This window comes from Chlorocebus sabaeus, chromosome 28, assembly GCF_047675955.1.
Source record: "Chlorocebus sabaeus isolate Y175 chromosome 28, mChlSab1.0.hap1, whole genome shotgun sequence".
NCBI classification, from domain to species: Eukaryota; Metazoa; Chordata; class Mammalia; order Primates; family Cercopithecidae; genus Chlorocebus; species Chlorocebus sabaeus.
Genome location: NC_132931.1, coordinates 1,773,991 through 1,845,880, shown reverse-complemented (window position 1 = coordinate 1,845,880; position 71,890 = coordinate 1,773,991). Strand labels below are relative to the sequence as shown.

Here is a 71,890-nt window from a genome sequence, read left to right as displayed (position 1 = left end):
CTCCACCCACCATTGCTGGTGGTGGATAGGGGAGAATCCAGCCATGAGCCCAAGAATGCAGGTAGCCTCCTCTGGATGCTGGGAAAACCCCTCAGATGACAACCAGCAAGAATATGGGGGCCTAAAAGGAACTAAATTCTGCCTCAAAAACCCGGATGTGTAGGAAAACAGATACCCTCTTGGAGCCTGCAGGCTCACCACAACCTCCACCTCCTGGGCTCAAGCGATTCTCCCGCCTCAGCCTTCTGAGTAGCTGGAACCACAGGCATACACCACCACACCTGGCTAATTTTTTGTAATTTTTTTTTTTTTTTTTTTTTTGAGACGGAGTTTTGCTCTTGTTGCCCAGGCTAGAGTGCAATGGCGTGATCTTGGCTCACTGCAACCTCCACCTCCCGGGTTCAAGCAATTCTCCTGTCTCAGCCTCCCGAGTAGCTGGGTTAAAAGGCATGCACCACTACGCCTGGCTAATTTTGTATTTTTAGTAGAGACGAGGTTTCTCCATGTTGGCCAGGCTGGTCTCGAACTCCTGACCTCAGGTGATCTGCCTGCCGCAGCCTCCCAAAGTGCTGGGATTACAGGTGTGAGCCACCGCGTCTGACCAATTTTTTTGTAATTTTAGTAGAGACATGGTTTCGTCATGTTGCCCAGTAAACTATGGTTTACAGATATTTCTTTTTTTTTTTTTTTTTTTTTTGAGATGGAGTCTGGCTCTGTCGCCCGGGCTGGAGTGCAGTGACCGGATCTCGGCTCACTGCAAGCTCCGCCTCCCGGGTTCACGCCATTCTCCTGCCTCAGCCTCCCGAGTAGCTGGGACTACAGGCGCCCGCCACCTCGCCCGGCTAGTTTTTTGTATTTTTTAGTAGAGACGGGGTTTCACTGTGTTAGCCAGGATGGTCTCGATCTCCTGACCTCGTGATCCACCCGTCTCGGCCTCCCAAAGTGCTGGGATTACAGGCTTGAGCCACTGCGCCCGGCCGGTTTACAGATATTTCAATAGGATGAGAAAGGAATGAGGAATTTTACTAAATGACATCTGTATACTTGGCTATATGTCTCACAAAGTTAGACTCCTAGAATGATGTAGAGAAAATTATATTTTGGCTGGCACGGTGGCTCATACCTATAATCCTAACACTTTGGGAAGCCAAGGCAGTTCAATCACCTGAGGTCAGGAGTTTGAGACTAGCCTGGCCAACATGGTGAAACCCCATATCTACTAAAAATACAAAAATTATATGGCCGGGCGAGGTGGCTCACGCCTGTAATCCCAGCACTTTGGGAGGCCGAGGTGGGCAGATCACGAGGTCAGGGAGATCGAGACCATCCTGGCCAACATGGTGAAATCCCATCTCTATTAAAAATACAAAAAATTAGCTGGGCGCGGTGGCAGGCGCCTGTAGTTCAGCTACTTGCAAGACTGAGGCAGGCGAATCCCTTGACCGGGAGGCGGAGGTTACAATGAGCTGAGATCGTGCAACTGCACTCCAGCCTGGGTGACAGAGAGAGACGCTGACTCAAAAAAAAAAAAAAAAAAGCTGGGCCTGGCGGCGGCCACCTATAATCCCAGCTGCTCAGGATGCTGAGGCTGGAGAATCTCTTGAATCCAGGAGGCAGAGGTTGCAGTGAGCCAAGATCCTGCCACTACACTCCAGCCTGGGTGACAAGAGCAAACTCCGTCTCAAAAAAAAAAAAAAGAAAAAAAAATATATATATATATATATATAAAAAATTTTTTTTACATCAGTTACAGAACTAAATGTAAACATAAAACTGTTAGTTACTGGTTTACGCCTGTAATCCCAACACTTTGGGAGGCCAAGGCAGCCGGATCACAATGTTAGGAGATGGAGACCATCCTAGCTAACACGGTGAAACCTCATCTCTACTAAAAATACAAAAAATTAGCCAGGCACAGTGGCACGTGCCTGTAGTCCCAGCTACTAGATAGGCTGAGGTAGGAGGGTTGCTTGAGCCTGAGAGGTCGAGGATGCAGTGAGCCATTATCAGGCCACTGCACTCAGCCTAGACAACACAGTGAGGCCCTGTCTCAAAAAAAGCTTAAAGATAGTATGGCTTAGCTGGGCACGGTGGCTCATGCCTGTAATCCCAGCACTTTGGGATGCCAAGGTTGGTTGATTACTTAAAGTCAGGAGTTCAATACCAGCCTGGGCAACATGGTAAATCCCTGTCTCTACTAAAAATGCAAAAAAAAAAAAAAAATTATCTGGGTGTGGTGGCACGCGCCTGTAATCCCAGCTACTCGGGAGGCTAAGGCAGGAGAATCTCTTGAGCCCAGGAGACGGAGGATACAGTGAGCCGAGATTGTGCTATTGCACTCCAGCCTAGGTGACAGAGTATAAGACTCTGTCTCAAAAAAAAAAAAAAAAAAAAAAAAAAAAAGTCACGTCTAGAGAAAATATGTGCAACAGGTAAGACAGGTAAAATGCCAATAAGTTAGGACCAACCAAGAAAAAGGTCTAATATTCACCCCTGAGCAGGGGGAAAATTGATACACTAATTTAAAAATAAATGCAAAATAGGATATGCAACTTCTCTCAGAGAAATGCTAAACGATGAGAAATCATTTTCTACCCATCATATTGAAGAAAAGGTGAAAGATTAATTGTGATATTGGCGAGGATATGAGGGAACAGGCATTTTCTTGCATTTACTGATAGAAGTATAACTGGCTCCAACCTTTCAGGAGTGTAATTTGGTGGTATCTTCTTTTTTTATTTTTATTTTTTATTTTTTATTTTTTGTGAGGGAGTCTCCCTTTGTCGCCCAGGCTGGAGTACAGTGGCATGATCTTGGCTCACTGCAAACTCTGCCTCCTGGGTTCAAGCGATTCTCCTTCCTCAGCCTCCCCAAGTAGCTGGGATTACAGGCGTGTGCTACCACACCCAGATAATTTTTTTTCACCATGTTGGCCAGGCTGGTCTCAAACTCTGTTTTTTGTTTGTTTGTTTGTTTTGTTTTGTTTTTTAAATGAAGTCTAGCTCTGTCACCCAGGCTGGAGTGCAGTGGCATGATCTCAGCTCACTGCAACCTCCACCTCCTGGGTTCAAGCAATTCTTGTGCCTTAGCCTCCCCAGTAGCTGGGATTACAGGCACCCGCCAGCATGCCCAGCTAATTTTAGTATTTTTAGTAGAGACAGGGTTTCGTTGTGTTGACCAAGTTGGTCTTAATCTCCTGACCTCATGATCTGCCTGCCTCGGCCTCCCAAAGTGCTGGGATTACAAGCATGAGCCATCGTGCCTGGCCAGGTCTCAAACTCTTGACCTCGGGAGATCCACCTGTCTCGGCCTCCCCAAGTGCTGGGATTACGCACCTGGTCTGGTGGTATCTTAAAATTTTTAAATATGTGCACTTTTTTTTTTTTTTTTTGAGGAGGAGGGTCTTGCTCTGTCACCCAGGCTAGAGTGCAGTAGCAAGATCACTGCTCACTGTAGCCTCAACCTCCTGGGCTCAAGTGATCCTCCCACCTCAGCCTCCTGAGTTCCTGGGACTGCAGGCAGGTACCACCATACCTGGATAATTTTTTTTTAATTTTTCATAGATATAGAGCCTTGCTATGTTGCTCAGGCTGGTCTCGAACTCCTGGCCTCAAGCAATCCTACCACCCCGACCTCCCAAAGCACTGAGACTATAGGCATGAACCACTGCACCTGGCCGTGTGCACCATTTGATACAGCAATTGATTGCTCTTTAGGCATCTATCTGCCAGAAATAAAATTACCTAAATTCTAAGGATATGTGTACCGTGTTATTTTCTGCTTGTATTAGTGAAAACTGAAAATGACCACCAATAGCAAATACAGGCTGAGTATCACTTATTCCAAATGCTTGGGAAAGAAGTATTTCAAATTTCAGGTATTTTTTCAGATTTTGGCATATTTGCATGCCTAATTCAAAAATTCAAAAATCAAAATGCTCAGGGACCATTTCCTTTGAGCATTATGTTTCTAATTTGGGGGTTTTTCGGATTAGGGATGCTCAACCTGTAGTTAACCAAATTGTAACATCTCCTTACTGTGCATTTCTTTTTTTTTTGAGACGGAGTCTAGCCCTGTTGCCCAGGTTGGAGTGCAGTGGTGCAATCTCAGCTCACTGCAACCTCCAACTCCAGGATTCAAGCGATTTTACTGCCTTGGCCTTCTGAGTAGCAGGGACTACAGGCGCGCACCACCATGCCTGGCTAATTTTTGTATTTTTAATAAAGACAGGGTTTCCCTATTTTGGCCAGGTTGGTTTTGAACTCCTGACCTCAGGTGATCCGCCCATCTCAGCCTCCCAAAAGTGCTGGGATTACAGGCGTGGGCAACTGCACCCAGCCTATTATGGAATATTAAGTATAGTTTTACAAATGAGACATCTTCCTGTATGTCCTATAGCGACGTCCATGGTAGTAAGTGGAGGAGGGGTAGAAGTGGAAGAGGGAATAAAACTACGGAGGAATGTATTATGGTGTGATCCCATTTCTGTAACTTTTTTGGAGGAAAAACCCTGAATATGCATGTACAGGTTTATATATGGTTGAAAGAGCATAGAAAAATCTGTGGAAAAATACACACGTAACCTACACAAGCATATTACAACCAGCATGATTCGTTTTGAAATAAAGTTTTCAGCCAGTCACGGTGGCTCACGCCTGCAATCTCAGCACTTTCGGAGGCAGAGGTAGGCGGATCACCTGAGGTCAGGAGTTCGAGACCAGCCTGGCCAATGTGGTGAAACCCCATCTCTACTGATAATACAAAAATTAGGCCGGGCACAGTGGCTCACTCCTATAATTCCATCATTCTGGGATGCCAAGGCTGGTGGATCGCTTGAGGTGATCCACTAAAATACAAAAAAATTAGCTGGATATGGTGGTGGGCACCTGTAATCCCAGGTACTCGGGAGGCTGAGGCAGGATAAGGACTTGAACCCAGGAGGTAGAGGTTGCAGTGAGCCAAAATTGCGCCATTGCACTCCAGTCTGGGCGACAAGAAGGAAACTAGTGAAATCTGTCTCCAAAAAAAAATAATAATAAAAATATAAAAATTAGCTGGGCATGGTGGTGGGCACCTGTAATCCCAGCTACTCAGGAGGCTGAGGCAGGAGAATCGCTTCAGCCTAAAAGGCAGAGGTTGCAGTGAGTCGAGATCACACCACTGCACTCCAACCTGGGTGACAAGTGAGACTCTGTCTCCAAATAAATAAATAATAAAGTTTTCAAAAGCATATGCAAATACTAATGTAATAAGCTTTTTGGAAAATGTAAAGTGAAATTGCATTTTTATTCTCATTTCAGCTTCACTTTCAAAGATCTCTTCTGCCCTGCCATTTAGAAATTGTGAGAGGCTTCCCTGGGTCTTGGAAGTTGAGATCTTGAACTTTTTCCCTAGCATGACCAGTGCTATTGCCAAAATGCCAGGGGTTTGGTGTAGGTCCTGCTGTTTGCTGCACAGAAAGCCAATCAGTAGTGCCAGGGTTTAAAAGCTTTAATTGGGTGCTCCAGCCAAGGAGATGGGAGATCAGTTTCAAATTCATCTCCCTGACCAACTGAAATTAGGGGTTTATATAGGAAGGAAGAAATGTAACTACATGCAGGAAAACAGGAATTAGGGAGGGGTAAGGAAGAGGAGTTGGTCAACAGGCAGCAGTGGTCCGTTAGGCCATTATGACGGAGGAGGGGTCTGGCATCTCATTGTCCAAATGCAGTTATCTGGTAAGTTTCAGTTCCTTGATACCATCTGGGAGCCCTGATGGTTGATTTCCTGAGAAAGGAACTCAGATAAGACAAATGTCACTTTCTCAAATTTCAAAACTGGAAAGGTCAATTTATTTTTGTTTTTGCTTTGGCTTTTGTTTTGTTTTGTTTTGTTTTGAGACAGGGTCTCACTATGTTGCCCAGGCTGAAGTGCAGTGGCTATTCACAGGTGCGATGCCACTACCCATCAACACAGGAGTTTTGACCTGCTCAGTCTCCAACCTGAACTGGTCCACCACTCCCAGGAAGTTGATGCTAAACTTAGTGCAGACACCTGATTGACAGAGTGCACTACAGCCCAGGACTCCTGGGCTCAAGTGATCTTCCCACCTCAGCCTCCCAAGTAGCTGGGAATACGGGCACACTCCACCATACCAGGGTAGAAGGGTCAATTTCTATGTTTATTCAAAAGAAACCACACACATCTGCTCTATGAACAACTGAGTCAGTTTCAGTACCTCAGCAGGTGACACAGACTCTGTTGTGAGAACCGAAAGCCCAGGAAAGCATTGTAGATTACTTGTTTCAAGCTGTCTTATACCTATCTCAGGCACTAGGAGGTATTTGCCTTTAACAGCTATTTAGGAGAGTTTGCAAGAAAATGAGGAGGAAATTTAAAAGGAAAGGCAGAAAAGATGGAGAGTGGATGGAAAGCACCCAATAAAGAGAGGCTGGCTGGGCGCGGTGGCTCATGCCTGTAATCCCAGCACTTTGGGAGGCTGAGGCAGGCGGATCACCCAAGGTCAGGAGTTCGAGGCCAGCTTGGCCAAAATGGTGAAATCCCTTTTCAATAAAAATACAAAAAATTAGCTGAGAGTGGTGGTGGGTACCTGTAATTCCAGCTACTCGGGAGGCTGAGGCAGGAGAATCACGTGAACCTGGGAGGCACAGATTGCAGTGAGCCGAGATCGCACCATTGCACTCCAGCCTGAGCGACAGAGTGAGACTGTCGAGAGAGAGAGAGAGAGAGAGTGAAAGAGAGAGAGAGAGAATAGGAGTGTTTTGAGCAGAGCAGTTACTTCTTGCTACAGTTCCTTTTCCCCAGAACAGTCAAAATGTGCTGGCCGTTACTTTTCTTCATGTCCCTCTCCTCCTAGGCTGGGATCCAGCCGCCCAAGGACTTGGTGCTACTAAAATAACTGCCCCATTTTTTTTTTGTCCTTGAGTTTCATGGCATGGATCGCAGATTTCAGCTTTGAATCTTTGAATGTTTTGAATGTTTCAGCTTTCAAATGTTTTGCTTTTCTCCAAATAGTCTAGGCTATAGTGAACCATAGAAGGGCAAATGAGCAAGCCATCATCCCCAAACATTTCTAAATCAATCCATTTTCCATCATGACTCAGTACATGTGTACATCTGTAACGGAGTGCAGCGGTGCAATCATAGCTCTCTGCAGCCTAGAACTCTTAGGTTCAATCCCTCCTCCTGCCTCAGCCTCCAGAGTTGCTGGAACTACAGGCTTGTGCCACCACGCCTGGCTATTTTAATTTTTTGTAGGGACAGGATCTTGCTATGTTGCCCAAACTTAATCTTCTCTTTTGTTTGTTTGTTTGAGACACAGTCTCACTCTGTCGCCCAGGCTGGAATGCAGTGAGGCGATCTCTCCTCACTGCAATCTCTGCCTCCCAGGTTCAAGCAATTCTCCTGCCTCAGCCTCCAGAGTAGCTGGGACTACAGGTGCCACCACCACGCCCGGCTAATATTTTTGTATTTTTAGTAGAGACGGGGTTTCACTGTGTTAGCCAGGACGGTCTCGATCTCCTGACCTCATGATCCACCCGCCTTGGCGTCCCAAAGTGCTGGGATTACAGGCATGAGCCACCACGCCCAGCCACGCTCGGCTAATTTTTTTTGTATTTTTAGTAGAGACCAGGTTTCACCATGTTGGCCACGCTGGTCTCAAACCTGTGAACCCAGGTGATCCACTCACCTCAGCCTCCCAACGTGCTAGGATTACAGGTGTGAGCTATGGCACACAGCCTTAATCTACCATTTTTTTTTTTTTGTAGTAATAATTAGATGCTTAATTCTCTAAGTAAAAATTAAGTCCAGCCGGGCGCAGTGGCTCATGCCTGTAATCCCAACACTTTGGAAGGCCAAGGCAGTCGGATCACGAGGTCAGTAGATCGAGACCATCCTGGCTAACACGGTGAAACCCCGTCTCTACTAAAAATAGAAAAAATTAGCTGGGCGTGGTGGCGGGGCCTGTAGTCCCAGCTACTGGGGAGGCTGAGGCAGGAGAATGGCCTGAACCCGGGAGGCAGAGCTTGCAGTGAGCTGAGATCAGGCCACTGCACTCCAGCCTCCAATTCCAAGGTTTGCAAAGCATACTAAGTATACCCAAACATCTTCAGAGAAACTATTCTGAGCAATTTCTTTACCATATTTTGCCCAAACACAGTAATGAATATAGCTGAATATTCCCTGCATGTTTTGCTAATTTCCTACTTTACATCAGTATACAGAACATGGCAACTGTGTGTCTCAAGTGGTTTTCAGACATCATCTTATTTACCCTAACTCTCTGCAAAGTAGACCTGGTATTATGCATCTTTCACAGATGGAGAATTTGAAGTTAAATAAGGGCCCAGGTGCACAATTACATTTCAGGGCCCAGAATTTAGATACGAATGTTGGCCTTAAGACAGTGCTGCTTTATTTTTAGAACACTCATTCAGTAAATAAAACAGCAGACATGGGCTTATGATTCATTCACCTTATTTGTAAAAAGAAGACCTTAATAACCTCAGCTTCTTTGTCAAGTGGTTTAGTAAGTCACGTAAAGAGAAAAGGAAAAGTGCTGAGGTCGGTGGCTCATGCTTGTAATCCCAACACTTGGGAGGCGGAGGCAGGCATATTACTTGAGGTCAGGAGTTCAAGACCAGCCTGGCCAACATGGTGAAACACCGTCTCTACTAAAAATACAAACACTAGCTGGGTGTGGTGGCGGGTGCCTGTAATCCCAGCTACTCCGGAGGCTGAGGCAGGAGAATCACTTGAACCTGAGAGGTGGATATTGCAGTGAGCCAAGATTGTGCCACTGCACTCCAGCCTCGGTAACAGAACAAGACTCGGTCTCAATTTAAAAAATTAATTAAAAAAAAAAAAGGAAAAGAAGCAGGGAAAAATTAAATAAGACTGTAAAGGTTACTTAAAAATAGCCCAAACATTTTAACAAAAGAAGCTTTGAGGCCAGGCGTGGTGGCTCAGGCCTGTAATCCCAGCACTTTGGGAGGCCAAGGCAGGCAGATCACCTGAGGTTGGGAATTTGAGACCAGCCTTACCAACATGGAGAAACACCGTCTCTACTAAAAATACAAAATTAGCTGGGCATGGTGGCGCATGCCTGTAATCCCAGCTACTCGGGAGGCTGAGGCAGGAGAATTGCCTCAACCCGAGAGGCGGAGGTTGCGGTGAGCTGAGATCACACCATTGCACTCCAGCCTGGGCCACAAGAGTGAAACTCCATCTCAAAAAAAAAAAAAAAAAAAAAAAAAAAGCTTTGAAAGCAGGGGAGGGAGAGAAATATTTCATTACCATTTATTGCAGAGAAGCTCTCCACCAGGCTGTCACATGTGGTTGCATAGGCTGAGCACTGCACAACTTCCACGGCTGCCACACACCATCTACTCCTGCAGTGCAGTGGCCCAGCTATATCAAGATAGCTTTTTACGGCAGGATCGGGCATTTTCTGTATTGAAACCATTTTTTTTTTTTTTTTTTGGAGACAGAGTCTCACTCAGTTGCCCAGGCTGGAGTGCAGTGGTGTGATCTTGGCTCACTGCAAGCTCCGCCTCCTGCGTTCACGCCATTCTCCTGCCTCAGCCTCCAAAGTAGCTGGGACTACAGGCGCCCGTCACTATGCCCAGCTAATTTTTTTGTATTTTTAGTAGAGACGGGATTTCACCCTTTTAGCCAAAATGGTCTCGATCTCCTGACCTCGTGACCCGCCCATCTCGACCTCCCAAAGTGCTGTGATTACAGGCATGAGCCACCGCACCCGGTCATTGAAACAATTTTTTTTAATAAAACGGTGTCTTGCAATGTTGCCCAGGTTATTCTCAACCTCCTGGGCTCAAGCGATCCTCCTGACTCTGCCTCCCAAAGTCTTGGGATTACAGGCGTGAGCCACCATATCCAACCGATTGAAACACTTTTTTTTTTTTTATTAAGCATTAAAGTACTTTGCATTAGAAAGAAAGAAGAGCGGCCGGGTGCGGTGGCTCACGCCTGTAATCCCAGCACTTTGGGAGGCTGAGGCGGGCGGATCACGAGGTCAGCAGATCGAGACCATCCTGGCTAACACAGTGAAACCCCGTCTCTACTAAAAATACAAAAAAATTAGCCGGGCATAGTGGCAGGTGCCTGTTGTTCCAGCTACTCCGGAGGCTGAGGCAGGAGAATGGTGTGAACCCAGGAGGTGGAGATTGCAGTGAGCCGAGATTGTGCCACTGCACTCCAGCCTGGGCGACAGAGTGAGACTCCAAGAAAGAAAGGAAGGAAAGGAAGGAAAGAGTGGAAGGAAGGAAGGAAGGAAAAATAAATCTTATTTATAAAGGCAAACATAGGGCCAGGTATAGTGGCTCACGCCTGTAATCACAGCACTTTGGGAGGCCAAGGTGGGTGGATCACCTGAGGTCAGGAGTTCGAGACCAGCCTGGCTAACATGGTGAAACCCCGTTTCTACTAAAAATACAAAAATTAGCTTAGCGAGGTGGAACATGCATGTAATCCCAGCTACTCAGGAGGCTGAGGCAGGAGAATTGCTTGAACCCGGGAGGCGGAGGCTGCAGTGAGCCAGGATCGCGCCACTGCACTCCAGCCTGGGTGACAAAGAGAGACTCCGTCTCAAAAATAAATAAATACATAAATAATAAAGGCAAACAGAACTTTTTATTACTATTATTCCCCCCACCCACCTTAATTCTGAAATAGCATGCTTTGGACAAAGACTCCAATCTAAGTAATTAAATCGACATGAAGAACTAGAGAAAAATTGGACTCTCTGCATTAGGAAGTTTATACAATAAGCATGTATTGATCGCCTGCTAGGTGTGAGGCATTGCGTTAGGGGATGTATTCGTGACTTTGGCTTCTTCTAGTTCAGTAGTTCTCAAAGTGGGGATACACCATTAGGATCGCCTGCCTCAGCCTCCCAAAGTGCTGGGATTACAGGTGTGAGCCACCGCGCCTGTAGCTGCACTAGACCAATCTGGTTCAACTTTTATGTAACAAAGTTGTTAGTTTATCAGTTGCCTGGGACCCTCAGATTATGTAACCTGAGCATGCCCAGACGAACCAAGCCTGCAACCACAGGGGGAACCTAAGTGCTAGGATGGGGGCATGGGGACTGAATTAGGAAGCAGACACAGCCCACCAGGATCCAGGATCCAATCAGATTGAGCCCTGGCGTCACCCCCATTGCAACATCCAGTCAGATCACACCTCCTGGCATCACCTGACTACAAGATCCAATCATATCATGACTCATTACCCTAGGCTTATAAAAGCCAACCCAGCCACATCCTCCAAGCCGCACTGTTTTGGGAGCTGTCCCCAGAGTTTTTCTTGCAAATAATAAAATCCTCTAGATAAATTCTCTTTCGTTGTGGTCTTTGGGCCGTCATCCACCAAGCGACTGAATTCATCCATTGCATAGGTAACAAGAACTTGTTAAAAATGCAAAATCTTGGTCGGGCGCGGTGGCTGACGCCTGTAATCCCAGCACTTTGGGAGGCCGAGGCAGGCAGATAACCTGAGGTCAAGAGTTTGAGTCCAGCCTGGCAAACATGGCGGAACCCCATCTCTACTATAAATACAAAAATTAGCCAGGCATGGTGGCACACGCCAGTAATCACAGCTACTCATGAGGCTGAGGCAGGAGAATTGCTTGAACCTGGGGGGCGGGGGTTGCAGTGAACCGAGATCGCGCCATTGCACTCCAGCCTGGGTGACAGAGCGGGACTCCGACTCGACAACAAGAACGACTACAACAAAGCAAAATCTTAAACCTCATTCCAAACCTAATCAATCAGAGACGGAGCCCAGCAATTTTTAAACTCAATAAACTGTAAATTTATAAATCAATAAACTCTCCAAGTGACTCTGATGCACGCTAAAATTTCAGATTCACTATTCTAGTTTGTAGAGCACAGGTAAGAATAGACATTTAGACAGTTCAGAGCTGGGGGCGTAGGGAGGAACACAACAGAAAAGCCGAGAGATAAACGCACATAAGACTTCAGCCCGGCCGGGCGCGGTGGCTCAAGCCTGTAATCCCAGCACTTTGGGAGGCCGAGATGGGCGGATCACGAGGTCAGGAGATCGAGACCATCCTGGCTAACACGGTGAAACCCCGTCTCTACTAAAAACACAAAAAACTAGCCGGGCGAAGTGGCGGGCGCCTGTAGTCCCCGCTACTCGGGAGGCTGAGGCAGGAGAATGGCGTAAACCCGGGAGGCGGAGCTTGCAGTGAGCTGAGATCCGGCCACTGCACTCCAGCCCGGGCGACAGAGCAAGACTCCGTCTCAAAAAAAAAAAAAAAAAAAAAAAAAAAAAAAAAGACTTCAGCCCAGCAAGATCTGCCACAGATTTTCTCAAACCCTGGTGGTCCTTTTGGTGAGCTGGGGTGTTTCAGAGGACTATGGCCATAGATGTGATGGCCCTCTTGAGAGGCTGACAGAGACTTTAAAAGAAAGTATGAGACAGATTTGTTTTAAAGCGTTATGGAAGTGGGAATAGCCCAGAGGTGTTTGTTCGTTTGTTTTTGAGACGGAGTTTCACTCTTGTTGCCCATGCTGGAGTGCAGCGGTGCCATCTCGGCTCAGCACAACCTCTGCCTCCCGGGTTCGAATGATTCTCCTGTCTCAGCCTCCTGAGTAGCTGGGATTACAGGCACCCGCCACCACACCTGGCTAATTTTGTATTTTCAGTAGAGAGAGGGTTTCTCAATTTGGTCAGGGTGGTCTCAAACTCCTGACCTCAGGTGATCCGCCCACCTCAGCCTCCCAAAGTGCTGGGATTACAGGCGCGAGTCACTGTGCCTGGCCTGTTTAGTGTTTTGGTTTTTTATTTTTTTTTCTGAGACGGAGTCTTGCCCTGTTGCCCAGGCTGGAGTAGTCTCGCTCTGTCGCCCAGGCTAGAGTGCAGTGGTATGATCTATGCTCACTGCAACCTCTGCCTCCCAGGTTCAAGTGATTCTCCCGCCTCAGCCTCTTGAGTAGCTGGGATTACAGGCACCTGCCACCATACCCGGCTAATTTTTGTGTTTTTAGTAGAGACGGTGTTTCACCATGTTGCGCAGGCTGGTCTCGAACTCCTGAGTGCCCACCTCGGCCTCCCAAACAGCTGGGATTGCAGGTGTGAGCCACCGCGGCCGACCAGTCCAGAGTCTATTTGAAACAGATTTGGAAAGACAGGAATTTAAATCTTACTACTTGTGTAAAGTTGGTATGCAGCAGGCACATTTTAGGGTGTCTGCCCAGCCCACGATTCTTCCATTCCTTCTCTAGAACCTCTGTGTCTCAACACAAGGGGGAAGAAAGAGAGAGAGAGATGGAGAGACTCTTATGCAACCACACAAAACGAATAACCTTTGCTAAGAAGATACGATTGTCTCTCTAAGAAGTTTAGAATTTTGTCTTTGTCTTTGCAAAAGATTCAGCTCAAGTTCGTTTGTGTAACTCATACCAGAAAGCCTTTGCTAAGACATGTGAGCAATTTATCTAATCTCACTAAACTTCAATGTATTTGTGGAAGGAGGCTGCTTATAGATACTTCATCCACTGGTGAAGAGCTAAGTGAGAGAACGTGCACACATACTTAGGGCAATGTCCAGCACCATTAAAGTTACCATTTCAAGTCACAGGAGTGAGTTCTCTGTTGCCCTGGGCTGTGGTAATCAACTGTGTGTTCCGGGTCAAAAGGCCTGGGGTGGCTCCCTGGAACATGGCCCAGTCTCCACTCGAGTCTACTAACCTGAAGGCTGGGCAAACACAGATTACTTGCTCTGACTGAAAAGTTTGGCAAGAAAATGGTAACCAGGTTGCCTTTCAGTGATTTCAATATTTGAAGATGGCTGGGTCCACTGGCTCACACCTATAATCCAAACACTTTCAGAGGCCAAGGCAGGAAGATTGCTTGAGTCCAGGAGTTCAAGACCAGCCTGGGTAATAGAATGAGACCCGGTCTCTTTAAATACATACATACATACATACATAAATAATCTGCAGGCTGGGCACAGTGACTCACACCTGTAATCCTAGCACTTTGGGAGGCTGAGGCAGGCAGATCACGAGGTCAGGAGATCAAGACCATCCTGGCTAATACAGTGAAAACCCATCTCTACTAAAAATACAAAAAATTAGCTGGGCCTGGTGGCAGGCACCTGTAGTCCCGGCTACTTGGGAGGCTGAAGCAGGAGAATGGCGTGAACCTGGGAGGTGGAGCTTGCAGTGAGCCGAGATCGTGCCACTGCACTCCAGACTAGGTGACAGAGTGAGACTCCATCTCAAAAAAAATAAAAAAGAAAAGAAAAAATCTGAATATAATGTGAAAACTTCTTTCGTAAGATTATTCTCCCTAGGTCTTTTAATTTTTTTTTTTTTTTTTTTTTTTTTTTTTTTTTGGGGAGACAGAGTCTCACTCTGTCACCCAGGCTGGAGTGCAGTGGTGCGATCTCAGCTCACAGCCACCCGTGCCCAGCGGTTTTAGGGGTATTTTTGTGTTGAGATGCTGATATGGTTTGGATTTGTGTCTCCGCCCAAATCTAACGTTGAATTGTAATCCCCAGTGTTAGAGAAGGGGCCTGGTGGTAGGTGATTAGATCATGGGGGCAGATTTCCCTCTTGCTGTTCCCATGATGGTGAGTGAGTGTTCACGAGATCTCGTTAAAAGTGGGTGGCACCGGCCGGGCACGGTGGCTCACACCTGTAATCCCAGCACTTCGGGAGGCTAACGCGGGTGGATCATCTGAGGTCAGGAGTTCAAGACCATCCTGAACAACATGGTGAAACCCCGTCTCTACTAAAAATACAAAAATGGTTGGGCGTGGTGGCTCACGCCTGTAATCCCAGCACTTTGGGAGGCCGAGGCAAGTGGATCACGAGGTCAGGAGATCAAGACCATCCTGGCTAACACGGTGAAACTCCGTCTCTACTAAAAATACAAAAAAAAAAAAAAAAAATTTAGCTGGGCGTGGTGGTGCATGCCTATAATCCCAGCTACTCAGGAGGCTGAGGCAGGAGAATCACTTGAACCTGGGAGGTGGAGGTTACAGTAAGCTGAGATCTTGCCATTGCACTCCAGCCTGGGCAATAGAGTGAGACTCCATCTCAAAACAAAACCAAAAAAAGTATATGGCACCTCCCCCTTCACTCTCTTCCTCCTACTCCAGCCATGTAGACGTGCCTCCTTACTGTTCGCCCTCCGCCATGATTGTAAGCTTCCTGAGGCCTCCCCAGCCATGTTTCCTGTACAGCTTGTGGAACCGTGAACCAATTTACCTTCTTTTCTTTACAATTTACCCAGTCTCAGGTAGCTCTTTATAGCAATGCAAGAATGGACTGATACAGATGCCATGTTTGTACCCATGCCATTGTGCCAGCCCAAGACTGCCACAGGGCTGGCCAGTCCCAAACACCCAACACGGCCGGCTCCAGCCAGGTTCCTGCAGCTTTGGGCTGGCCTTACAGGACCAGAACTCAACACATAACTAGCTGACTGCTCCCCGCAACCTCTGGCAGGGCTGGGCAGCCACGACCTCACTCCCCTGCCCTAACTCCAAGGTACTGGTATTACCAATGAGGGCTCGAAACTGCAGCTGGGCGAGCGCCAAGCGCTCTGCATCCTTCAGCAGGAAGGTCATAAGAAGTGGAAAATGCAACATTTGGGCATGAAGGCAGAAGTGCCTGCTCTCACCTAGGTCCATGGGGATGCAGCCCTAGCAGGCACTTGCCTTTCTCTACGCAGCACCTGCCCTCCTCCAGTATCACAGGGCTGAGGTAGGAAGGGCCTGAATAGGACAGGGGCAGGGCTTGTAAACACAGCTCTGTTCCTGCCTCTGCCAAACTGTTTTTGCAGTTTTGACTCACAAAAACTGTCCCACGCACACACCTGATTCCCTGCATGGACTGAGTGTGAGGTAGGCAGGCTGACTCTAAGCACCCTTCCTCCAATGACAGAAAACAGTGACCATCTACGGGCTTCACATATCTCAATTCATTTAATCTTCACGAGGACACTAGGTAGTAAGTGCTATTATTATCCCTATTTTTGCAGATGACAAAATGGAGGCATACAGAGTACAAATGAAATTTGCAGCTGGGTGCGGTGGCTCACTCCCGTAGTCCCAGCACTTTGGGAGGCCGAGGCGGTTGGATCGCATGAGGTCAAGAGACCAGCCTGCCCAATATGGTGAAACCCCGTCTCTACTAAAAGTACAAAAATTAGCCGGGCATGGTGGCAGGCGCCTGTAATCCCAGCCTCTTGGGAGGCTGAGGCAGGAGAATGCTTGAACCTGGAAGGCGGAGATTGTAGTGAGCTGAGACCATGCCATTGTACTCCAGCCTGGGCAACGAGCGAAACTCCGTCTCAAAAAAAAAAAAAAAAAAAAGAAGAAGAAAAGAAATGTGTGGCGGGGGGCGGTGGCTCACGCCTGTAATTCCACCATTTAGAGAGGTGGAGGCAGGAGGATAATTTGAACACAGGAGTTCGAGATCAGCCTGAGTAACACAGTGAGACCCCCAAATCTATTTTTTTAAAAAAGAAATTTGCCCAAAACTACCCAAAGAAGCGTCAGTGCCAGATTTTGAACCAAGGCAAGCCAGCTCCTAATCCTAAACCCAACCTGCTAAGCACAGGTTATCCTGCCTCCCAGTAAGCCACTCCCTGTCCATGACTCAGACGTAAGTAAACCAGGAACTGGCTACCAAGGAGAAAAGCACCATCATTTGCTCTAAATAAGGTATGCATGTTTCAGGTTTATAGAATTGGGGCTTAAGATACACAAAGATGGGGTGGGCACAGTGGCTCACGCCTGTAATCCCAGCACTTTGGGAGGCTGAGGCAGGAGGATCACTTGAGCCCAGGACTTCAAGACCAGCATGGGTGACATCACGAGACCCTGTTTCTAAAAAAAGAAAAAAAAAAAAAAGCCAGGTGTGGTGACACTCACCTGTAGTCCCAGTTACTTGGGAGGCTGAGGCAGGAGGATCACTTGAGCTCAGCAGATCAAGGCTACAGTGAGCTATGACTGAGCCACTGCACTCCAGCCTGAGTGACTAAGACCTTGTCTCAAAAAAAGAAGAGGCTAGTGTCTCAAAAATAGAAGAGGCTCATGCCTGTAATCCCAGCACTTTGGGAGGCCGAGGCAGGCAAATCACCTGAGGTCAGGAGTTTGAGAGCAGCCTGGACAACGTGGTGAAACCCTGTCTCTACTAAAAATACAAAAAGCAGCTGGGCATGGTGGCACACACCTGTAATCCCAGCTACTTGGGAGGCTGAGGCAGGAGAATCACTTGAACCCAGGAGGCGGAGGTTGCAGTGAGCTCAGATCACGCCACTGCACTCCAGCCTGGGTGACAGAGCGAGGCTCTGTCTCAAAAAAAGAAAAGATACACAAAGATGGTCCGGGCATAGTGGCTCACACTTATAATCCCAGTGGTTTGGGAGGCCAAGGCAGGAAGATTGCTTGGAACCAGGAGTTCAAGACCAACCTGGCCAACATAGCAAGACCCCATCTCTAAAATAAAAATTATAAAATAAAATAAATGGGACACATGAAAATAGGCTGGGTGGAGTGGCTCACAGCTATAATCCCTGTGTTTTGGGATGCCAAGGTGAGAGGATCACTTGAGGCCGGGAGTTTGAGGCTGCAGTGAGCTATGATCACACCACTACACTCCAGCCTGGGTGACAGAGCAAGTCCCTGTCTCTAAAACAAAAAGAAAAGAAAAAAGAAAAAGAAAAATTACCCGAAGATGTACTCTGGAAGGTCCCAGCTAAGAAACACATACGCGTTCACATGCACACACACACACACACACACTCACACAGGCACATAAATACTTCATCCATTTGTTGCTGACACTCAGATCCTGGCCAGACCCACCTCCAGGATTTTCTTTGCCTGGCTTGCTTTGCTTAGACTTTTGACATCTCTCATTTTTCCAGAATCCAACCCAGGCCAAGATCTCTAATGTCGCTGTCACTAAAAGTTGCATATCCCACATCCTCTAGATATCACACACTTCTGGCCAACCTCTTGGTTTCCCACTGTGTATTTTTGGCTTATTCTTTCCAATTCACGCCACTCATGAATCATCCGACACAGGTCACACATCTCATCCAATCCACGGCATGGCTGTGTTGTGCCACCAACTTTGTGGGTGGCATTTCTTATACCCCAGAGTACAGGCTATCATTATGTATCTAGGTATGACAAAAATGTACATGACAGTGGTTACAATCAGTTACTCCCTCTTCTAGTTCCCATGGCATTCTGTGATTTGCGTGTGTATGTATATGCGTGTGTGTGGGTGTGTGTGTGTGTGTGTGTGTGTGTGTGTGTGGTGGGGGGGCGGGGATGCATGCAGTAAACAAGATGGAAATAAGAAAAGTATACCATTTGTCTCCCAGCATCAATGGCTGCCTGAGTGGAACCTGGGCTTCCTTTTTTTTTTTTTTTTTTTTGGGGGGCGGGGTCTTGCTCTGTGGCCCAGGCTGGAGTGCAGTGGCGTGATCTCAGCTCACTGCAACCTCTGCCTACTGGATTCAAGCGATTCTCCTGCCTCAGCCTCCCAAGCAGCTGGGATTACAGGCATGTGCCATCACGCCCGGCTAATTTTTGCATTTTTTGTAAATATGGGGTTTTCCCATGTTGGCCAGGCTGGTCTCGAACTCCTGGCCTCAAGTGATCCTCCTGCCTCGGCCTCCCAAAGTGCTAGGATTATAGGCGGAAGCCACCGCGCCCGACCCTGGGCTTCTTAAGTGTCAAATGGACATCCTTAGGGCAGGTCCATCCTCTGGATTCATTCCCTCTCTCTCCAGGACGGCTAGGAAGAGGCCAGTCCCTCCTCAGCTGCCATCAGCATCTTGAGGTGCAGGGCAGTCAGGTCAATCCTGAGGAAGAGGCACAGCCCTCAGGCTGGTGGACCTGGCCCACGGGGGCAGGGAATGATAGCTGCCCTAAGTGCCCAGGGTGGGTCGAAAGTCAAAGGCTGAGGCAATGAGGAACCGCTCTGTCTTGGGCAGGATGCTAGAACCATGGTGGGTGATGCCACCCCCTTGAGGTCCCTTTGGAAATTTGGGGGTTTTCTGATCATCACAATAATATAATAGCAACCTGTGGCCAGGTGCAGTGTCTCACGCCTGTAATCCCAACACTTTGGGAGGCTGAGGGAGGTGGATTGCTTGAGCCCAGAAGTTCAGGACCAGCCTAGGCAACATAGCAAGACAAAAAAAAAAAAAAAAAAAAAAACTAGCTGGGCATGGTGGTGCACGCCTGTGGTCTCAGCTACTCGGGAGGCTGGGGCAGGAGGATCACTTTAGCTGGGGAGGTTGAGGCTGCAGTGAGCTATGATCATGCCACTGTACTCCAGCCTGGGCAACAGAGTGAGGCTCTATCTAAAAAATAATATTAATAATAGCAACCCATTCCTGGGTTACAGACACAGACTCTGCAAAGATCCATCTCAAGTTCCACGGGACTCCAGTGTCTTATTCAACATTCACACAGATGAAAAATGTTCATCCTCATTTGAGCCCTGAACCGAACTCTATTTTGCAGAAAAGATTTTCTGCACAGTCTTAACATACATTGCATTTTCCAGCAATGAAAATAAATTGAAGCAAAGTGTACTTTGGGGCCGGGTGTGGTGGCTCACGCCTGTAATCCCAGCACTTTGGGAGGCTGAGGCGGGTGGATCACCTGAGGTCAGGAGTTCAAGACCATCCTGGCCAACATGATGAAACCCTGACTCTACTAAAAATAAAAAATAAAAAAAACAAACAAATATATAGCCAGGCGTGGTGGCAGGTGCTGTAATACCAGCTACTCGGGAGGCCGAGGTGGGAGAATTGCTTGAACCGGGGAGGCAGAGGTTGCGGTGAGCTGAGATCGCGCCGCTGCACTCCAGCTTGGGAGACAAGAATGACCTCTGCCTCCTGGACTCAAGCAATTCTCCTGCCTCAGCCTACCGAGTAGCTGGGATTACAGGCGTGCCCCACCACGCCTGGCTATTTTTTGTATTTTTGGTAGAGACAGATTTTCGCCATGTTGACCAAGCTGCTCTCAAACTCCCGACCTCAGACGATCCGCCAACCTCAGCCTCCCAAAGTGTTGGGTTTACAGGCGTGAGCCACTGCGCCCGGTCTTTTTTTCTTTTTTGGGACAGGGTCTTGCTCTGTCACCCAGCCTTGGGTGCAGTGGGGTGATCATAGCTCAGTGGTCTCCAATGCCCAGGCTGCACAGCAGGAGGTGAGCAGCGGGCGAGCGAGTGAAGCTGCACCTGTATTTACAGCCACTCCCCATTGATCGCATTCCCACCTGAGTTCCATCCCCTATCAGATCACTGGCAGCATTAGGTTCTCATAAGAGCACCTATTACGAACTGCACATTGGAGGGATCTAGATTGTGTGGTTCTTATGAAAATCTAATGCCTGATGATCTAGGTGGAACAATTTCATCCCAAAACCATCCCCTACTACCCCCCATCCACGGAAAAAATGTCTTCCACAAAACCAGTCCCTGGTGCCCAAAAGATAGCTCACTGTAGCCTCAAACTGCTGGACTCAAGCGATCCTCCCACCTCAGCCTCCAAGTAGCTGGGACTACAGGTGTATGCCACCACACCCGGTTAATTTTTGTATTTTTTGTGGAGATAGGGTCTTGCTATGTTGTCTAAGCTGGGATGATATCTTTTGAATTTTTTTTTTTTTTTTTTTTTTTTTTTGAGACAGAGTCTTGCTCTGCCGCCAGGCTGGAGTGCAGTGGCGTGATCTCGGCTCAATGCAACCTTCACCTCCCGGGCTCAAGTGATTCTCCTGCCTCAACCTCCAGAGTAGCTGGGACTACAGGCGTACACCACCACCACCCAGCTAATTTTTGTATTTTCAGTAGAGATGGGGTTTCACCATGTTGGCCAGGATGGTCTCAATCTCTTGACCTCATGATCCACCTGCCTCGGCCTCTGAAAGTGCTGGGATTACAGGCATGAGCCACTGCACCTGGCCCAAATTTTTTTTAACTTTCAAGGTCAAGGGTACAGGTTTTCTAGAGACCCTGCCTCTAAAAAAAAAATTACAATAAAAAATCTTAGCTATATATGGTGGTGCCTGGATGTAATCTCAGCTACTCGGAAGGCTGAGGCAGGAAGACTGCTTGAGGCTGGGAGGTCGAGGCTGCAGTGAGCTATGATCGTGCTGCTGGAGTGAGCTATGATCGTGCCACTGCACTCCAGCCTGGGCAACAGAATGAAACGCTATCTCTAAAAATAAGTAAATAAGCATTCACTGTGGGCCACCCACTGTGTTAACGTGCAGAATCCCCACCACATTAAAGAGAGTCCCACCATCCTTGTTTTACAGATGAGGGAACTGAGGCACAAGAGGCTCAGCCACGGCCAGACGAGTGCCTCACGCCTGCAATCCCAGCACTTTGGGAGGCCGAGGCAGGTGGATCACCTGAGGTCAGGAGTTCGAGACCAGCCTGGCCATCACAGTGAAACCCCGTCTCTATTGAAAATATAAAAATTAGCCGGGCATGGTGGCGGGCGCCTGTAATCTCAGCTGCTCGGTGGGAGGCTGAGGCAGGAGAACTGCTGGAACCTGGGAGGAGGTCGCAGTGAGCCGAGATTGTGCCACTGCACTCCAGCCTAGGCAACAGAACAACACTACATCTCAAAAACAAAACAAAAGGCTCAGCCACTTGGCAAGTTACAGGCATGTAGGAGTCAGGGTCTAAGCTCACACCCACCACGCTGTGCTTCAGCTCTGGGAGTGCCCTTCTTGCACCGTCTCTGGAGGAGTGTCTCCCTGTGAGGCCTCTTGCTGACCACCCCCTGGGGTCCCTGTGGCAGCAGCCTGGGGGAATCCTGTCCTCAGATGGGGAGACACGTCCCTACAGGACTTCTAGTCTCCACTTAGCAATGACCCAGGGCACCTGAGCATGGCTTCAGTGCACCAGGAGCACAGCCTGCCGCCTCCACATGGAGTCCCTGGGTCTAGAACTCCCCATATTCGTCTACAAATGGCGCCTCTTTCAAGATTTGTTTTGTTTTGTTTTGTTTTGTTTCAGGCAAGGTCTGCTCTGTCACCCAGGCAGAGTATAGAGTACAGTGGTATGATCTTGGCTCACTGCAACCTCCGCCTCCCGGGTTCAAGTGATTCTCCTGCCTCCGCCTCCCAAGTAGCTGGGATTACAGGCATAAGCCATCATGCCGAGCTAATTGTTGTATTTGTAGTAGAGACAGGGTTTCGCCATGTTGATCAGGCAGGTCTCGAACTCCTGACCTCAGGTGATCCTCCCACCTCGGCCTCCCAAAATGCTGGGATGATAGGCGTGAGCCACCGCGCCCGGCCCCAAGACGCCTTCTGTGAGCACCTCAGCTGAAGTATCATGTCCATCCTCTCTATCCTGCTCCTCTCCGTCTCCCCACGATCGGCCATCAGATGTTGTATTTGTTTCCTTACGACTAGAAGGTAAGTGCCAAGAGGGCAAGCACTGTCTGGGAACTGTTGTATACCCAGCTCTTAGAACAGCAACCGGCAATAAGAGGATCCCGGGAAATGTTTGTTATTGAATGAGCAAAAAAGTTCAGAGGCACCAGGTGTGGTGGTGAACGCCTGTAATCCCAGCACTTTGGGGAGGCCGAGGTAGGAGAATCGCTTGAGCACAGGAGTTCAAGACCAGCCTGGGAAATATAGCAAGACCCTGTCTCTACAAAAAATGTAAAAAATTATCCAGGCATGGTGATGTGCACCTGTGGTCCCAGCTGCTCGAGAGGTAGAGGCGGGAGGATTGCTCAAACCCAGCAGTTCAAGGTTACAGTGAGCCATGAATGAACCACTGCATTCCAGCCTCCTGGGGGACAGAGTGAGGCCCTGTCTCAAAAAACGAAAGAAGAGGAAGGAGGGAGAGAGAGAGAGACAGAGTCAGAGACAGAGAGAGAGAGAGAGAGAAGGAAAGAAAGAAAAGAAAAAAGAATTTGGAGAAAAGAGGCTGAATGTCAACAGCAAAACTCAACCCCTGCTTCTTTCCCCTTGGATGTAGCGTGATTTACTGCCAAGTCTTCTAGCAATTTTTTTTTTTGAGACAGGGTCTCACCCTGTCGCCCAGGAGGCTCAAGTGCTGGAGTGTGATCATAACTCAGTGCAGCCTTGACTTCCCAGGTTCAAGTGGTCCTCCCACTTCAGCCTCCCAAGTAGCTGGGACTACAGTCACGTGCCACCACCATGCCTGGCTAATTTTTGTATTTTTCGCAAAGCTGGGGTTGCCCACGGTGGTCTCAAACTCCTTAGCTCAAGCGATCCTCCCGCCTTGGCCTCCCCAAGTGCTGGGACTCCAGGTGTGAGCATCATGGCCAGCCTCTTCTTGCAATTTTTCAAACCACCCTAGTTCCCCCATCATCAACAACTAGCGTGATGTGAAGTGTGCGTGGTCTTCATAGGTGGAAAGAATGTGGGCTCTCAAATGGGTAGGGATACACTCATTTTATTTTTTTGAGACAAAGTCTTGCTCTGTTTCCCAGGCTGGGGTGCAGTGGCACGATCTCAGCTCACTGCAACCTCTGCCTCCTGGGTTCAAGTGATTCTCCTGCCTCAGCCTCCCAAGTAGCTGGGACTACAGGCGCCTGCCACCATGCCCAGCTAATTTTTATATTTTCATCAATAGAGACGGGGTTTCACTATGTTGGCCAGTCTGGTCTTGAACTCCAGGCAAGGATATGTTTCTTTGAGACAGCAACTGAGTTCACAATAACCTTGAGTAGACTCTGGAGTGCTATAGTCTGTGCGTTCATTCCACTTTTGGGGGAATCCTTGCATGTCTGTGAGTCTGAGGGAACTGTAAGCACAGGGGGCCCACTGGGAAAATGAAACGGTTTTAAAGCAAAACCTCTGATCTGACTTGAGAACCTGGCACGTATCAGGTTTTACCAGGCTAAGACAGCAGAGAGACGTGAGCTGTTCTTCTCCAAGGCGTATTCTGTACTGAGATGGGAGGTGAATCACCACACAATTGAATACATGAGTCCAAGGAGAGAGCACAGGCAATAACACCGCGCTCCAAGCAGTTTGCCTGTTACAGGCAGGAGGCAGGGAGAGGTGGAGGTGGAAGGAACAAAGAACTCATTGAGTATCACCTTCCTCAACCACCACACTGACCTCACGACCCCAGCACCTGCTGGGGAGGGAGGGGGAGGGACATGGAGCCTCTAGCTGCTGGAAAGGGGAAGGATTTGCATTAGTGAACACTAATCTCCCTTTAGCTATGGAAACTGTGGAGGATGCACTGTCTTGCCAAAGGAGGTCTAGAGCAGACCAGAGCTCTGCAACAGGAGACCACAGAGCGGGCGGGGCACCTGAGGTTGGGCATACAGGCTTAGTGCACGCTGAGGGCTTATGTCACCGAGAGGGGTGTCCTGGAACTCCTACGTCTATTCAATGCTCCCCGCTGGTCTGTATTTATTATTTACTTCCTTGGGGCAGGATTAGGGTCAGGCCTGCAAGCACTTGTTGGTCTAGCAAGCTACAGGAGGCTTTGTACCCTTAGGGGGAAGACGCATGTGCTTGGTGAGGCTGCCTTCATAGGAACAATGACCACCCGTCGTCCAAATGACAGGTGACATTTCAAAGGAGCAGCCTGCAAAAAACCCTCAGCTGCTGACCACACATGTTCTTCCCTTAGAAAACACCCATCTGGGCCGGGCACGGTGGCTCACATCTGTAATCCCAGCACTTTGGGAGGCCGAGGCGGGCAGATCACGAGATCAGAAGATCGAGACCATCCTGGCTAACACGGTGAAACCCCGTCTCTACTTAAAATACAAAAAATTAGCCGGGCATGGTGGCGGGCGCCTGTAATCCCAGCTACTCGGGAGGCTGAGGCAGGAGAATGGCGTGAACCCGGGAAGCGGAGCTTGCAGTGAGCCGAGATTGTGCCACTGCACTCCAGCCTGGGCGACAGAGCGAGACTCCGTCTCAAAAAACAAAAACAAAAACAAAACAAAACACCATCTGGTTGGAGGAAGAAAACGCAGAGCAAATAAATTCAGATGTTTTATTCTGTAAAGCACATATGCACATACTTCAAACACGGAAAATTAATCTGGAAGTGAATGCCGTAACAGATCAGCTACTGACCATCATGCAGCAAGAGGTGAAATGGACCCGCTGGCCCTCAGGACCCCACAGTGCCTGCAGGAGGGGTGAAAACCCAGGAAGCTGAAGCCCTACACGCTGCCGAGGAAAACGCAACAGACATGGCAGGTGCCTCATGACAAGAAACACTTACAAATAGAATCAAAACTGATTCAAGTCATACAGTGAAAGGACAAAAGGAAAAAGGAAAGAGATCAATATGATCTGAAACAATCATTTTAAGAGTAAGTTGCTGACCTTCTGCTGGCCCTCCAGTCCGAGATGCCTGAGGGTGAGCTAGTGCTCCTGCACGGGGCCGCCCTGAACAGCAAGAGCACCCTGTCTGTCACACACTTCAAATCCTGAGGTCCACCAGCAAACTCCAGCTGAGCATTGAGACTGGGAAGTGCTCAGATGGTGACAGGTCCCCTGGGCTTTCTGAGACTCGCTGGAGTCTCTTCAGGTTCTAGGCCTCTTCACCCAGGCCCCCAGGCCTCCTCTCTCCCTGCAGCCTTCCTTTATAAAACTGATTGACTCTGTGTTTCTGTAAGATCTTTGAGAAGTACTTGCTTAGGTGAATGCTGGGATTTTAAAGTGTGTGTCCTGGGCTCAGGACGAGCCATCTGTCCAGGCATTTTTGGCACTTCCTTTCCTTACATCTAACAGTGTCGCCCCTCCCCTGGCTACAGAGTCCAGCCACACTCTGTCATTAAAACAAGGGTAACTAATATTAGCAACGAGCTGGACTGAACGAACCAGTGAAATTGGCTTTTTCACTGTCTTTCTCCTTCGATACCACTCTGCCAGCTATAAATCTATCCCTATAACTCTGTTTCATTGGGATTTTATTAATTCAATAGCAGCTTAATCTAAAATATGACGGTCCTAATGATAACGGCGTTTCTAGAGCCAAGCCACACGGCTCTTTCTCAATCTTGTGTCCTAAGGGTCTCAAAGTCTCTAAGGAGAAAACTAAATTAATAAGTGAGCCATGCATCGTGTAAGCAACTCGTATCATACAAAGAAACTGGATAGACAAGTATGATTACTGCGCTTGAAACATACGAAAAGGAAAAAGAGGAATACTAACATATCAAGTTACTATGGTGATTATTTTAACAATCTTCAATAAAAGCCCGCAACTCTTTTCCATTCAAAAATGCCCAGGATAAAATGTTCTAAGCCAATGTATTTCAGAATGAAGGAACTAATCCTAATTCAAAACAGACTACAAACCTAGAGTTAAGGAGAGGAAGTACTCATGGTCATGTCCAAGGTTTTCAGTGCCCTTCTGTTATAACATTGCCTGGCAGAACACAGAAGTTATTAGTGACAATGAGCTATTAAGGCAAAAAGTTATTAAGAAAAATAGTAAGAATACAACATGAAAGGACTGAAAAAGATAATGTACAATTTTGCTTAAATGAATAAGGATTAGAAGGAAAAAGAGACAGAGGAACTAGACAATCAAACAAAACGTTATAAGAGGGCCGAGTGTGGTGGCTGACACCTGGAATCCCAGGATTTGGGGAGGCCGAGGTGAGAGGATCATTTGAAGCTAGGAGTTCCAGACCAGCCTAGGCAACAGAGGGAGACCTCGTCTCTACAAAAAAATTTAAAAACTAGCCAGGCGTGGTGGCACACGCCTGTAGTCCCAGCTACTCAGGAGGCTAAAGTGGGAGGATTGCTTGAGCCCAGGAGTTGGAGGCTGCACTGAGCTATGCTCCAGCCTGAGGGACAGACAGAGCACAAGACCCTGTCTCAAAAAAAAAAAAAAAAAAAAGAAGAAAAGAAAAGTTACAAGAAAAATGCTTTTGGTTTTCCCTGATAAATGGCAAATTAGAATTGCATTCCTTCAAACTTCACAGGCACTGTTTTCAAACTCTTCCTGATATACTAGTTGCCATTTTCCTCCTGAAGATATGTTAGTCACATAAAAAGCAAAAAAAAGGAGAAATCCACCCACTCTTGAAAGAAAGAAAGAAAGAAAGAAAGAAAGAAAGAAAGAAAGAAAGAAAGAAAGAAAGAAAGAAAGAAAGAAAGAAAGAAATCCTTTCCTATTAGAACTATTAGAATTATTCTTTCTTTCCATACTGTCATCTGCATTCCAGAAAGCAGAACAGCAAACGGTCACTCTAACTCTAGAGCCACTTACATTTTGAAGCCCTTTTGAGTGAAGAGGCTGCTTTAACTTTGACAACAGAAGGGAGGGACAAGAGCGGCCAAGAAGACAGTAGAAGCTTCTGTGCCACCTCCAACAAGACCAAGTTCCTGGTCATCCATGTGGAAAATGAAACTTAGATTTTTACCATGTACGTGACTTAAATATTTAACATTTTACTCAGGATAAAAGCACAAGTCTGTCCTAACTAGAGTAGTATTAAAATGAAACTATTTTATTTTTTCTTTATAAAGGAAAAAAATAAACAAAAAAAACTCAGGTATGTTTCCTGCAAGCAAAACGGAGAAAAAGGTATTATTGTTGTTACTATGATTATTAAGCCACAGACACATAAAATCCACAAAATGGATTGGTGGCTTTGGAAATGCAATACTGTATCAAAGGTGCAGGCTGTTTCAAACGTTCTCTACATACTGGGCCGAAACAAGAACCAAACCAAACTTCAACCCCACCAGTGACGCAACGCACCCGTGACCTTAGTGAAAACATTGTCGTGACCAGCTCCAACGCAGCTAGATCCAGGAAATCCTTCTCTAGAGACATGTGGAAACATCCCATCAGGTAGGTCCTCAAGTCCAAGGTGGGGCTGAAGGGCTCTGGCTGCACCCAGGGCAAAGCACGTGCATTATTGGACCAATTTCTGAATAGATTTTTATAAATATGTACAAATCAGTTACAGGCACTTGAAATGTCTTTGGCTGGAATAACCCAACATCGCAAGATAATGTATTCACAGAGCGTCCAGGCCCAGGCTGGGTTCAGCAGGCAAGGATTATGGTTCTCTCAGTCTCTCTCAGAAAACAAGGAGCTGTGGAATTAGGCTTCAGCCAAAGCCACCTGGAAGACAGCAAGCCAAGGAAACCAGTCAAAAAGGGAAGCCCAGGTTAACTCAGCCCCTACCCAAAGACCAGGACGCCACACTGATTGCACATATCAACCAGACAGTGAAGTTACTAAATCTCTAAGAAGAAAATCTCACCTAGGAAGAAATTACTAGAAATCTCAAAGTCTCCTGCAAGATGCAGCCCATCTGGAACCACTGTGCAGAGACAGAATTAACTGGTTTTTAATTTTTTGAGACACAGTCTCGCTCTGTTGTCCAGGCTGGAGTGCAGTGGTGCAATCATAGGTTACTATAGTTTCCAACTCCTAGGCTCAACCAATCCTCCTACCTCAACCTCCCCAGTAGCTTGGAATACAGGCATGCACCATTACATGTAGCTAATTTTTTAACTTTTAGTAGAGATGGGGTCTCACCATGTTGCCCAAGCTGGTCTTGAACTCCTAGGCTCAAGTGATCCTCCTGCCTCAGTCTCCCAAAAGTCCTGGGATTACAGGTACACCCAGCTGAGGTAACTGTCTTTAAACCTTGATAAACATTCTGTTAGAAGACTTCTTATGCTGATGGAACTACAGAGGAGGCAGCTACCCAGGGTCAGTAGTGCTCCAGTGGAGACTTGAGAACAACTGCCAAGTCACTCCCTTTAATGGTGATGGAGGTTTGGGTATATGGTTAAAAATCCAACACCATAGTTTAGGTTGAGGGTAAAGACACTTCTAATGAAGGCAGAAATTACAGTTGGCCTTCTGTAATTGTGGGTTTCATATCCACAGATTCAACCAAAAATACACAAAAGAGGGCTGGGCATGGTGGCTCACACCTGTAATCAACTGTAATCTTTGAGAGGTCAAGGTGGGTGGATCGCTTGAGCCCAGGAATTCAAGACCAGTCTGGGCAATGTGGCAAAACCCCATCTTTTCAAAAAATACAAAAATTAAGCAGCTGTGGTGATGCATGCCTGTGGTCCCAGCTACTCAGGAGACTGAGGATCGCTTGAGCCTGGGAGGTCAAGGCTGCAGTGAGCTATGATTGTGTTATGAGCTATGATCGCACCACTCCACTCCAGCCTGGGTGACAAAGCGAGACCCTGTCTAAAAAAAAAAAAAAAAAAAAAAAAAATTTAAAACAGCAAAAACACTCAAAAGAAAAAAACCAATACATACGAATACAACAATAAAAATAATACAAGTTTTTAAAATACACTGTAACAACTATTTACATAGTATTTACATTGTATTAGGTATTATAAGTAACCTAGAAGCTGGGCACAGTGGCTCACGCCTGTGATCCTAGAACTTTGGGACACCAAGGCAGGTGGATCACTTGACATCAGCAGTTCGAGACTAGCCTGGCCAACATGGTGAAACCCTGTCTCTACTAAAAATACAAAAATTAGCTGAGTGTGGTGGCGTACGCCTGTAATCCCAACTACTCTCAAGGCTGAGGCAGGAGAATCACTTGAGCCCAGGAGGCAGAGGTTGCAGTAAACGGAGATCACGCCACTGCACTCCAGCCTTGGTGACAGAGCAAAACTGTCTCAAAAAAAAAAAAAAAGTAATCTAGAGATTACAGTTACAGAGGATGACCTGGGCCCAGTGGCTCACACCTGTAATTCCAGCACTTTGGGAGGCCAAGGCGGGTGGATCACTTGAGGTCAGGAGTTTGAGACCAACCTGGCCAACATGGTGAGACCCTGTCTCTACTAAAAATGCAAACAATTAGTGGGGCATGGTGGCATGCGACTGCAATCCCAGCTACTCAGGAGGCTGGGGTAGGAGAATTGCTTGAGCCCGGGAGGCGGAGGCTGCAATGAGCCAAGATAGTCCCACTGCACTCCAGCCTGGGTGACAGAGTGAGACTCCATCTTCAAAAAAAAAAAAAAAAAAGTTACAGAGGATGTGCAGAGGTCATATGCAAATATTGTACCATTTTACAGAAGGGATTTGGACATTCATGAATTTTGGTATCCACCAGGGTCCTGGAACCAATCCTCCTCGGATATTGAGGGATAACTGTCATTTCTTTGGATGAAAGGTGCCACCCACAATAAATGGAGTAAGGATAACTGGGACTTTCTGTATACAGAGACCTCTGGCAAAATGCTGGCCTGGACCCCATCCACAGCTCACCTTCTCGGGACAAAATTCAGGATTGCTCTGACGCAATTTGCTGGGTCTGCCCTTGATAACAGCATAGCAAAACATCGTTATCACCATCACAAAGAGGAAGTAACTGGTGTGCATGAGATGCAAATTTATTAATGAACGGTCATCCTAAATAAAGAAGAGAAAAAAATCAGAAACATCTGCTCTGAGTGACTGAAAGGTTTTAATGCTGGGTTTTGAGAGACAGGACTGACAACCTCCAGACTTGCCACAACTTTTCTTCTTAAGCTGCAAGAGGTGGTTTCTCGTTTTGTCTCCTAAGTGACCAAAGCTGGATCTCATTAGGTGAGGACATGGTGCTCCTGAGCCTCTGTTGGAGAGCACCCACACCTTCCTAGCCCTAGGGCTGTCCTCTGCCCTGTCTTCTGCACCCCCACACTGCCTGAACCCTGCCCCTCCAGTAGGCTTCTCCCCTGCAAAGGCTGCAGACACTCCGTCTTTAAGCCCCACTCCTTTCTGGACACATCCTCGTCATGGGACTGCCCTCAGGCTGCATGGCGGACAGCTGAAGCTGCATTCCTAACTACTGGGTATGCCACCACCAGGAAGGCCTCGGCCCCTCACCTCTCCCCAGGGTTGCCTCCCTCCTCCTGCTTTTCTCTACGTCCCTAGATGAAAATGCTGAGGTCATCCTTGATTCACTGCCCTTTGACCTCCCACATGCAGTCAATCCCCAGGCCCTGCAAGTTACTAGATGGACCCCAGACATGCTTCCATTCCTTTACTCTCTAGTATCTCCAGGCCTCAGGTCAGCCCTGGACTCCCTGCAGGTCACTTACAACATAGTGGGGCAGCTCAGTCTTCTCAATACACTGCTTTACCAACCCCCAAGCCCCAAACACAGGCAGGGAGTGCCCTTGGTCAGGCATGAAGGGCCACAGCCCACCATCCAGCCTGACCTCCACAGCTGGCTCCTGCAGGACCCTGGCCTACAAATGAGCCCCAGAAAAGGGCAAAGGCTGGGCGCAATGGCTCATGCCTATAATCCCAGCACTTTGGGAGGCTGAGGTGGGAGGATCACCTGAGGTCAGGAGTTCAACACCAACCTGGCCAACATGGCAAAACCCCATCTGTACTAAAAATACAAAAATTAGCTGGGTGTGGTGGCAGGTGCCTGTAAGCCCAGCTGCTTTGGAGGCTGAGGCAGGAGAATCTCTTGAACCCAGGAGGCAGAGGTTGCAGTGAACCAAGATTGTGCCACTGCACTCCAGCCTGGACGACAGAGCGTGACTCCATCTCAAAAAATAAATAAATAAATAAATAAAAATAAAGAAAAAAAGAAAAGGACAAAGGGCCAGGCCAAAAGAAGAGAGATCCAGCTAGCACACACTGCCAGAAAGGAACACATTTACAAAATATCAAAGCAGTGTTAAAAAGTGGGCTCAGGCCGGGTGCGGCGACTCATACCTGTCATCCCAGCAATTTCGGAGGCCAAGGCAGGAGGATCGCTTGAGGCCAGGGGTTCAAGACCAGCCTGGGCAACACAGTAAGACCCTGTCTCTACAAAAAGTTTAAAAATTATCCCAGCATGGGACATGCATCTGTAGTCCCAGCCACCCACGAAGCTTCAGACCAAGAGTCGGAAGCTGCAATGAGCCATGATTGTGCCACTAGAGCCCAATCTGGGTGACAGAGCAAGATCCCGTCTCTAAAAAAATAAGTGGGCTCAAGTCTAAGTAGGAAGCTGAGTCTAGCACACAACTGCTAGACGAGATAGGCAAGTATTTTCTTCTCCTTGTCTCTTGGTTTAGTTAAATACTATTCAGGCCTCACTCTCTAGTCGAAGATTCCTCTCCTTCTACTACTTACTTCTACCTTTCAGAACTCTAAGCAGTACTATTTTTGTTCACATGGACACTAGACAGTCTTCTATGAATGTCTGTGAACATCCTCTAAGATAATATTTATACAAGGATCCCTTGTAACCCCCCAGGGATTAGGCAGTTGCTCAAGAAATAACTGCTGCTGAACAACAGAGAAAAGGAAGAGAAGAACCAGATTTTTCTTAACCAATGGGTGGCATGTTTTTCCAAGCATCCACCACTCCGCCTAGTGTCCCAACTCACCTGGAAATCTAACGTGGCAAAGGAGACGCTTACCCAGGGAAGTTAGCAGGGCCTATACAACAGTTGCAGCACATGCACACACATGTGCTTATGCACGCAGACGCGCGCACACACACACACACACACATCATTTTTCTCACTTACATCTGGAACAATCACTGTAAGCTTGGGATTTAAAGCATGATAGACTTTTCCAATGGCCCCCTTATAACACCAGAAAGGATTGTAATCTTGCGCGTATTTTGTGTTGGCATCTCTGGCAGTTGTGAAGATCTTGTACCAGAGCGTGGCGTTGCTGTATGTGTCAGGAACACAGTGTGGTGGCTGTCTGCAGGGGAAGAGAAGGAGGAAAGACACGTGCTCAGTGGCCTGAGTCATTCACTTGTGTCACCCCCACAGCAGCTGGTAAAACATCAAACACGGCAACACACGTGGAAAGGAAAAATGTAACTTACATGTTCATGCTTCTTTGACATAAATACCATTATATTTTAGTTTGAGAGTCTTTTAAAAAAAATAAAAATATAACAGAAAAATAAATAGGTGCCTGACATTTAGGAGTTTGGGTGTTGGATTTCTGCCTTCAGAATTCAACCTACAGTCCTCTCACATGTGATGCAAAGGACATAAGCTTCTTGTGAGCCTATCTTCTCAAATTAGCTAAACTCTTAGTATATTAGTCCATTATCACGCTGCTAATAAAGACATATCCGGGACTGGGTAATTTATAAAGGAAAGAGGCTTAATTGACTCACAGTTCAGCATGGTCGGGGAAGCCTCGGGAAACTTACAATCACGGCAGAAGGGGAAGCAAACACATCCTTCTTCACATGGGGCAGCAAAGAGGAGTGCCGAATAAAAGGTGGAAAACCCCTTATAAAACCATGATGTCTCATGGGAACTCACTTACTATCATGAGAACAGCAGCATGGGGGTAACCACCATCATGATTCAATTACCTCCCACTGGGTCCTTCCCATGACAAGGGGATTATGGGAACCACAATTCAAAATGAGATTTGGGTGGGGAGACAGCCAAACCATATCATCTTTTCTTTTTTTTGAGACAGAGTCTCGCTATGTTGCCCAGGCTGGTGTGACCTTGGCTCACTGAAACCTCCACCTCCCAAGTTGAACTGATTCTCCTGCCTCAGCCTCTCAAGTAGCTGGGATTACAGGCGTGAGCCATTGCACCCAGCCCAAAGCATATCACTTAGTTACAACTGGAAACTTTACCTACAAAATTCTGTATCAGTTACTGTAACACAAAGTAATGTTTAACTTAATCTGATCTTGTCCTACAAACCTCCAAATGTCTAAAATAGACAAATCCCAGGATAATTCTTATTTAAAAAGAATTCACTACAGAATTCTTTTAAATAGGCTGTATCTTATGTATTTCACCTATTTATTTATAGATAATTATCTCCTTTACAGACAGGAGAGACAAAAAAAAAAACCAAAAAGCAAAAAAAAAAAACACCTAAAAGGCAAAACAATAACACTGAATGCTGCTCAAAAACACTGAAGGAAAAGTTTCAAAAACCTTAATTGTTTAATGGAAAATAAAGTTCAATTTATATTTGATTTTAAAACTAACTTTCAAATTAGTAGGTAAAATTAAAATTAGTAATTATTTAATGAGAAATGATTTAAAATGTTACACTTTAAAATTAGTAACTGTTTAACAGAAAATAAGTTTTGATTTATACTTGATTTAAAACTAAAATCAAGATAAACTTAAATCGACGATTGTAAACTATCTTTCTGGATAATGGAGATGAACAAATGTTTATCTTTGTTTTATTTTATTTACTTACTTTTTTGAGATGGAGTCTTGCTGTCACCCAGGCTGGAGTGCAGTGGCACGATCTCGGCTCACTGCAACCTCTGCCTCCCAGGTTCAAGCGATTCTCCTGCCTTAGCCTCCGAGTAGCTGGGATTACAGACATGTGCCACCAGGCCCGGTTAATTTTTGTATTTTTAGTAGAGATAGGGTTTCACCATGTTGGCCAGGCTGGTCTTGAACTCCTGACCTCAGGTGATCCCCCTACCTTGGCCTCCCAAAGTGCTCGGATTATAGGCATGAGACACCGCACCTGGCTGAAAACCTTTATCTTTAGAGAGTCTCCTTTCTCTTTTCTTTTTTTTAAACAGAGACAGGGTCTCCCTATATGTTGTCCAGGCTGGTCTTCAACTCCGGGGCTCAAGGGATCCTCCCACCTCAGCCTCCCACAGTGCTGGGATCACAGGCCTCAGCCACTGCACCCAGCCATGGTGAGCCTCTTTTCTGTAACTTGCTGCTTCTACTCCTGCAGGAAAAGACAGCCTATGAATGTCCAACAACATCCAGGTGCTTTTACTGCCTTGAGGGGACACTAACTTTTGATTTTATTCGCGGAAGATCTATCTTTAGAATTCCAAATTAAATAATCTTTTAGACAAATTAAATAATCCTTTAGATAGGTCTGAGTAGAGATAATTCTATAAAGAAATGTGAAGCAAGCCATCCTGAGAATTTATGGCCGAAGCAGCCCAGCTGTACTCAGGCAAGTGGGGCTTGTCACGTGTGTTCACCGGGCGCCGGGTACACTTACACAGTGACGGGGAACACCCCGGGGCTGGCCGTGAGGGTCATGCAGGCTGTGAACACCACCTGCTCACAGTGACCATGGAGGGCGCAGTCGTCTGAGCTCCACGCTGTAGGCAGGGTGAAGGTGATGTTTATCTCCTCGTGGGCTTCCCTGCCTATGAAAGAGAAATCGTCTTTTTATAAAGAACCACGTATTTGTTATTCTCTGGCATACAAATAAACCCTGAAATCAAACCCACACAGGAATCATCTATCAGCCCAGGAACCTGCCTTTGTGGGATCTGAGGAACAAGAGCAGTCCTGACCCTGACCATGAGGCCTGCTCAACTCAGAGCTACGAAGCAGCGAAGGAAGTGGCCGCTTTCCAGTCATGGCCTGGAGATGCCAAACCAGACCTCGGGCAGATCAGAGGTGAAAAACTTGGGTTGGGTGAATTATCCCCACCATTTCTGCACACCCATCTAGCCATTTTCAAACATTTTTTACACATATTATTTCACTTAAAATTTACTCTTCTCCCATGAACATGACCAAAGAAATGCAGTTGTCCCCCTTTTACATATGAACAAAGAGAGGTCAGAGGGTTTCAGAGTTAAGAAAGGCAAGTGATGAAGCTTAAATTAAAACCAACGTATTGCCAGGCACAGTGGTTCACATCTATAGTCCCAGCACTTTGACTTTAGAAGGCTGAGGCAGGTGGATTACTTGAGGCTGGGAATTCACGACCAGCCTGAACGTGATAGCAAGACTCTGTCTCTACAAAAAACTTTAAAAAATCAGCCAGGTATACTGGTGCACACCTGTGGTCCCACGTACTAGGGAGGATCGCTTGAGCCCAGGAGTTTGCGGCTGCAGTGAGCTATGATCACACCACTGCACTCTAGCCTGGCGACAGATCAAGACTGTCTCAAAAAATAAATTTTAAAAATTAAAATGAAACAATAGCCAGGCATGGTGGCTCATGCCTGTAATCCCAGCACTTTGGGAGGCTGAGGCAGGCAGATCATTTGAAGTCAGAAGTTCAAGACCAGCCTGGCCAACATGGTAAAATCCTGTCTCCACTAAAAATACAAAATTAGCTGGGCATGGTGGCGTGAGCCTGTAATCCCAGCTACTCGGGAGTCTGAAGCAGAAGAGTCGCTTGAACCCAGGAGACAGAGGTTGCAGTGAGCCAAGATTGTGCCACTGCACTCCAACCTGGGTGACAGAGTGAGACTCCATCTGAAAATAATAATAATAAAAAAAAGGTAAAAAAAAACCCGAAGGTGTCCTTATGCCATGCCATAAGAAACAGGTCCACTTGCTACACGGGAAACCCAGAAGTCACCCACACCTGATTATTATGGGAACATTCTCACCTCTAACCGCTAATAGGAGGCTGGTGGGCACTTAAATTCCTTCAAGGACTTTTTATTTGTTTCTTGTTTTTTTTGTTTGTTTTTTGTGTGTTTTTTGAGACAGGGTCTCACTCTATTGACCAGGCTGGAGTGCAGTGGTACAATCTTAGCTCACTGTAGTCTCGACTTCCCAGGTTCAAGCAATCCTCCCACCTCAGCCTCACAAGCAGCTGGGACTACAGGTGCACGCCACGACACCTGGCTAATTTTTTATATTCTTCATAAAGACAAGTGTTTGCTATGTGCCCAGGTTGGTCTTCAACACCTGAGCTCATTCAAACCTCCTGCCTCAGCCTCTCAATGTGCTGGGATTACAGGCATGACCCACTGCACCCAGCCTAAGAACTTTTTAAAAAGCCTTTGGGTAACCAAAGAACAAAAGGTTATTCTTCCAAGGCCCAGGTGTCCCACATGAAGCCTTTCCCGATTATTCCAGCTTCCACTGCCTTCTAGCCCTTCTCCTGCGTCACTTACAGTCTGTCATGGGTTTAGTACTGGTCACAGGGTAGTGCTCCACATTTTATAAGCATGTATTTTTCATATCCCTTATCAAGCACTTTCATAGCATTTCCTTTGTGGGAGGGCTATTATAAGTGCTTGATAAACATTAACTCACGTTTATCTTTGTCTCTTCCATAACCCTAAAATTCCAAAAGGAAGAGACTACATCTTAGGTTTTTTTTTTGTTTTTTTTTTTTTGAGGTGAAGTCTCGGTTTGTTGCCTAGACTGGAGTGCAGTGGTGTGATCTCGGCTCACTGCAGCCTCCGCCTCCAGAGCTCAAGTGATTCTCCCACCTCAGTCTCCAGAGTAGCTGGGATCACAGGCGCCCGCCACCATGTCCAGCTAATTTTTTTTTGTATTTTTAGTAGAGATAGGGTTTCCCCATGTTGGCCAGACAAGTCTTGAACTCCTGACCTCAAGTGATCCACCCACCTCGGCCTCCCAAAGTGCTGGGATTATAGGCGTGAGCCACTGCGCCCGGGCCCATCTTAGGCATTTTCTTTTCTTTTTTTGAGATGGAGTCTCACTCTGTTGCGCAGGCTGGAGTGCAGTGGTATGATCTCAGCTCACTGCAACCTCCACCTCTCGGGTTCAAACAATTCTCCTGCCTCAGCCTCCTGAGTAGCTGGGACTACAAGTGCGGCGCACCACCATACCTGCATGCCCGGCATTTTTTTTTTTTTTTTTTGGAGACAGAGTCTCTCTCTGTCGCCCAGGCTGGAGTGCAGTGGTGTGATTCTTAACTCACTACAACCTCTGCCTCCCGGGTTCAAGCTCAGTCTCCCAAGTAGCTTCTCCTGCCTCAGTCTCCCAAGTAGCTGGGACTGCAGGTGCCCGCCACCATGCCTGGCTAATTTTTGTATTTTTAGTAGAGATGGGGTTTTGCCATATTGGCCAGGCTGGTCTTGAACTCCTGACCTTGTGATCTGACCACCTTGGCCTCCCAAAGTGCTGGGATTACAGGTGTGAGCCACTACACCTGGCCAAATTTTTGTATTTTAGTAGTGATGGGGTTTCACCACGTTGCCCAGGCTGGTCTGAAACTCCTGAGCTGAGGCAATCCACCCACCTTGGCCTCCCAAAGTGCTGGGATTACATGCACGAGCCACTGTGCCCAGTCATCTTAGCCATTTTCTAGTTCTTCCCAGCAGCTTAGCACAGTGTTGGACTAACAATGGCCATTAAAAAATCTATAAACTAATAGCAATAGAAGATGTGTAGTAAATAATGAAAACTCCAACAGGATAAGCCTGAATAAAAATTACATGTTTGTAAATATTAGACAGGCCTTATAGTTTTTTCACAGTTTCTTGTTCCTACAGGCTTTTGAGAAGCTACTTCAAGCCAGGTACTTTACCATGTAATGATGGTGTAGAAATGGTTCATGTAGTTCAAACTCAACAAAAAAAGACACACGTGCAAGACTACAATTTAGTACAATATAGTCAGTAAAAACACACACGGTGCCTCCTCTTTTTGTAACAGTGGTTGCTTGAGGAGCCTGAATGGAGAGTGGCTACTGCATACCTGAAAGTCCAATCTGATGCCCTAAGATGGTTGAGTACAGATGAGTGACGTTGCGGGAATACCCTCCGAAGGGTTTCAGTGGGTCCAGGGTTAGGGTGATTGCGACTGAGATATTCACAGGGCCCGAGTCCTCCAGGGCCTGGGGGGACTGGGTGGAAGCTCGGGCCTGCCCGCTGGTCATTGTGCTTTCCGGAGTTGTGGTGTCGTTTGTGAGATGCTTTAGCGTTTCATTCTCTGATACACACAGGTCCAAATCATTGAACCGTAGCAGAAAAGTATTCCAATCCTTTGGGGAAGTGAAAGAAAAAGAAATGAGTGTGAACAGCGCCTGCCTCCCGCTGCGGAAACACAGGTAAGACCCTGGTGTGGCACTGCAGCACATCAGCAAACTACAATTCAGAGCTGGTCATTTAAGATCATGACAACACGGCCACCAACCTCCTCACAGGCAGCACAACGTGGCTTTCCTCATCACTTTTATATTTATAACCTAAAATATGAACTCTTCACTGGCACAAGATACTCAATAAACTGTGAAATCAAATCAATTTATTCAAGAAAATCTTCTTTTAAAAAAATCCAGCATATTACACATAGAGAAAATGATCTAGCCTCAGGACCAAACTGAAAAAGAAAGCTTGAATAAAAGCATTAATGCAAACTCATTCTGCAATTACAATTCTTTTTTTTTTTAAATAAAGTCACCTTAAAATAATGTCCCAAAAGATCAGTTCCATATATCTTGCTCTCTTTCTCCAGAACACGAAACAGCAGTGAATACTAATACTCATTTGGGACACTGCCCCCCTTCTTATGGACTTTTGATGACACCTTAGAGCAGCAACAATTTCAAAAAGGAAGGGGCCAGGTGCAGTGGCTTGCACCTGTAATCCCAGCACTTTGGGAGGCCAAGGCGGGTGGATCATTTGAGGTCAGGAGTTCAAGACCAGCCTGAGCAACATGGTGAAACCACGTTTCTACTAAAAATACAATAATCAGCCAGGTGTGGTGGTGTGTGCCTGTAGTCCCAGCTACTTGGAAGGCTGAGGCACGAAAATCATTTGAAGTGGGGCAGAGGCCCCAGCAAGCCAAGATCGTGCCACTGAACTCCAGCCTCAGCCTGGGTGTCAGAGTGACATTCCATCTCAAATAAACAAAAAAAAAGTCATCTGAGCAACCCCTAACCAGCCCAGTAAGTCTACCCTTACAGCATCAGTTCAACTGTATGTGACATTTAGTAAGACTGCAACTGGATCTATTAAATTACATTTCCCTAACACCTACAAACTCAACTGACCATTCTAGTATATTAGGGCTGAAAACGAACATTCTAGTCTCAGTCCTTCATAGTCCTAGACATGAAGAAACTGAGGCCCAGGGCAAATTAGGGACTCTCCAATTCTAGTTCAAGGTAGAATCCGCATTAAGTTCTGATTCACAGCCCCAAATGTTTCCCATACACCACTGCCTTTCCTACAACTTAGGATCCTCATTTGAAATAAAAATCACGAAACTAATCATAACCAAAGTTCTGCAGCATCTCAACAATGCGTTCCTACAGAGCTGGAGTCCACATTGAACAGCCAGCTAAAGCCAATGCCAGGCCTAATTTGGATTATTAAGGGCTAATTATCCAGGCTTCATTGTAACCACTGGCCTTGGCCAAGTGCTCAACATGGACTCAAGATCTGCAGGAAAGAAATGGCAGGAGGCTGCAGAGCTTTAGTTTTGAGTAGAATATTCATTTTCAGCCCTGATGTGGGGGCAGCCTGTTTTCACAGCCTTTAAAGATTGAGGCAGGGTCTGCAAAGAGGGAGAATTAAGCCAGCCAGTATGTCTCTTAGTAACAAACTCTTTGAAAGCGTTACAAGGTAGAAATAGCTAAAACTTGTTACTTGAACTGTGCTAGAAAGAGTTCACATGTGTAGGCGGTTCGTTTTGCCAAGATCACTTAAGATCTAGAATGCCCTAGAGCTCAAGAGAAAGCTATGATCTCAATTACATGGAACAGAACTCTACCCTCTCCATTGCAAGGCACACTCAATGTGGCAACCACACACTCCCAACCCCACCCCCACCCCCACCTCCACCCAACAACAAACCCAAGGAGGAAAAAGAGTAAGAGAAAGCACCTAAGGAATCTATTAAAAGACAGGAATTAGGCTGGGTGTAGTGGCTCACGCCGGTAATCTCAGCACTTGGGGAGGCTGAGATGGGTGGATCACCTGAGGTCAGGAGTTCAAGACCAGCCTGGCCAACACAGCGAAACCCCATCTCTACTAAAAAGACAACAATTAGCCAGACGTGGTGGTGGGCACCTGTAATCCCAGCTACTCAGGAGGCTGAGGCAGGAAAATCGCTTGACCCCGGGAGGTGGGGGTTGCAGTGAGCCGAGACGACACTGCACTCCAGACTGCGTGACAGAACGAGACTCCATCTCAAAAAACAAAAATATTTGGTAATTAAATCCTGTTTTGAATTTCTTTAAGATTCCTTATCTCATGAAAAAAACGATTAGTACAGCTGATAAAACTCCATGATGATATGTGGTTTTAAAATACCAAATGTTCAGTTTTCTAAAACAGCAAAGAACCCATTTGAGATGGAATATTAAAAAGGTGAGTTCTCCAGCTTTTTGACACAGATGTTACAAATGTACTCTCCAAAATGCATCTGTTTCACTGCTGAAATAGTCTAACTGAAACTGGTAGCATATTTAAATTGAACAATACCTATCTAGGTATTTCCTAACAAAGTTGAGTCCTGGGGAGATGGAAAACAGAAAATTCTGAATAAATACTGACCTTTCTCACTAGGAGAGAAAGTCCAAAACCCAAGAAAGCTATATGACAAGCCACAGAGTGTTGCCCCACTCCACAAGGGCCAGCCAGCCCAGGAGAAGTCAGAACATACTGTACCTCTGCCATTTCTGGTGATTTAATCTCCTTGATTTTGAAGAAGTAGCCCAGGGTCAGAAAAGCTATGGCCATGGCACTCACGCTGATCATGAAGACCACCAGGGGAGGCCGACTGCTGATGTACACCTTCAGGTTTTCCAGGGGGTTGATGCTGAACATTATTCTGATCAGCTCCACCTGAAAGAAATTAATTAAAAGCCTTAAGGACTGACTTTTCAACAGGAAAGCTATGATTCTTTTGTTTTCTTTTGAGGTTTTGAGGGGGTGAGCTCGGCGGGATGGGCACTCATTACTGAATTTGAGAAATGTCTTATCATAACTTCATTCAAAAGACTAGAAGGAAAAAATGCTAAATGTTAATTGCCATTACCTCAAAGTGGCAGGATCCTGAATACATATTCTCTTTCAGTTTGAATCTTCTAAATATTGTGTGTGTGTGTGTGTGTGTGTCTGTGTGTGTTTTAAAAAACAGGGTCTCTTGCTCTGTCACCCAGGCTGGAGTGCAGTGGTGTGATCATAGCTCACTGCAGCCTTGAACTCCTAGGCTCAAGCTATCCTCCCACCTCAGCCTCCTGAGTAGCTAGGACTAAAGGTATGTACCACTATGCCCGACTAATTTATTCCTTTTTTTTTTTTTTTTTTTTGACACAGAGTCTCACTCTGTCATCCAGGCTGGAGCAATGGTGTAGTCTTGGTTCACTGCAACCTCTACCTCCTGGGTTCAAGCGATTCTCCCACCTCAGCCTCCCAAGTAGCTGGGACTACAGGCAGGTGCCGCCACACCCAGCTAATTTTTGTATTTTTAGTAGAGACGGGGTTTCACCATATTGGCCAGGCTACTCTCTAACTCCTGACCTCGTAATCTGCCTGCCTCGGCCCCTCAAAGTGCTGGGATTACAGGCGTGAACCACCATACCCAGCTAATTTATTACTTTTTAAGAGATGGGGTCTCACGGCTGGGCACGGTGGCTCACCCTGTAATCCCAGCACTTTGGGAGGCCGAGGCGGGTGGATCACGAGGTCAGGAGATTGAGACCATCCTGGCTAACATGGTGAAACCCCATCTCTACTAAAAATACAAAAAATTAGCCAGGCATGGTGGCAGGCACCTGTAGTCCCAGCTACTCGGGAGGCTGAGGCAGGAGAATGGTATGAACCCAGGAGGCGGAGTTTGCAGTGAGTCGAGGTCATGCCACTGCACTCCAGCCTTGGCCACAGAGCAAGACTCCGTCTCAAAAAAAAAAAAAAGAGAGATGCAGTCTCGCTATGTTGCCCAGGCTGCTCCTGAACTCCTGGCCTCAAGCAATCCTCCTGCCTCAGCCTCCCAAAGTTCTGGGATTACAAGTGTGAGTCACCATACCCAGCCTCGATCTTCTAAATATTCTATAATAAATACTGTTACTTCCATATCACCTAAAAGGTTTAGGTGGGTCAGTAATATGACACAAATACACAACAACATGTACAGAAAGAAACTAAGGATGCTCTCATTTCCTGCTACTGAAAAGCTGAATTCTACTTATTCAACATTCTGTCCTGTTCATTGCCATATCGCTCATAGCCATCCCAGCCCTGCTTAAAAGCTCCTAAGGCTTCCACCAGACCTAGAAGAGGTCGGTGATAGCTCCCTGTCATGGCCCACAGGGTTTTCAGGACTCAGAAGCCCTGCCAATCTCCCTGACTGCATCGCCATCCACTTCCCCTTCTCCCTCCTGGGCTTTGGGCCACGCTGGACTTGCTATTCTTCAGGATCATCTTGTCAATTTCTGCAAGGAAATCAGCTGGGACACTGGCAGGGATTGCACTGAATCTGTGATGGGTTTGGGGAGTACTGCTCTCTTAACAATGTTGTCCGCTAGTCCGAGAGCCTCGGATGCCTTTCCGTCTATTTGGCTTCTTTATTTCAACAATGTTTTCTGTTTTCACAGTGTTAAGTTTGCACTTCTTTTATTAAGTTTATTCCTAAGTATTTAATGCTTCTTGCCATTTTTGACCATGATCTAGCTGAAGACTTTTGCATCTGCCTGGATGCTTTTCCCAAACATTTCCACATTTGTTCTTCTTAAAACGCACGTCTATGGCTGGGTGCAGGGGCTCACACTTGTAATCCCAGCACTTTGGGAGGCTGAGGCGAGTGGATCACTTGAGGTCAGGAGTTCAAGACCAGCCTGGCCAACACAGCAAAACCCCACCTCTACTAAAAATTTAAAAATTAGCCAGATGTAGTGGTGCACACCTGTAATCCCAGCTACTCGGGAGGCTGAGGTAGGAGAATCGCTTGAACCTGGGAGGCAGAGGTTGCAGTGAGCCAAGATCACACCACTGCACTCCAGCCTGAGTGACAGAGTGAGACTCTGTCTCAATTTAAAAAAAAAAAAAAAAAATGCAAGTCTCTGTTTAACAGTCAGCTCCTCAGACCACGCCTTCCCTGGTCACCCTCAGCCTCTGCTTTATTTCCTTCATATTGTTTAGCATCAACCAAGAGCACAATTATTTTCCTACTTGTTTACTGTCTGTCATCCCTCATTAATGAGCCCAATGAGAGCAGACATTTTGCCTGTCTTGTTCACGGCTACAGCCCTGGCCCCTGACCCCTGACCCCTAGAACAGCAGCTGGCACACAATGAGCACTTACAAATATGAGCAGACTGCAACAACATTAGCAAAAAGCAATTTTTAAAAGTCTGTATCAGCGTTTACAGAGACAAAAGGATGCATCAACAGCCCCTAAAAATCAACAGTAACACATTTTCCATGCCATTTTCACTCAGCATTCGTTTTCCTGATATCTCTGTTGATCTCTGTTGATCTAGTTCGCTGAATTTCACTGATGTATATATGTAAAAATTGTTCTGTGGTTGAGTAATCCCAGTCTGAGGGGTCCAGTTGGGTTCTGTCACTGTTTCACCCACAAAGGGCACTGCAGCAGGTACAAGAGTGGCTGTAGTACAGCAAGGTCACAGGGTAGGGCCCGTCTTCAACCTGATACTGTCAGACCACTCTCCAAGGAGATCAACCAGTTTACACTTCTCCAGCAATGAAGGAGCCTGCTCCATTCCATGAGATTTGTGCCGACACTTGATTTCCTAAGGCATATTAATTTGGTCCAAAAAGACAGATGTGAAATGATATCTCTATTATTTTAAATTGTATCTCTGTGAAACAGAGCATCTTTCCTTTTTTTTAACCAGCCATTTAGGCCCATTCTTAAGGGAACTGCCTGAATCCTCTGGTAATTTACTAATAGGGTGTTAGTCTACTTCTTATTGATGTTTAGAAATTCCTTTTGTGTTTCAGGTACTAACCCTTTAACAGTTTTATATATTACATATAATTAATCCAAGTCTGGGTTTTCTTTAATATGGTTTATGGTATCTTTTGCCATGTGAAAGGTTCTTCAGAAGTCGGGCACAGTGGCTCATGCCTGTAATTCCAGCACTTTGGGAGGCTGAGGCAAGCGGATCACGAGGTCAGGAGTTCAAGACCAGCCTGGCCAATATGGTGAAACTCCGTCTCTACTAAAAATACAAAAAGTAGCTGGGCATGGTGGCGTGTGCCTGTAGTCCCAGCTACTCAGGAGGCTGAGGCAGGAGAATCACTTGAAGCCAGAAGGCGGAGGTTGCAGTGAGCTGAGATCGCACCACTGCACTTCAGCCTGAGCGACAGAGCAAGACTCTGTTTCAAAAAAAAAAAAAAAGAAAGAAAGAAAAAGAAAGGTTCTTGATATTTTTAATGGTATTATTAATACATAATTCACACAGCATATAATTCACCCATTTAAAATATACAATTCAACGATTTTTGGTATATTCACCGAATTGAAGAACAATCTCCACAATCAATTTTCAAATGTTTTCACTGCCCTATAAAGAAAGTCCAACATATAACAGATACATAAAAAAGAAATTAAAACATACCACCAGAGAAAAATTACCTTCACTAAAATGAAGACAGGAAGGAAGGAAAGAAAGAAGAAAAGATCACAAAACAGCCAAAAACAACAAAATGGCAGGAGTAAATCCTTACTTATCAGTAACAACACTGAATGTAAATGGACTAAACTCTCCAGTCAAAAGACACAGTGGCTGAATAAATAAAAAAGCCAGACCCAACAATGTGTTGCCTACAAGAAACACACCTCACCTATAAAGACACACATCAAATGAAAATAAAGAAATAGCTGGGCAATTTAAAGAAATACTGAATACAAAATAAAGAAATACTGGCTCACACCTGTAATCTCAGCATTTTGGGAGGCTGAGGCAGGCAGATCACCTGAGGTCAGGAGTTCCAGACCAGCCTCACCAACATGGAGAAACCCCGACTCTACTAAAAATACAAAAAAATTAGCCAGGTGTGGTGGTGCATGCCTGTCTGTAATCCCAGTTACTTGGGAGGCTGAGGCAGGAGGATCACTTGAACATGGGAGGCAGAGGTTGTGGTGAGCCGAGGTCACGCCACTGCACTCCAGCCTGGGAACAAGAGCAAAACTCCGTCTCAAAAAAAGAAAATAAAGAAATGGAAAAAGATATTCCATACAAATGGAAACCAAAAAAGAGCAGAGCAGAAGCAGCTATACTTAATCAGACTAAATAGATTTCAAGACAAGAACTATAAAAAGAGACAAAGAAGGTCAAAGGGTCAATTCAGCAAGATGATGTAACAATTATAAATATATATGCACCCAACACTGGAGCACTGAGATATATAAAGCAAATATTAGAACTAAAGGGAAAGACAGACCCCAATACAATCATAGCTGGAGACTTCAACACTCTACTTTCAGCATTGGACAGATCATCCAGATGGAAAACCAACAAAGAAATGATTTAATCTGCACTATAGACCAAATGGACCTAACAGATCACATGAATCATTCCCAAAAATACACCATATGTTAGGCCACAGAACAAGTCTTAAAACATTCAAAAAATATGAAATTATATCAAGTATCTTCTCTGACCACAATGGAATACAACTAGAAATCATTTATAAGAGAAATTCTGGAAACTACACAAACACATGGAAATTAAATAATATGCTCCTGGATGGCCAGTGGGTCAATGAAGAAATTAAGAAGGAAATTCGAAAGTATCTTGAAACAAATGAAATGAAAACACAAAATACCAAAACCTATGTGATCTAGCGAAAGCAGTACTAAGAGGAAAGTAGAAAACATCAAACAAGCAACCTAATAACACATCTTAAGGAACTAAGCTGCCTCTGCCAATATTTCTAGGCACTGACTGCCCACCTACCCAGCCTGGGTGCTTGTCCATTTTTTTTGTTTTGTTTTTTTGGACACAAGAGTCTCACTCTGTTGCCTAGGCTAGAGTGCAGGGGCACAATCTCAGCTCACTGCAACCTCCGCCTCCTGGGTTCAAGTGATTCTCCTGCCTCAACCTCCTGAGTAGCTGAGATTACAGGCGCATGCCACTACGCCTGGCTAATTTATTTATTTTTCTTAGTAGAGACAGGGTTTCACCATGTTGACCAGACTTGTCTTGAACTCCTGTCCTCAAGAGATATGCCCGCCTTGGCCTCCCAAAGTGTTGGGATTGTAGGTGTGAACCACCACACCTGGCCCAAAACCTTAACCTTATATAAAAATGAATAGGAACCATTTACCTCTTGGAACTACAATTATGAAACGTTCAGAAAAACAGTAGAAAAATCTGAATCAGAATTCACTTCAAGGAAAACTAATAGTCATTAAAAGCACATTACACCAGAATTTAAACAGTTATATCAACACAAATACCCACAAAATGGCAAATATTGTCAAATTAAGCCAATTTAATTTAGGGAAACTTCCAGTACAAGCAATTATAGCGACAATTATAGTCACTAAAAAAGCAAAAGAATGGGTCGGGCGCAGTGGCTCACGCCTGTAATCCCAACACTTTGGAAGGCCAAAGTGGGTGCATCACCTGAGGTCAGGAGTTCGAGACCAGCCTGACCAACATAGTGAAACCCCGTTTCTACTAAAAATACGAAAATTAGCTGAGCATGGTGGCGTGCGCCTGTAATCCCAGCTACTCAGGAGTCTGAGACAGCAGAATCACTTGAACCCAGGAGGCAGAGGTTGCAGTGAGCTGACTTTGTGCCACTGCACTCCAGCCTGGGCAACAAGAGCAAAACTCCACCTCAAAATAACAATAATAATAATAATAAAAATAATAGAAGAAGAATGTTTGAATAAAACTATTAAGATTCCAAACATTTTACAAACATAAAATTCCCTTCTACCATTCAAAAGTGTTTTCAAATAGGAAATCAGTGAAGACTAAATAAATGTATTCCTTCTGCAAAGAGTTACAAGAAAGTTTCTGTGAGCGTCACAGTGGCAAATGTTAGTTTTAATTAATGAATAAATTAAGTTCTGTTTAGGAAAAAAAACAGAGATAAAAGAAAGCACACTATCTGACCCCTCCCCCTAAATTCATTCCAACTCCAATTAGGGCGTCCTGGTATTGACCAAGATAAAGAAACAAACGAGCATGACTGGGAAGCTGCCTCACTGAAAAGTCCAGGGATTTAGGGTACGTAGAACACGTCCAAAAGGCAATTTCACAAGCATGTGAGAACACGTGATGAAAATCTATCAGCACAGTACCTTAGATCTCTGAGACTAACTCAATGAAGATGCTAAACATCAGATGGCACTTTAAGCAAGCAAAATGCAATACCAAGACTATCCCACAGGTATCTCTAGCAACCCACAAGTTACAAATAACACAAGTTCCTTAAAAAGGGGCGCGGAAAGGGCTGTGTTATAAACTTTCTGGAGACCAACTTGACCATACATATCAACAGTGTTAAAATCTGGCATATTTTATCTCCAACATTCTACTTCTAAGAACCTAAACTAAGGAAACACCCATTGCTCCAAAGATTTAACTACTCAGAGTTATTTTTGGAGTGTTTGCAATTGTTAAAAAATGGAAAACTACATATCCAACAATAGCAGGGCACAACTGAATAAAGTAGGATTTCTCTCCAGTATTGTACCTATCAAAAACACAAGATCTGGGCATGGTGGCACACGCCTGTAGTCCCAGCTACGTGGGGGGCTGAGGCAGGAGGATGGCTTGAATCTGGGAGTATGAGGCTGCAATGAGCTATGATTACGCCACTGCACTCTAGCCTGAGCAACAGAGTGAGATCCTATCCCCCCAACCACCAAAACAAAGCAGGGGCTAGGCACAGTGGCTCACGCCTATAATCGCAGCACTTTGGGAGGTCGAGGCAAGCAGATCACCTGAGGTCAGGAGTTTGAGACCAGCCAGGGCAACTTGTGAAACCTTGTCTCTACTAAAAACACAAAAAATAAGCCAGGTGTGATGGCACGTGGTTGTAGTCCCAGCTACTCAGGAGGCTGAGGCACGAATTGCTCGAACCTGGGAGGTTGCAGTGGGCTGAGATCGTGCCACTACACTCCAGCCTGGGAGACAGAGTGAGACTCTGTCTCAAAACAAACAAACAAACACCTACAGAATCTAAAATATCACATACAGCTGCCATAAAAAAGAAAAAAATCGGCCAGGCGTGGTGGCTCATGTCTGTAATCCTAGGACTTTGGGAGGCTGAGGTGGGTGGATTGCCTGAGCTCAGGAGTTTGAGACCAGTCTGGGCAACACACTGAATTCCTGTCTCTACTAAAACTACAAAAAATGACCCGGGAGTGGTGGCATGCACCTGTAATCCCAGCTATAGGGAGGCTGAGACAGGAGAATTGCTTGAACCCAGAAGGTGGAGGTTGCAGTGAGTCATGATTGCATCACTGCACTCCAGCCTGGGTGTCAGAGCAAGAATGCATCTCAAAAACAAAAAGTTCTCAGGGAAAACTGTGCTCTGTACAATCCTCCATCTGGCGAGGTGAGGAGATAAGAACAGGGATGGAGAAACTGAGGCAACAGGTAAACAACAGATGGTGCTTTACATAAGCAAAAGGCAATACCAAGGTTACCCTAATATCTCAGTCAACACACAGTTTGCAAAAGAACACAGTGCCTTACAGGTAGCCAGGAAAAGGCTGTGTTACAAACTTTCAAAATACTACTGGTTCAGGTGAAAGGGACAGAGGTGGAGGAGGAGATGCTGACTTTTTATTACATGAGTTAACAAAAACACAGTTAATTGGGTCGGTGCAAAAGGAATCATGGTTTTCGACAATATGTAATGGCAAAAACCACGATTACTTTTGTACCAACCTAATATAAGGGGAGCAAAGGAGCTAGTAAAGGAGGAAGGCCGGCCGGGCACGGTGGCTCACACCTGCACTTTGGGAGGCCGAGGCGGGTGGTCACGAGGTCAGGAGATCGAGACCATCCATCCTGGCTAACACGGTGAAACCCCGTCTCTACTAAAAATACAAAAAATTAGCTGGGCGTGGTGGCGGGCGCCTGTAGTCCCAGATACTTGGGAGGCTGAGGCAGGAGAATGGCGTGAACCCAGGAGGTGGAGCTTGCAGTGAGCCAAGATAGCACCACTGCACTCCAGCCTGGGTGACAGAGTGAGACTCCGTCTCAAAAAAAAAAAAAAAAAAAAAAAAAAAAGGAGGAAGGCCTCCTGGTTGGGCACAATAACTCACACCTGTAATCCCAGCACTGTGGGAGGCTGAGGTAGAAGGATTGTTTGAGGCCAGGAGTTCGAGACCAGCCTGGCCAACACAAGACCTTATCTCTACAAAAAATAATTTTTTAATAAATTAGCTAGGCATGGTGGTATACACCAATGGCCCAGCTACTTGGGAGTCTGAGGTGGGAGGACTGCCTCAGCCCAGGAGGTCAAAGCTATAGTGAGCTATGATCATGCCACTGCACTCCAACCTGGTTAACACAGTGATTAAAAACAAACAAACAAAAAAAAATGTAATTTTGCAACTTAATAACATTTTATCAGAAAAAAAGTAAGTTAACATTCATTATGCCACAGACACAGGAAACCTTTCAGTCTCTCCCTCTCCAAAGCCCGCATATGTACACCACATGGCTACTTGTCCAAGTTTTAAACTAGCTTTATTATAGTTTCAAAAACGTTCTTTTTTTTTTTGAGATGTTGTCTCGCGTTGTCACCCAGGCTGGAATGCAGCAGTGTGATCTCTGCTCAACCTCTGCCTCCCGGGTTCAAGTGATTCTCCTACCTCAGCCTCCCAAATAGCTGAGACTACAGGCGCATGTCACCACGTCCGGCTAATTCTGGTATTTTTAGTAGAGACGGGGTTTCACCATGTTGGCCAGTCTGGTCTCAAACTCCTGACTTCAAGTGATCTACCCGCCTCAGCCTCCCAAAGTGCTGGGATTCTAAGTGCAAGCCACCACACCAGGCCCACCATTCATCTTAAATGAGATTTTCTACCTTAGGTTAAATGGGAAGTTTCTGAAAGGTGAGGAAGAGAGGATGGGCAAGCCCACTCTCTATGCCGACCAAAGGAAATACATTGGACTTGTGCTAAGAGAGAATGACAGAAACTCACCTTCACGTAGCAGAAAGTAGCATTTCTCAAATATCCTGTGATGTCTGAGACCCTCGAAGAGCTTTAAGGCTGGGGTTACAAACCCTGAGCCTAGTAAGCAACAGTCATCCAACACTTAGAGCTAAAGACACTTATTGGTATCAAAGACCCCTGTGCAAGCTCCAGCACCTAGTTGCCCCGAGCACTGTGCAGAAACCACCTTCCTGCCCCACCGCAAAGCAGTGCAGGCAGAATGAACCTTCAGAGAGAGAAGTGAGAAGCAATGAAGACACAGGAGAACTTCAAGGTCTCCAGTAATCTCTGGGCTGCCAAGTCCAAAGCCGGAGCTACAGTCCCTAACTCATGTTGCTGCAGCATCTGACACAGAAGTGGGGTGGATCCTCTCCCAGTTTCCACTCCTGGTTTTCCTAACATTCATCTGGCCACCCCTTCCTTTTCAGGCTCCTTCAAAAGCTGGTGTTTCCAAGTTCCAGCTGGGGCCTCTGCTCAAGGGGGACACACTCATTCATGCCTTAACCCCATTTTATGTATCCACTCACCTCCAGATCCACTCACTCACCGACTAGAGCTCTCTCCTTAGATGACCCAAAGGACAACGAGGCCAAAACTTATCCCAAAGCAACAAATTGGCTCCTCCCCATAAGGAAAAACACGGTGATTTACCTAGTGATCCCTGCCAGTCATTCTTTTTTTTTGAGATAGGGTCCTGCCATTCTTTCTTTCTTTCTTTTTTTTTTTGAGACAGGGTCTGGCTCTGGTGCCCAGGCTGGAGTGCAGTGGTACGAGCATGGCAGCCACCTTGACTTCCCAGGCACAAGCGATCCTCCCACCTCGGCCTCCCAAGTAGCTGGGACTACAAGCACATGCTACCACTCTCGGCTAATTTTTGTATTTTTTGTAGAGAGAGGATTTTGCCACAATCCCCAGGCTGGTCTCAAACTCCTGGGCTCAAGTGATCCTCCTGCATCAGCCTCCCAAAGGCTGGGATTACAGACATGAGCCACTGCGCCCAGCTCCTGCCAGTCATCCTTGATACTCTGACTCTCCTACAACCAGTTACCAAGTCCTATCATTTCCACATTTTAAGTGTCTCCTCAAAGACAGCTCTCACTCCATCCCCACTGACACTGCCTCCCTCAGCCAAGTTAAACTGTTATCTGAGCCAAGTGCTCGCAGCTGTAACTCCAGCATTTTGGGAGGCCAAGGCGGGTGGATCACCTGAGGACAGGAGTTAGGGAGCATCCTGGCCAACATGGTGAAACCCTGTCTCTACTAAAAATGCAAAAATTAGCTGGGCGTGGTGGTGTACGCCTATGATCCCAGCTACTCAGGAGGCTGAGACAGAAGAATCACTTGAACCTGGGAGGCGGAGGTTGCAGTGAGCCAAGATCGAGCCACTGAACTCCAGCCTGGGCACCAGAGCAAGACTCTGTCTCAATAAATAAATAAATACATAAACAAAAATTTGTCTCTCATTTCCATGATATTGTTTCTGCATTCCTCCTACCTTGGACAGTGCCTGACACAGGGAGTGTGCTTAACAATAATAACGTCTACCATCATTGCCTACTTTTTGAGAGAGGCATTGCTCTAAGAGTTTTGCACCTATTATGTATGATCCCTAAAACAATTCTGATCCCTAAAACATTTTTCAGATGGGGAAATTAAGGCATATAGAAGTCAGCTAATGTGTCCATGATCACATGGGAAGTGAACCTGGATTCAAATCCAGTTGGCCTTCAGAGCCCATTAAGTTCTACTTCGGTCCAATAAATGACATAGGTTTGCAAAAAGAAGTCAATCTGGCAGGGCACAATGGCTCATGCCTGTAATTCTAGCACTCTGGGAGGCTGAGGCCAGCCGATCACTTGAGCCCAGGAGTTCGAGACCAGCCTGGGAAACACAAGAAGACCCCGGGTCTACAAAGAATACAAAATTTAGCTGGGTGGGGTAGTGCACACCTGTAGTCCCAGCTACTTGGGAGGCTGATGTGGAGGGATCAACTGAACCCAGAAGTTTGAGGCTGCAGTGAGCTGTGACGGCACCACTGCACTCTAGCCTGGGAGACAGAGTTAAACCCTATCTCAAAAAATGAAAATAAAAAGGAAAAAAAAATTTCTTTTTGAAGAGTCAATCCCATCAAATGAGATAAAGGCAGAAAAGCATCCATATAATTTTGCAATCAAGACATCAATAGTGATGTAAGCAAAACCCCTTTCACTAGGGTGATAGAGGCAAAAACCAGGTGACATGGATTAAGCAGTGAGAAGAGAGCATTCCTAACAGCTACCACTTAGCCAACATGCCATTCCCAGGCACATGTAAAGCGCTTTACATAACATATTTTTTAATCTTTGCAACACTGCTAGGTAGATACTACTATTCCCACTTTACAGATGAGAAAACTGAAGCAAATGAGCTTCAGTAATTTGTACTAGGTCACACTGCAAATAAATGGCAGAAATGGATTCTGACTTAATTCATCTGACCCCAAAAGCCATGTCATCAATCACAATGCCAAGGTTGATAAGACAGTTTCAAGTCAAATACCAAAGTAAGGGAAAAAAAACCCAATCTCACATACCATAGATATACTAAGTGTATTTTAGTCATTGACTTTAACAAAGGCACAATTAAGAGATCAACATTTTTGAAGTTTAAAATGTTTAACTCTTTTTTTTTTTGAAGACTGAGTTTCAATCTCATCACCCAGGCTAGAGTGCAATGGCGCAATCTCGGCTTACTGCAACCTCTGCTTCCTGGGTTCAAGTGATTCTCCTGCTTTAACCTCCTGAGTAGCTGGGATTACAGGCGCCCACCACCACGCCCAGCTAATTTTTCTATTTTTAGTAGAGACAGGGTTTCACCATGTTGGCCAGGCTGGTCTTGAACTCCTGACCTCAGATGATCTGCCTGCCTCGGCTTCCCAAAGTGCTGGGATTACAGGCATGAGCTACTGGGCTCGGCCTATTTTCCATTTCTTTAGCAGGGTAACTCCCATCTCAGCACTCATTCATCAGTTAAAAGTATGAAGCAAAGACTAGCACAGTCTTCTGCCAATAGTGTCTTGTTTCTTAATGTGATACAATTCAGAGTGCAGAACAGACTTTCACAATAACTCCCGTTTAAAAGGAACCAAAGAGAGACTGCTCGCGGTGGTTCACGCCTGTAATCCCAACACTTTGGGAGGCCAAGGTCGGAGGATCGCTTGAGCACAGAAGTTCGAGACCAGCCTGGACAATACAGTGAGACCCTGTCCCTTAAAAAAAAACCCCAAATTAAAAAAAATTAGCTGGGCATGGTTTCACCTATAGTCCCAGCTAATTGGGAGGGCAAGGCAGGATGATCAGTTGAGTCCAAGAGTTCAAGGCTACTGTGAGCCATGGTCACACCACTGCACTCCAGCCTTGGTAACAGGGAGAGACTCTGTCTCAAAAAAAAAAAAAAAAGATCAAATGAGAAATTACAAGCGAAAGCATAGTTTTTTCTCACTAGAGAAATGCAAATTAAAACCACAATGATATATCATCTCACACCTGTCAGAGTTTAGGCAACATCAGTAGTCTCATAAAGACAAAAGGAAAAGAACATAGGCTGATATAAGTACATGTCTGGAACCAGACTTACTTCCAAAACTCAGACTTCCCATGTATTTCTCCTCACTTACAGTTAATGAATGCATCGTTCCATTTTCAAAATCATGATACAAAACCATGGTAACATTCGACATTCCCCCCGCTTCTTAAAAAAATTCACTACAGTCTCAAGATGGAAAATAATTTACCTTTGTTCTTTAGTTTTTTAAATAATTGCCGATCATCTTAAATACCAAAATTAAAAGTACTCCCATATTAAAATTTAATAATGTGGGGCTTAATCGATTTTTAAGAAAACAAGTCATGAGGGATGCCAAGATCAAATAAAAGCTAAAGGTTCAATAGGAAATCTTACTGTAACCAAACTCAGTGTGTAAGACTGGGACATGTTTGAAAAACAGCACTTGTAACCAAACAGCACAAAAGTCCAAATGGCAGTGCTTCGAAGGCTATGTCATGTACTCCCCAGGATCACACTGAGGTATGTAATCGTACGCAGAAAAAACACTACAGACCTCTTGTCAAATGTATTTGATATGTACATGAGAAAGGTAACTTAAGGATTTTCACGTCCGAAATCAATTTAAATGAAAATTGAGTATGCTAAAACCTCTATCTTTCCTTCTTTCCATTTTTTCTTTTTAAAGAAAAGCCAAGGTTCTTTGTCCATTTTTCCTTCTTTCTTTTTTTTTTTTTTTTTGTTTCAGATGGAGTCTTGCTCTGTCGCCCAGACTGGAGTGCAGTGGTACGATCCTGGCTCACCGCAACCTCCGCATCCCAGGTTCAAGTGATTCTCCTGCTTCAGCCTCCTGAGTAGCTGGGATTACAAGCATGCGCCACCACGCCCAGCTAATTTTTGTACTCTTAGTAGAGACGGGGTTGCACCATGTTGGCCAAGTTAGTCTCAAACTCTTGACCTCAAGCAATCCACCGGCCTTGGCCTCCCCAAGTGCTAGAATTACAGGCGTGAGCCACCGTGCCTGGCTGCCCATTTTTCAATTGGATTTTTTGTTTTCTTGCTACTGAGTTGTTTAAGCTTTGTACACATTTTGGATATTAACCCTTTTTCAGATGTATAGTTTGCAAGTATCTTCTCCAAATCCCTAGGAATTAAAAAATGGGCAAGGGACACGAACAGATGTTTCTCAAAAGACCGACAAATGGCCAACAGATATAGCTGGCCAACATATTCACAATCACTAGAGAAATGCAAATTAAAACCACAATGATATATCATCTCACACCTGTCAGAATGACTGTTATCAAAGAAAGACAAATGTATGTGAGAATGTGGAGCTAAGGGAGCCGTTATGCACTGTGGGAATGTAAATTAGTACAGCCATGATGGAAAACAGTACAGAAATTTCTTCAAAAACTAAAAGTAGGCTGGGCATGGTGGCTCATGTCTGTAATCCTAGCACTTTGGGAGGCTGAGGCAGGCGGATCACGAGGTCAGGAGTTCAAGACCAGCCTGACCAACATGGTGAAACCCTGTCTCTACTAAAAATACAAAAAATTAGCCAGGTATAGTGGCGTGCACCTGTAATTCAGCTACTCGGAAGGCTGAGGCAGGAGATCGCTTGAACCTGTGCGACAGAGCGAGATTGTCTCCCAAAGAAAAAAAAAAGAAAGAAAGAAAAAACTAGAAATGGAATTACTTTATGATCCAGCAATCCCAATACTGAATATGTAACACCCCCAAATTGAAATCAGATTGTCAAAGAGATGTCTGTACCCCCATGTTCACTGCAGCACTATTTGCAACAACATGGACAGACGCAACGAACATTATACTAAGAGAAATAAGCCAGGCACAGAACCACAACATAGGATTCCACTTTTGTATGGAATCTAAAAGACAATGGAACTCACTGCAGCAGAGAGCAGAACTATGGTTACAGAAGCGGGGGTTGGGGAACAGGGAGATGATGGTCAAAGGGTACAAAGTCCATTAGAGAAAAAGGAACATATTTTTTCTGAGTTACACTGCACAGTGTGGTAAATATAGTTAATACAGTTATTTTGGGGTGGCTCACACCTTTAATCCCAGCACTCTGGGAGGCCGAGACGGGAGGATCACTTGATCCCAGGACTGCGAGACCAGCCTGAGCAACAAAGTGAGACTCTGCCTCTACAAAAAATCAAAAAATTAGCCAGGTGTGGTGGTGCACATCTGTGCTCCCAGCCACTCAGGAGACTGAGGCAGGAGTATCACTTGAGCCCAGGAGAAGGAGGGCGCAGTGAGCCATGATCACCCATAGCACTCCAGCCAGGACAAGACAGCAAGACTCTGTCCCGTAATAATAATAATAATTATTATTATTATTATTATTTTGTATTTTTAGTAGAGACGGGGTTTCACCGTGTGAGCCAGGATGGTCTCGATCTCCTGACCTCGTGATCCGCCCACCTCAGCCTCCCAAAGTGCTGGGATTACAGGCGTGAGCCACCGCGCCCGGCCATAATTTTTTTTTTTAATTAAAAAATAAGGCTGGAGCCGGTGGCTCACGCCTGTAATCCCAGCACTTTGAGAGGCCGAGGCAGGTGGATCACGAGGTCAGGAGTTCAAGACCAGCCTGACCAACATGGCGAAACCCAGTCTCTACTAAAATACAAAAAAATTAGCTGGTTGTGGTGGTGTGTGCCTATAGTCCCAGCTACTCGGGAGGCTGAGGCAGGAGAATCGTTTGAACCTGGGAGGCAAAGGTTGCAGTAAGCCGAGATCATGCCACTGCACTCCAGCCTGGACGACAGGACGAAACTCCATCTCAGAAAAATAAATAAATAAAAATAAGGCCAGGTGTGGTGGCTCATGCCTGTAATCCCAGCACTTTGGCAGGCCGAGGCAGGTGGATCACCTGAGGTCAGGAGTTTCAGACCAGCCTGACCAACATGGTGAAATCCTGTCTCTACTAAAAATACAAAAATCAGCCAGGCGTGTTGGCAGGCGCCTATAATCCCAGCTACTCAAGAGGCTGAGGCAAGAGAATCGCTTGAACCCGGAAGGTGGAGGCTGCAGTGAGCTGAGATCATGCCGCTGCACTCCAGCCTGGATGACAGAGCAAGACTCCGTCTCAAAAAAAATAATATAAAGTCTAAGGCTGAGGCCAGTGAGGTCCTGAGATTAGTCATAAAATCTGGAGCAATTACATGGCATCCTGTTTGAATGGCTTCAAAGGTTCTTCAGGACTGGGCAAGAGAAACACACCATTTCTGTGACGTGGACCAGATGTCATTAAAAACCCTCTGGAGAGGACTGAAGGGCTTGCCATTTATCCTTTGGCTGTAGCCAGAGCACAGACCAGAGTTGTGCTCCTGCAAACTAAACACAGGCACTGAAACAATTCACAGATGTCAAATTTAATTTCCTGATTGTCAATACCAGATAGGAATGACAATCAGCATCTTTTTCACTGTCCTTAATAAAATAAGTTAAGCATTGTTTTATGCCACCGGCCTCTTACAGAACAAGACAAACCCATCAAATGAAAACAATTATTTAGAAACCAAAGGCCAGGCCTGGCGGCTCACACCTGTAATCCCAGCACTTTGGGAGGCTGAGGCGGGTGGATCACTTGAGGTCAAGAGTTTGAGACCAGCCTAGCCAACATGGTGAAACCCTGTCTCCATTAAAAATACAAAAATTAGCCAGGTGTGGCAGCATGCACCTGTAGTCCCAGCTACTTAGGAGGCTGAGGAATCGCTTGAACCCAGAAGGTGGAGGTTGCCTCACTGCACTCCAGCCTGGGCAACACAGCAAGACTCCATCTCAAAAAAAACAAAAACAAACAAAACAAACAAAAACCCAGAAATCTACCAGAAGCTGGACTGGATAGCTTATGCTTATCTTTCTTAGAAAAGCATTTAACCCTTAACTAGCTGCCTCTGCCAATATTTCTAGGCACTGACTGCCCACCTACCCAGCCTGGGTGCTTGTCCACCAACTGGCCCTAGTTTTTTCATTTCCCAGCTAATTCTGAATGGCCCAAATCCTCCCGATCTTTCTAGGTCCACCTCAAAAGTTACTTCATGAGTTTTGGGCCAAGCAAGGTGGCTCACGCCTATAATCCCAGCACTTTGGGAGGCCAAGGCAGGCGAATCACCTGAGGTCAGGAGTTCAAGACTAGCCTGGCCAACACAGTGAAACCTCGTCTCTACCAAAAATACAAAAAATTAGCCGGGCATGGCGGCGGGCGTCTATAATCCCAGCTACTCAGGTGGCTGAGGCAGATGAATCGCTTGAACCTGAGGGGCAGAGGTTGCAGTGAGCTAACTTCACGCCACTGCACTCCAGCCTGGGCAACAGAGCAAGACTCGGCCTCAAGGGAAAAAAAAAAGTTTCTGATCCTAACCATAACAAAATCCCTAACATTTGGTATACCACTATGGCAATTCAGTCCTGCCACATTTTCTAGCCTATTGCTTCCTCTAAGTACACTCCTTGCAGGCAGAAACTATTAATATATTTGCACTTAGGCCAGGTGCGGTGGTTCAAGCCTGTAATTCCAGCACTTTGGGAGGCAGAGGTGGATGGATCACCTGAGGTCAGGCGTTCAAGACCAGCCTTTTTAGTAGAGACATGGTGAAAAATATATATATATATATTTTTTTTGCACTTAGCTCCACCTTTCCTCCTTGCACCAGATGCATCTAGAGCCTAAACAGAGAAGGTGCCTGTCAACCAGCGTTTGGTGATTTCAGTATTGAGACTTCGGTGCTAGCAGTGATTCCAGTCCACCTGATTCAGGCCACAGGAATTCTCCCAGAATCTTCACTACAAGTTGAAACTCCGCATCCTTACTCTTAGAGAGTAAATGCTCTTGGGGTCAATGTACACGTAAGTATAACTGAGGTGCGCGACAGGTCTACTTCCTGTCAGAACCGCTAGATGAAAAGAGGAAGTAGGTGGACACCCTTATCGGTCAAGCGTTGATGAAACCTTCATCTACAAATGAGATACACATGCTCAGACCCTATGCTGACCCAAGCTGACGGTGCTATCGAGACAAACCACTTTATCACATATTCATCACCAGCCTCGGAGTTTTTCTTCCCACTCTCTCCCATAGCGGCTCACCTTTGAGGCAAGAAAGGAGCAGTTCAGGGGGAAGCCACAATCCTTACAAAGCAGGCTTCAAAGAAGCTCACCATTCATCAGCCAGTGAGGGCTGTCCTCTGCTAGTTGAGAACCAAACTCAGACATTAGATTCTTCCACAAAAGCCTCCTCACCAGCTGTCCAATGGGTACGGCGTTCACACGACTCAAAACAGCACCACAGGCCTGGTTTTATTACTGATGGTCCCCATCACAGGAACTGAAACTACACGCCTCTAGATTACCTTGCAATCACTCCTCATTTTATTAAAAACATGAATAAAGAATCCACCCCATTCTGGATATTTACCAAGCTTGACACAGGGAACACCACTATGCCATTTAACTTTGTGCACATACGTGAGTCTCTCCCTCCCACCTTTCTGAGATGTGTTTCACTGGCAAACGGAGAATACAAACACTCCCCAAAGTCGAAAAATGGCAAACGACCAAAATGTTTCCCGTGCCAAATTCGAATTATCCAGGCCTCGGCTCCTGACGTGGGAAGTCCCGCCATCTCCAAGGCCGGCAGGGAACCCTGGCTCGGGGAACGCGGCTGGGCCAACCCCAGCGTGGGGGTACCAGGCCGAGGTCGGCCGATGCTGGGCGACCCCCGCCAGCAGCTGGGTCGGGGGCCGCATCCCGAGAAGCGGGGAAAGAAGCCGGCGGAAAAGCCGCTCCCGACCAGCACGACCCCCGCTCCCGGCCCAGTGGGCAGCCCCGACTGGGTCCGACCCCCGCCCGCCCTCCAGCCCCGGCTCACCCCGCCCCGGCGGGCAGCTGCGCGCCCCGGGCCCAGCCGGGCCAGCTGCTCGGCGGACGCCCGCGGCCGCGCTGGGCTCACTCGTGGCGGCGCGTGGCGGGCCCGGGGCCGCTCGGCACCATCTTCTCCGCCGCGCCGGGGACAGCGTCCGGCTCCGCGGGGCCGACGCGAGGACCAGACGCCAACCAGGCTCCCGCCGCCGCCTCAGCTCGGGCTCCGACAGCCGCGGTTTCCGGGTGAAAAAAAAAAACACACACACACACACGCCACCTCCAACGCCGCCGTGACCTCCGACCCCGGGCGTCCGACGGCGGCGCGGCCGGGACAAGCTTCGTCAGAAGCAGGCGGCGGAGACCAAGCTTCTGGGATGGGTCGCGTGCATGCGGACGTGCGTGGAGTGCGTGATGGACGTTTATGGGGCTGTGTGCGGGTCTGGTGTTGTGCGCGTGCGTGTGTACGTAGTGCGTATATGTGGCTCGTAGTCAGTGTGCATCCTGTACAACGGTGTGTGCGGTTCATGTGCGTCTGTGTGCGCGTGTGTGTGTGATGGGTGTGAGTGTGGGTGTGTGCATGCGTAGATGTGTAGGGAGTGCGCACACGTTAGTGTGTGCATGCTCATGTGTGTGCTGTGCGTGTGTCTGTTGATGTGCTTGTATATTAATCACTGCTGATAAACATATAATTTTGGACCAGGAGCGGTGGCTCACGCCTGTAATCCCAGCACTTTGGGAGGCCAAGGCAGGAGGATCGCTTGAGTCCTGGAGTTCCAGCACCAGCCTGGGTAACATAGGGAGACTCTGTCTCTATTTATAAATAAAATAAAATGAAAATGAAAATTTTAAAACTATAATTTTGTGCAATCACTTTGCAAAATAATTTGGTATTACGCACGCAGTACACTTAAAGATATACACATCCTCTCTTGAGAATGTATTACCCTGGAGAAACAGTTGCACCTATGCACAAGTAGACAAAATAATGCTCATAGCAGCACTAATGTTTATAGCAGCAGTATGGTTCACTAAAAATTGGGGAGAAAAAGCAGATGTCCATACAGTCAAATGTAAAAATCAACTTTGACATATTCATGGTTTGTTTTTGTAGAGACAGGGTCTCCCTATGTTACTCAAGCTGGTCTCGAACTACTCGGCCCAAGTGATCCTCCTGCCTCGGCCTCCCAAAGTTCTGGGATTACAGGTGTGAGCTGCCACGCCTGGCCCATCTTCATGTTTAATCAGATACAAAAGACCAGTGAAAATTATTTAATACAGCTCACACAATTATGGTAGTCAATTTCAGAATATATTGGCAGGGAACAAATCACAAAATGGTACACTGCTACGTTTCCATTATATAAAATTCAAAACAGACAAGTTAACATATTGTTTCGAGATGCATACATAATTGGTTGAACTGACATGAAGCACGAGAAAAAGATACATAAACTTCATGTTAAGTGTTAGGGGAATGGGATGGGGGAGGAGCACAGGGCACTTTAAAGGTAAACAAAGTTTTGTTGTTACTTTTGAGACAAGGTCTTGCTCTGTCACCCAAACTGGAGTGCAGTAGCATGATCATGGCTCAGTCCAGCCTCGGCCTCCCAAGCTGAACTGATCCTCCTGTGTCAGCCTTCTGAGTAGCTGGGACCACAGATGTGCACTACCGTGCCCAGCTAATTTTCGTGTTTTTCATAGAAATGGGGTTTCCCCCAAATTGCCCAGGCTGGTCTCAAACTCCTGGGCACAAGTGATCCGCTCACTCACACCTCCCAAAGTGCTGGGATTACAGGCATGAGCCACCACACCAGCCATCTTTAACAGAAGTTTATCAGGTAAAGTCTGTAATGATCAACACAATGGCTCAGTTCCTTCACTGAATACCCTCTTATCTCCATGATTCTTGCCCTCTTTTGTTATCTTGCACCATTTGAATTATCTTCCTTGTTGTAATGGGTGTCATATTATCTGCAAGTGCAGGCAGTATTGAATTCTGTACATAACGATGGAACCAAACTCCCTAAGAAGATGTCCCTTACCAGGCTATGACTGAATGTAATTAAAGGAGCCCCACCACCAATGGCACCATATATGGCTTAGTGATTGAGACCGTAGGAGAATGTAAAAAAGCAACCTCAAATCTTTTATCCTAGCTGCCTTGTATGGGATTTCAAAAAATTTTTTGTTTTTGTTTTGAGATGGAGTCTCGCTCTGTCACCCAGGCTGGAGTGCAGTGGCGCGATCTCGGCTCACTGCAACCTCTGCCTCCCAGGTTCAAGGCATTCTCCTGCCTCAGCCTCCCGAGTAGCTGGGATTACAGGCGCATGCCACCACATGCCTGCTAATTTTTGTATTTTTAGTACAGAAGGTGTTTGCCACATTGGTCAGGCTGTTCATGAACTCCGGGCCTCAAGTGATCCACCCACCTTGGCCTCCCAAACTGTTGGGATTACAGGCATGAGCCCAAGTCCAGTAAAAAAAAAATAAAATAATAAAAAAAGCTTTTTAATACAGACAAGGTCTCTCACTGTGTTGCCCAGGCTGGTTTTGAGCTTCTGGCCTCAAGCAATCCTCCTTACTCAGTTTCCCAAAGTGCTGGGATTATAGGTGTGAGCTACCGTGTCCAGCTGGATTGTAAAATTCTTTTTTTTAAAAAAAAAATTACATGGTGCAGCCACTTTTAAACAACAATCTGGCAATTTCTCAAAAAGTTAAACATAGAGTTACCATTTGAAGCCAGGCATGGTGGCTTGCACCTGTAATCCCAACACTTTGGGAGGCTGAGGCAGGAGGATCGCTTGAGCTCAGGAGTTCAAGACCAGCCCAGCCAACATGGTAAAACCCTGTCTCTACTAAAAAATAAAAATACAAAAATTAGCTGGGCATGGTGGTGGGCACCTGTAATCCTAGCTACTTGGGAAGCTGAGGCAGGAGAATCACTTGAACCTGGGAGGCAGAGGTTGCAGTGAGCTGAGACTTCGCCACTGCACACCAGCCTGGGCAACAGAGTGAGACTCCGTCTCAAAAAAAAAAAAAAAAACCAGCCTGGAAAACATAGCAAACCCCATCTCCAATAAACAAACAAACAAACAAACAAGTTCTAAGAGATACAGCTTTATTTAAAAAAAAAAAAAGTTACTGGCCACATGTGGTGGCTCATGCCTGTAATCCCAGCATTTTGGGAGCCCAAGGTGGGTGGATCACTTGAGGTCAGGAGTTTGAGGTCAGGAGTTTGAGACCAGCCTTGCCAACATGGTGAAACCCCGTCTCTACTAAAAATACAAAACATTAGTCGGATGTGGTGGCGGGTGCCTGTAATCCCAGCAACTTGGGAGGCTGAGATGGGAGAGTGGCTTGAGCCCAGGAAGCAGAGGTTGCAGTGAGCCAAGATCACACCACTGCACTTCAGCCTGGACGACAGAGCCAGACCTTGTCGCAAAAAAAAAAAAAAAAAAAAAAAAAAAGTTACCATTGGACCTCACAATTCCACTCCTGGAGAGCCAAGAGAATTGCAAACAAAAATTCCAAACAAAAAAGTTGTACGGGAGTGTTCATAGCAGCATCATAATACCCAAAAAGTGGAAGCAACTCAAATGTTCATCAACTGATTAATGGATAAACAAAATGTGGCAAATTCACACAGCAGAATGGTATTCAGCCATGAAAAGGAATGAAGAAATAATGCATACTACAGCAGAGATGAATGTTGAACATATTATGCCAAGTGAAAGAAGACAGTCACAAAAGGCCCTGTATTGGATGACTGCATGTCTATGAAAGTCCAGAATAGACACATCTATGGAACAGAAAGATTAGTGGTTGGGTTGCCTAGGGTGGGTGAGAGGCAATTGGGAAGTGGTGAAAATATTCAAAAACAGGCCGGGCGCCGTGGCTCACACCTGTAATCCCACCACTTTGCGATTACACTTGAGGTCAGGAGTTTGACACCAGCCTGGCCAACATGGTAAAACTCCATCTGTATTAAAAATACAAAAATTAGCTGGGCATGGTGGTGCATGCCTGTAATCCCAGTTACTCGAGATTAACTGGGAGGCATGAGAATCGCTTGAACCCAGGAGCCAGAGGTTGCAGTGAGCCAAGTTCATGCCATTGCACTCCAGCCTCGGCGACAGAGCAAGACTCTGTCTCAAGAAAAAAAAAAAATTGTGATGATGGTTGCCCAATTCTGTGATTAAACTAAAAACCACTGAAGTGTACACTTTTAATTGAGTTAATTTTATGTAGGTTAATTAGATCTAAACAAAACTTTTTTTTTAAGGTTAAGGCTTTACAAAAGAAACAAAACCAAAACAAAAAAAGGGATAAAAACATGGGCTCTAATCATGTGGAAATCTTTAGACAGTTAATTTTTTAATGGCATGAAAAAGAAGGAAATTGACAAACAGCCAACAAAATCTCGAGATAATTTTCTAGGAATCTGGGGTTCCCACTGTGAAGTCTCCTCAAACTCCTTAGCATATACAGTTCCGAGGCTTAGAGAAATTTCAGAAAATTCTTCCGATGAACCTACAGCATTGAATGCCAAAATACCCACGTTTGTTTGTTTGTGCATTTTGAGACAGGGTCTTGTTCTCTTGCCCAGGCTGGAGTGCAGTGGCACAATCATAGCTCAGTGAAGCCTCAACCTCTCAGGTTCAAGCAATCCTCCTGTCTCAGCCTCCCAAGTAGCTAGGACTACAGATGCATACCACCACTTCCAGCTAATGTCTTTATTTTATGCTTTGTAGAAACAGTGTCCATTGCCCAGGCTGGTCTCAAACTCCCAGGCTCAAGCAATCCTCCCACCTCAGCCTCCCAAAATGCTGGGATTACAGTGTGAGCCATCGCATCAGGCCCCCACTTTTAATATTAAGTCAGTAGTCCCTTATCCCATACTTGCAAATTTCTCTTTAACATTGAGATTGTTTGAAAATTAGAAAATAAGGCAGAGCATGGTGGCTCATGCCTGTAATCTCAGCACTGAAGGAAGCTGAGGCTGGAGGATCACTTGAGGTCAAGAGTTCAAGACCAGTCTGGCCAACATGGTGAAACCCTGTCTCTACTGCAAATTCAAAAATGAGCCAGACATGGTAGCAGGAGCCTGTAATCCCAGCTACTCGGGAGGCTAAGGCAGGAGAATCGCTTGAACCCGGGAGGGGGAGGTTGCAGTGAGTCGAGATCGGGTCACTGCACTCCAGCATCGATGATAGAGTGAAACTCCATCTAAAATAATAATAATAATAATAAATTAAGTGGCATTCCTTATCAAAAAAAGAATCAGTGTGGTGATAGAGAAAGAAGATCGACAAGAAGGACAGAACCTCTTGATCCAGCTCCCAGTGGGGTTCCTGAGACCTTTCACAAATGTGTGTGGGAAGTGGTCATGATTGAGAAGAAACTCTTTCAAGTTTACCGTGACAGGAACACAGTGGAGAGTATTGCCTAGGCTTACTAATGAGCTCCTTAAGGGCAGCAGAATTGATTCAGGGCCGTATGGGGATGCCACTGTGAAAGGGATCAAAGGTAAAGTCTGGTTTAAAGTTGGAATGTGTGATTTTTAAAAATATATAATGTATATTGTGACAGTGTCTCCCTTACCTGAATGCTAATAAGGGTATGGATAATAACGTCTGAATGGAAATTTCTTTCCCTGCTGAGTAAAATGAAATAAGAAATGACATGTACATCTTTCTCCAGTTGGACATGCAAAAATGAGAGCCTTTACCATTACCCAAGCCAATTCACAAAGTATGTCTGAAGCCGTATCAGAGACCTGGGCCAGGCACAGTGGTTCACGCCTGTCATCCCAGTGCTTTGGGAGGCCGAGGCGGGAGGGTCACTTGAGGCCAGGAGTTCAAGACCAGCCTGGGTAACATGGCAAAACCCCATCTCTACAAAAAATACAAAAATTAGCTGGGTGTGGTAGCGGGCGCCTGTAATCCCAGCTACTTGAAGAGCTGAAGTGAGGCTGGGCACGGTGGCTCACGTCTGTAATCCCAGCACTTTGGGAGGCCGAGGCAGGCAGATCACGAGGTCAGGAGTCCAAGACCAGCCTGACCAACATGGTGAAACCCCGTCTTTACTAAAATACAAAACTTAGCCAGGCGTGGTGGTGCACGCCTATAATCCCAGCTACTCAGGAGGTTGAGGCAGCAGAATTGCTTGAACCTGGGAGACGGAGGTTGCAGTGAGCCGAGACTGTGCCGCTGCACTCCAGCTGGGATGACAGAGGGAGACTCTGTCTCAAAAACAAAAAGAACTGAACGGGAGGACTGCTTGAGCCCAGGGAGGTCGAGACTGCAGTGAACCATGACTGAACCACTGCACTCCGGCCTGAGTGACAGAGCAAGACCCTGTCTCTTAAAAAAAAAAAAAAAGAAAAAGAAAAAGAAAAGATACCTGAAGAGCAACAAGAAATTGTTTTCCTAATTAAGGAAAAGTTTTTTTGGCAATTTTATAACTTTATATGATGTATTTGACAACCAGCGATTAGTTCTCATCCACATTGTCTACAGATTTTTCAAAGTAGTAACAGGTACACAGGTAGCCAAAGTATAGAGCTTATTTGGTGAATCTTCAGCCTCATTCCGTTTTCTGGACAACTGCACACAGATACGGTATGGGATATTCCTTTGGCCCAGACAGCTTTGTTCAGCCTGGTATCAATGCGCACATCTGGAGTTCCCATCTCCTTCATGGCATATTTCAGAATTTCTTTGAGTGCCCGAGGGGCACGCTTCTTGAAGCCCACTTCATGGATGCGCTTGTGAGTGTTGATGGTGTATTCTCGGGTCACCACCTCATTGATGGAAGAATGGCCCTTTTTCTTCTCGCCACCCTTCTTTGCGGAAGCCATTCTGCCAGGTCTCGTTAACGAATTTTTTTTTTTTTTTTTTTTTTTTTTTGAGACGGAGTCTCGCTCTGTCGCCCAGGCTGGAGTGCAGTGGCGCGATCTCCACTCACTACAAGCTCCGCCTCCCGGGTTCACGCCATTCTCCTGCCTCAGCCTCCCAAGTAGCTGGGACTACAGGCGCCCGCCACCATGCACGGCTAATGTTTGTATTTTTAGTAGAGACGGGGTTTCACGGTGTTAGCCAGGATGGTCTCGATTTCCTGACCTTGTGATCCGCCCGTCTCGGCCTCCCAAAGTGCTGGGATTACAGGCGTGTGCCACGGCGCCTGGCCTCGTTAACGAAATATTAATGCAGGTATATTACGAATAGAATGTATATACTAGTAGTATGCACAAACTCACTGTATGACACCCTCATGTGGCCAGTGGGAGAGGCTGACAGATCATAGAGACTCACAGTAGACTATAGGGGAGTCAACCAAACAGCATCCCCAAGTAGCCTCAGAAGCCCGGAGTATGATGCAGACTACACAACTTACACGGCAAACTGAAAGTGACTGGTATTTCACAGCTGATCTGGCTAGTCAATTTTGCTCCATGTCAGTTGCTAGAGAGCCAATAATAATTTGCATTTATGTGCGATAGTCTACAATATACATGTACTGTATCTCTTGAAAGATATTTGAACTCTCACATACTGTCACAAGCTGGTAAGGTGAGACGTAGAGCTAATATAACTGGACATTATTTTAGTATGCTATATTGATGATATGATTATCTGGGAGATTATGGGTTAAGATAAAAACAATCATATTTATTTATTTAGAGATGGAGTCTCACTATGTTGCCCAGACTGGTGTCAAACTCCTGGGCTGAAGCGATCTTCACGCCTCAGCCTCCCAAAGTGCTGGGATTATAGGCGTGAGTCACCTCACTCAACCTAAAACAAACTTATTAAGCTCATAGTCAAATTAGGGATGGTTAATGAATTGCAAAAATCCAAGACCCACACAGACTGCAATTCATGAAGAATTACATGGCTTTCAATGACCTATGACCTACCACATGCAGGCAACTTGGAATACATTGTCACTCCCCACCCCTCAGAGTAAACAAGAAGCTAAATGCCTAGTGGGCCTATGTGGCTTTTGGAGACTCATATTCCTTACTCGGCCTCAGTATATAAAATCATCCAGAAAAGGGATCATCTTTGATTGGCTGGAACAATAACACACCTTCTTAGGTCTGCAGAAAACTGTGGCCCAAAGTATTCTATTAGAATGTGATCCCACCACTAAAATAACATGAGAAGTGTTGGCCGCCCACACTCATGGCAGCTGATTCTCTAGCAAAAGCCTAGAGCTGCCTGCTGGGCACAGTGACTCATGCCTGTAATCCCAACAGTTTGGGAGGCTGAGATGAGAGGATTGTTTGAGGCTAGGAGTTTGAGACAAGCCTGGGCAACAGAGCCAGACTCCATCTTTAAGAAAATAAGAAAATTAAGGAAATAAAAAAACTTAGCCAGGCGTGGTGGCACATGTCTGTGGTCCTAGCTACTCAGGAGGCTGAAGCAGGAGGTTCCCACTTGAGGCAACCAGGAGGTTTGAAATAAACAAACATTGGCCAGTTGCACTGGCTCATGCCTGTAATCCCAGCACTTTGGGAGGCTGAGGCCAGCAGATAACTTGAGGTCAGGAGTTCGAAACCAGCCTGGCCAACATGGTGAAACCCTGTCTCTACTAAAAATACAAAAACTTAGCCAGGTATGGTGGCATGCACCTGTAATCTCAGCTACTTGAGAGGCTGAGGCAAGAGAATCGCTTGAACCCAGGAGACGACAGTTGCTGTGAGCCGAGATCATGCCACTGCACTCCAACCTGGCTGAGAGATTCGGTCTCAAATAAATGGATAAACAAACAAACATTGGCCAGGTGTTGTGGCTCATGCCTGTAATCCCAGCATTTTGGGAGGCTAAGGCAGGAAGATCGCCTGAGGTCATGAGTTTGAAACCAGCCTGGCCAACATGGTGGAACCCCATCTCTAACAAAATACAGAAGTTAGGTGGGCATGGTGGCGCACATCTGTAATCCCAGCTACTCAGAAGACCGAGGCATGAGAATTGCTTGAACCCAGGAAGCGGAGGCTGCAGTGAGCCAAGATCATACCACTGCACTCCAGCTGAGGCCGCAGAGTGAGTTTACTCTGTCTCAAAAAAGAAGTAAAAAAATTTTTTAAAAATAAATATATTCAGGAACAAGTAGCCTCTCCTCCTAGGACTTACTCTAGAGATGTCCAGGGACCTGCCTGCTACTATTGCCATATGTACCCCTCTATTCAACCAATTGCCAGAGGATTCCAGGCAACGGGATGGCCCAAAGATGACAGTTCCAGAATCACAGGCCATAGGTCAACACGGAGAGCTGCTACCTAAGTCCAGGAGATTGGCAAACACAAGCTGACCCAGGGGCTATATTCAGCGCAGTAATTGATGAACTGGACACAGATAAAGGACGCATTGGTTGGCTGTAGACTGACTTTTGTCAATGGACTTGCAATGTGGCTTAAATGGGTTCTTACATTACTGGAGAATACAGTGTATCCCCGTGTGGACTACTGCTCTTGGGACACCTCCAAGGGAATTTAAAAGGCAAGCAAGACCAGGTGCAGCGACTCATGCCTATAGTCCCAGCATTTGGAGAGGCCAAGGTGGGAGGATTGCTTGAGGCCAGGAGTTGGAGACAAGCCTGGGCAACATAGCAGGACCCCATCTCTACAAAATTAAAAAAAAAATTAGCTAGGTATAATGGCACATGCCTGTGGTCCAGCTACTTGGGGAGCTGAGGGAGGAGAATCACTTGAGTCCAGGAGGTTGAGGCCGCAGTGAGCTATGATTGTACCACTGCACTCCAGCCTGGGGAACAGAACAAAACCCTGTCTCTGAAAATATATATAAAATAAATGAAATAAAAGGCAAATCAAAGCAGGGCATGTCAACGCTCACCAAAAGAAGTCTCATGCCAGTGTCTGAAGGTGGCCAGAATTAACAAGCGAATACCTAGTTTATTTATTTATGAGACAGAGTCTCACTCTGTCACTTAGGTTGGAGTGCAGTGGAGCGATCTTGGCTCACTGCAACCTCCACCTCCTGGGTTCAAGTGATTCTCCTGGCTCAGCCTCCTGAATAGTTGGGACTGCAGGTGTGCACCACCACATCCCTCTAATTTTTGTATTTTAGTAGAGACAAGGTTTCATCATGTTGGCCAGGCTGGTCTCAAACTCCTTACCTCAAGTGACCCACACCTGCCTCGGCCTCCCAAAGTACTGGGATTACAGGCATGAGCCACTGCACCTGGCCCCTTAGTTCAATTTATTTATTTATTTATTTATTTATTTATTTATTTATTTATTTATTTTTGAGACAGGGTCTTGCTCTGTTGCCCAAGCTGGAGTACAGCAGAACCATCATAGGTCACTGCAGCTTCGGCTCCTCCCATCTCAGGCTCCTGAGTAGCTGGGACCACAGGAACGTGCCACTACACCCAGCTAATTTTTGGGGTTTTTTTTGGTAAAAATGGGTCTCGCTATGTTGCCCAGGCTGGTCTCAAACTCTTAGCCTCAAGCAATTCTGCTGCCTTTCAGCTTCCCAAAGTATTGAGATTACAGGCTTGAGCCACTGCACCTGCCCTACTTCAATCTCATAAAGTAGCAATGTGGGTCCATAATAAAATGAGTGGACCTGGGGCACTCATGCCATGAAGTGAGGGACTGAGCACTAGGTAGTACTTTCCCTGCAGAAGTTCAAATGGTTACTAAACATTGCTCTGTTTACCAACAGAAAATATTATGTTTGCAGTTAGCTCTGGGAGTATTTCCTGGGGAGGAAGTCCAGCCCACAGCTGGCAAGTAGATGATACTGGCCCTTTACCCATTTTTCCAAGAAAAATTAAATGGATATTGACAGGTCTGCATACATACTCTGAATTTGGCTTTGCTTTCATTATTATTATTATTTTTTAGTTTTTACAGGCAGGGTGTCACCTGTTGCCCAGGCTGGAGTACAGAGGTGCAATCACAGCTTACTGCAGCCTCAACTTGAGAGGCTCAGGCGATCCTCCCACTTCAGCCTCCTGAGTAGCTGGCACTACAGGTGCATGCCACCAAGTCTGGCTAAGTTTTTAAATTTTTTTGTAGAAATGGGGTCTCACTATGTTGCCCAGACTGGTCTCAAATTCCTGGGCTCAAGTGATCTTCCTGCCTCAGCTTCCCAAAGTGCTGGGATTACAGGCATGAGTGATCATACCTGGTCTGTTTGGCTTTGAACAGTCATATTGGTTTGTTTGGCACTCTCAGTGACATTTTCTCAGATCAAGACACTCACTCCACAGGCCATGCCAAACAAGATCGAGCAAAGAATCAGCACATTCAATGGATTTATCACATTCTTTATCACTCGTGAAGTCTCAGGTTAACAGAAAATTAAAATGGGCAATTAAAACACTATCACGTCTGTAATCCCAGCACTTTGGGAGGCCGAGGTCAGGAGATCGAGACCATCCTGGCCAACATGGTGAAACTCCGTCTCTACTAAAAATACGAAAATTAGCTGGGCATGGTGGTGCGTGCTTGTAATCCCAGCTACTTGGGAGGCAGAGGCAGGAGAATTGCTTGAACCAGGCTGTGGCAGGCAGATCGCTTGAGGCCAGGAGTTCCACATGAGCCTGAGCAATCTAGTGAGACCCCATATCTATAGATAATTTAAAAATGAGCCAAAAGTCGTTCATAGTGGTTAAGTAGCTGTAGTC

General features: G+C 46.2%; 1 protein-coding gene and 1 pseudogene across 1 annotated transcript; both read right to left on the bottom strand.

The window, feature by feature from the left end:
- Nucleotides 1–25,023: 25,023 nt before the first annotated feature.
- TMEM248 (transmembrane protein 248) lies at nucleotides 25,024–60,521 on the bottom strand. Its single transcript, XM_008018280.3, has 7 exons — nucleotides 60,240–60,521; nucleotides 41,308–41,484; nucleotides 38,390–38,675; nucleotides 34,968–35,118; nucleotides 32,516–32,699; nucleotides 30,270–30,413; nucleotides 25,024–28,136 (listed from the first exon to the last, which is right to left on the bottom strand). The coding sequence occupies exons 2-7, from the start codon at nucleotides 41,464–41,466 to the stop codon at nucleotides 28,116–28,118; spliced, it is 945 nt and encodes a 314-aa protein (XP_008016471.1). The 5' UTR covers nucleotides 41,467–41,484; nucleotides 60,240–60,521; the 3' UTR covers nucleotides 25,024–28,115.
- A 6,139-nt stretch (nucleotides 60,522–66,660) lies between these two features.
- On the bottom strand, nucleotides 66,661–67,091 carry LOC103246593 (large ribosomal subunit protein eL31-like; annotated as a pseudogene).
- Nucleotides 67,092–71,890: the final 4,799 nt, after the last annotated feature.

Bases quoted from the DNA above. Each gene is read 5' to 3' on its own strand.
- TMEM248 (XM_008018280.3), bottom strand. From the start codon at position 41,466: ATGTTCAGCATCAACCCCCTGGAAAACCTGAAGGTGTACATCAGCAGT. The intron at 30,414-32,515 runs GTAAGTGAGAAA...TTCTTTATTTAG, and splicing joins TTACAGTGATTGTTCCAGAT to GATGACCGTTCATTAATAAA. The intron at 28,137-30,269 runs GTGAGCTGTGGA...GCTGTCTTCCAG, and splicing joins CTGAATTTTGTCCCGAGAAG to GTGGCTTTGGCTGAAGCCTA.